Raw genomic sequence first — 68,524 nt, forward strand, 5'->3', positions numbered from 1 at the left:
TTATAATTATAATCTATCTCCTTGACCTCTAAATATTAGTATTTAAAATACTAAAATACGAATCTGAGAATTATTACCGAATAGGTTTAAAATTTATGACTCGAAGAAGAATAAAAATTATTGGCATGTGAAAGCTAAATTTTATCATGCACAAGTTAATCTTTGTATTAAGACCCCAAGCACATGCTTGGATCTTGTTCCACCTCCAGCCAGGAGAACTGTTGAGCATGCTGAATAATTTGACTGTTCTAAAAATTTAAGGTTTCTACTACCTTATGAAAGGGGATTGATGCTTCCAAAAATTCTCATTTTCATCTTGACTTAGGCAGCTGTTGTGTTCCTTTCAATATTTAAGGTACATGTTAAAGTAATAGGTTAAAATGATAAGTCAAATAAGGAAATAAAACTATTTTTTAAAAAAAAAAAATTTTAAAGTGTTTCATATCTCATATTTGAATTGGAAGTCAGCTAGTTATCAATCGTAAATAATACTCTAAAATATAAAGATTGCTAGATTACTTATTATTACATAATGTAGTAGAATTGTGAATAAATATCTGAGAATCTGAGTGGATGATAAATCCAATTGTCCTATATATGGGAGTGGAGTGAGTTGTTGTAGTGCTGTTTGAATCTAATCCACACCCATCAATCGGAACAAGTCCTGCACTTCCAGGGAACTTGGACCACACCAGTAATGGTGCCAAAAGGTCACTTGCTTGATGTGGCTACGGAACAAGGGTCGGCTATGTGACCCTAGCCAACATTGCCCTCAACTTTTCATCAAGTGTAATTTATAAATTAATTACTTCCTGAGCTATGTCAACAGTGCCTAATTCACTAGACAAACTATTTTACCTAATCCTCATCGTCATAAATTATTACGTGTTTTTAATTATTTTTACTTATTAATTTTAAATTTAATATTCTTTTTACATTTTCTCACACATACATATAGTAGTTGTATTTAAATTTCTTACATTAAATATTATGAAACTAAAAGATCATATGTTTATTAGGGATAATAATAAAACTAATAATATTTTATTCAATATGCATATTAATTACTATTAAATTGAAAAGTCACTTTTTTTTAAAAAAAAATAAGAATGATTTATTAATTAATAGTAATAATAAGATATGGGTAAAATAGACAAATAGAAAAAATATAATAAAAAGTCATTTGTCAATCACAAGAAAATTTATTTATTTTAGAATTTAGATTTATTATATAGAAATTTTTATTTATGTCAAGTTGTAAAAATTAATTTATATATTTTATCAATTAAAATTTAAAAAGTATATTTCGTAATGGACACTTCATAGTAATAAAAACTACTATTATTATAAGGCCTATTTATTCTCTAACATTATTCCCTGTTCTCACAAATTTTATAATAAGCCATTAAAATATTAACATTATTTGATTAGATTTTATATGTTACGCAGGTGTAGGTGTGGCACAAAACCAAACCACAAGTGAGGAAGTGACCCTTTAAGATCTTTTGTTGGGTACGCTGAAATAAGACATGCCTTACATAATTTAACGTTCATAAACCGGTCAAGATCGGACCAACATATCCAAATCCGGATGAACAAGAAGCTTACCTAATCATCCAGATTTAGGCTCATTACCCAAATCCAAATTGGACGGTTTCTAATCAAAAGCATGATTTGATATATACATCAAACCCCATTACTTTTCAAAACTCAAATTGAAGCCGTGAAGAATCAAATCAATCGAAAGGGTGGTGGACCAGAGCGAGAGTTGTCATTTTATAGACTATTTTACGAGAGAGACACGCACCAAAACCGAGTGTTGGCCGTTGGTGAGAGAAATTGGCTTTGCTGGAAAAATTTTCATGTGTTTCCAAAAGAAATCAAGGAGGCCTAGCTATATTTATGCATCTGTAACTATCAATACTCATGATTCAATTTATCATCCCTCTTTCTGAATCCAAATACTTTAATGTGTTGTTTTAATAAGGACTTCTGGTTAGAAAATTAAGGCTTAAAGCCTCGTGCATGTTTCCAGATTTCGAGTACACAAGTGGATGTATAAAGCTTGGGAATAGATATTTGAAAAGTACAAGGCATAAGAAATGGATGCTTACACGTAAAATTAGAGGGCATATACCCAAACACACCTTATAATTAGGCTATTAGCATTAATTTATAACTATTATCAAAATAGATTTTGAAAATTTATACTATTAAAAAATAATTTCAATACTATAAAGAAATAATTTCTTGCTTGAAAATTCACCATCTAACTAGCTAGTTAATTGTCTTGTAGAATTAATTGTCGTAGATAAAAAAAAAAAAAAAATTGAAATTTAGGCACGTGAAATCGTGGAGGGAAATTGGAGACCGCGTTAAACATGAGGTGCATGCATGTGAAAGGTTCAACTTGGCAAAAATAAGGACTTCTGCCTATATGATCACAATGGTAATTAAATATAAGCTATTACTTCGTCAAAACGGCAAGCCAAATTGGTACAACCAATAGCTTCGTCTTATAAAGATATTTTACTATTATTATTTTTACATTTCTCTTTAAAATGATAAATTTTTAATTACCCCTCTTCAGTTTTTTTTTATTTTTTATTTTTTATTTTTTTTAAGCATGCTTCTTCTCTATCTTCCCAGGCAAAGTTGGCAATACAATAGAAGGCCAACATGTCGCGTTGCCTTTTTGTTTTGGGAAAGATGATTCATTACTAAAGAAGCCCCATTGCCAATTTAGATGGAGACCAGACCGCCATCTCCATTTCTGGATGTCGACCTCTCACTGCCTGCCACGTTGTCATTTGGATTCTATTTCCTGTCACTCTATCCTCTTCTCCTCGTAACTCATTACAATTATTTTCATACCCATCCCAGTTCTCAATGCCTGTAATCCCTCAACATCGTCATCTTCTATTGCCCACTGTCTCGCCACCGTTACATCTCCGCCGTCCATTTAATCCAAGTCAATTATTTTGGACGACAATAATGATCATGTTAACGAAAATTTTACTTGCTTAATCTATATTTACACGTTTTATTAATGTCAATAACACAAAAGGAAACTGTATGACACGTGATTATCGACTTGGCAATATCATGTGAGAATAAACAAAAATATAATTTAATATATAGAAAAATAAAATGGTCTTTATTTAAAATGGGGATTTGGATGAATTAGATTTTAATTAATGAAATTTAAATCCATTCGTAATGAACCCTTAATTTGTGATTAGGGAGACAGTGAGTGGGTGAATGAGGATGGTCAGGTCAATAAGGCAAAGATATAATCAGCAACTTTGTTAGAATTCTATACGAAATAAAACCAGTAAGAAGAGGCCACGTGTAATATAAGCTGCTCTTGTCTCTGTCCAATGACAGCATTCTCAGCTTAAAGTTTGACAGGCCAATAAGGGCACCAACTTCAACCCCACAATGGTTTTGCCTGCTTTTGCATTCGTGGCCATGAAACTCATGGAGATTCTCAACGCATACAAGTAACGGGACAGTGCCAAGGGAAGACAAGCAATCATCACCTTTCATTATTCAAGCAATTCCCCAGTCTTCCACACAAAACACATCTCTCTCTCTCTCTCTGTCTCTCTGTCTCGGCCTTTATGTATATAAATTGTATAATACATAAACTTCTGTCTCATCCTTTTCTTCCAAGTCGATTAACACAGCAGCTATCCAATAGCAAGTAGATGGATCGCTATGAGAATTTGAAATGTATTGGGTCTGGAAACTTTGGTGTTGCTAAGCTTGTTAAGGATAAATGGACTGGTGAACTCTATGCTGTCAAGTATATTGAGAGAGGCTTAAAGGTGATATTATTTAGCTCATTTTTCTTAAGTTTTCTCCTCTCAATTCACTCTATCTTTCATCTTTTTTATTTGCTTTTGGGTGGGAAGTGATGTGGGTGAAATTTCTAATATCGTATGTAATTTTCCCATCAAGATCTTATCTGGGTTCTGTTAGATTTGTTCATATAATACTTCAGGTTGCAATATTCATTTTCTGGTCTTTTTTGGTTTTCCAGATTGATGAGCATGTGCAGAGAGAGATCATGAATCACAGGTCATTGAAGCATCCCAACATAATAAGATTCAAGGAGGTAATATTTTGAATAGCCATCTCTCTTAGCTCAATGACAAGAGGGTTTACTGGGTTTACTTTTCTTCTGATCACAAAGAATTTTGAATGGACAAGGCTTGTTGTGGTTGCTATGAACATAACATATTTTTCAATCTGATTTACTCTGCTTCCACTTTTCATTCCTGTGCTTAGTGGAAGAGGCCAAAAAAGATTTCCAAGTTCAATTTTCCCCCAAAAATAGACTTTTTCAAACATTGCTGATTGCAATTTCTTTTTTCAAGTGAAAGGATGCCTGGCTGGCCCTGCTTTATACTCTTCCCATTGACAAGACAATTTAGTCATTGATGAGAAACCAATTTAGATGTCAAATTTTCAACAATATATGAAAGAGATAAAAGAAAGAAGAAACCAGATTCAGTTGTGAATTTGTTGTGTAGGTCTTCCTGACTCCAACTCATTTAGCCATAGTCATGGAATATGCAGCTGGAGGAGAACTTTTTGAAAGAATATGCAATGCTGGTAGATTCAGTGAAGATGAGGTATATAACATAATTTTTTTTTCTTCACATGTTGTGGGTGGTGCTTAAATTTATCTTTTTCATTTTCTGCTTCTGTAAACTTCTACCAGGCAAGATTTTACTTTCAACAACTTATATCAGGAGTCAGCTACTGCCATTCCATGGTAATTACTCTCCATCCATCACATGATTTGACTCTAGATCTTGCCTTAATCTCTGATTAAAACTAATATGAAACTTTTTGTATGCTGCAGCAAATTTGCCATAGAGATCTTAAGCTGGAAAACACCTTACTAGATGGAAGCTCAGCTCCACGGCTTAAGATATGTGACTTTGGGTATTCCAAGGCAATGAGCTTGTAAATTTTTCAATATGAAATTTACATTACATGTATAAAATCTAAATCCTGAAAATTTTACCTGTTTCTATGCAGTCTTCTGTATTGCACTCTCAGCCCAAGTCTACAGTGGGGACTCCAGCCTATATTGCACCAGAGGTCTTGTCAAGAAAAGAATATGATGGCAAGGTATTCGTTAATTTCTCTGAATCCCCATAATCTCATATCATCTCTTCACAGATAGTTACCTAAAAAATCAAGCTTTGGTCTTTTGTTTGATTCCTGAAACATATAGGTAGCAGATGTTTGGTCTTGTGGGGTTACTTTGTATGTGATGCTGGTTGGTGCTTATCCATTTGAAGATCCTGAAGATCCAAGAAATTTCAGGAAAACCATTCAGGTCTTTTCTTGTATTAAATATTGTAAATAATTTAGTACCCCACTTTTATATGTCTTAATGAAAATGGTTAATGAATCATTGGCAGAGGATTCTTAGTGTCCACTACTCCATTCCAGACTATGTTAGAGTTTCCAAAGAATGCAAACATCTTCTTTCTAGGATTTTTGTAGCCAACCCTGAAAAGGTAATGCCAGAAATTGCTGCAAGTCTGTTGCAAGTACTCTGTAACATACAACAGCACATCAAGTTGAAAATTTTGTTTTTGTTTTTACTGCAGAGAATAACAATATCAGAAATTAGAAAGCACCCATGGTTCCTGAAGAATTTGCCTGTGGAGTTCATGGAAGGGGAGGAAGATAGCTTGCAAGATAATAGTAAATGTGAAGAATCCCAAAGCACTGAAGAAATAGTGTCTTTTATTCAAGAGGCCAGGAAGTCTGGAGCGGGTCCCAAAATTGATGGACTTCTGATTGGAGGAAGCATGGATATAGATGATTCTGACATAGATGATATAGAGACAAGCGGTGATTTTGTTTGTGCTCTATAAATGAAACTGAAATTAAATGGCAATTTAAATGATAAATGTTTTCATGTATAGGAGGGTGATGTTGAGATTTTCCTTAGCCATGGAAGCTTGTGTTTTTTTTTTCTTTTTTTTTGGATTTGTGTATAAGGGAAAATAGAGGGATGTAATGTTCTGCTGCTGCTTTTTAGTTTTGTAATAATCCTTTTTTTTTTTAACCTTTAGTGTTTGTGTTTTTTTTCTTTTTTTTTGGATTTGTGTATAAGGGAAAATAGAGGGATGTAATGTTCTGCTGCTGCTTTTTAGTTTTGTAATAATCCTTTTTTGTTTTTTAACCTTTAGTGTTTGTGTGTATATATATATGTATGATTTAATATTAATTTTTATCTCCTATTCCTTTAAGGTGACATGGACATGAAGTGGATTGTGGATTAATTAGGACTTTTCCAATATGAAAATGGCATATAAATTTAGTGGAATGAGGAAAGTTGATATTGTAATTAACCACTTGATCATTAATTAATTTAGTGGAATGAGGACATTCAGTGTTTTCCATTAGTTCAACAGTTAGTCGGTTCGATTTAAAATTGAATCGAATCGAATAAATTAAAAATTGAAATTCTAGTATTTATAAAAATCAAACCAAATTAATTTTAATCAGAAATCAAATAGAATCGAATCGGTTTGATTCGATTTTATCGATTTAAATTTTTAATAAATTTTTTATTTTTACACAGTATTTTAAAATTTAATTAGATTATTTTAACCTTAATAAAATTTAACCTCTTTATATTATTTGAATTAATATACTATTATCACTAATCGGTTTGATTTGAATTTTTTGATTTTTTTTTTATTAAAACCAAATCGAATCAAAATAATCAAAATTTTTAAAATTAAAAATTAAACCGAATCAAAATGAATAAAAATTGAATTGAAATTTTAAATTAATTCAAGTCCATCAATTTTTTTCAATTTGAACCGATTACTGTTTAGCCTCTTTCCCATACTAATTATTTTATTATTACTTATATCGTGTTTATTAATTTCAAAGCTTCACTAAATATTTTATTTTATATTATTTTTAGTACATTTATAAATTATTTATTAGTAAACAGGTTAATTGTGTATCAGATTTATAAATATTTGAACCAAACATACCATTATTTTAAATTTTAAATAAATTAATTAAAATATTAATTATGGTGTAAAAATTACAAAAAAAAAAATTAATTCTTCCAAATTTTAGTTGGAAATTAAATAGGGTTGATTGAAGTAGGCCTCATTTTTCTTGGGTCAAATGGAACTGCAAACCGTTTTCTATTTGGGCTTTTTAACCCAACGTATGCCTACTAAAGGCCCATTGAGCCGCAGCCTTAGTAGCCCAAAGAAGCAATCTTAAAATACATCCGTTAGCAGATTCCTAATCGTAATACCGACTCTAAATACCTTACCTATTATCCATCAAACGCAAGTCCCGATCAGAATTACACGTGTTAATTGCTTAACATAACGCACACATTGAATCAGATTATTTCAATTACACCAATATTTCCCTTCTCCCTATATAATGCACTACAAAAACCCTAATTGGCTTGCGCACGGGAACAGGGGGCTTGTAGCTAATAGAGCAGGAGCATTTTCTCTTCCCTCGCAGCACCTGGGCCGTAGCATCGAGCTGCTCCATCGAAAATGAAGGTCTGTTTCCTGTCATTAGAATTTTCGTTGTCTCTTTGTTAAGCTCTAATTTCCAATTTTGCTCATCTGTTTTATGTTTCCCTCTCTGGACAGTTCAATATTGCGAATCCTACCACTGGATGCCAGAAGAAGCTCGAGATAGACGATGACCAGAAACTGTATGGGTCTCTCTCATTAGTCATTGTTATTGTTAGCTTTCAGTTTAGTTTGCATCTATTAGTTGTAATTGTAGATAGGGAAATTTTGTATTGGAGAATAGTTTGCAGGAAATTTTGTATATTATGTATGTGGAAAAGGAAAGGAATTTAGATTTGGTGGATATGGATATAAGGATATTGTATCTGTTTTGGATTTAGGAAAACAGCTAGCTTTCTTTAATTCAGCCTGAGTGCTCACATTGGTTAGTTTAGTTGCTTGTGCCATCTGAATGTAGTAGGATCGTATGAATGGGGTTGGTGTTTGATTGAATTTTGCAATGCTATCTGATTGTTGTAGTCTGAACGGGGGTTCTAGAATAATAGAACTCATTCTAGTATATGATGCGGCCTTTATTAACTATAGAAGATAGCAGTCGTAGGTCCCTTTATATTGTGTTGTACAACTACAAGAAATAAAAGTGAAAGAAAAAAATCAATTTTGAAGCTTATGAGCTTGTAAATTATTAAAATGTTCATGTTTGTAATATGTCCATCGTGTTTAACTTGAAAGAACATGAGAGATGACTTCCTCCTTGTGTTGCTTAGGGTAAATTATTACCAAGGTTGATTTATCCTAGCTTAGTAACTAATAGGCGTTTAAGAGCAATAACTGTTATGGTCTTGTGGAGGCTTGTAAACATTTCAGTTCTTTTTCTATACTTGAGAATAGGAAAAGTGAGCATAATTTTTCTCTTAATGGTGCAGATGAATTCATTCTTAATCTGCATCTATTATTTATTTTGTATTCTTTCCTAATTAACCTTACCAAAAGCAAATAATAACAAATGACTCTAATTGCCATAGCATACTTTTTCGTGACTCCATGGCTTACGAAAATATAGGGTATTCATAAATTTTAGCTGCTTAGTTCAGTGTAACTCATGTCAAACATTTCTTGCTACAGCCGTGCATTTTTTGACAAAAGGATCTCACAAGAAGTCAGTGGAGATGCCCTGGGTGAGGTGTGTTATTGTCAGCTGTCTGTTCACTCGGAATCTCAGCAAGTCCTTTAGGGTGATGCTCTTTAGTATTTTCCGTATGTTGACCTGCCTTCTCTATTTTCAGGAGTTCAAGGGTTATGTCTTTAAGATTATGGGAGGTTGTGATAAGCAAGGTTTTCCAATGAAACAGGGAGTTCTAACTCCTGGCCGTGTTAGACTTTTGCTACACAGAGGTTTGTGGCTTTAGACCTGCTTTCTTGCTATTTTTCTGTTCAAGAGTTTGTTTGCTTGCTCTCTCTCTTTCTTTTTTTTTTTTTCAGGAGTCATGGCTAGATACCATTTTTTTGTGCGACTTTTCTTCAAGATACTTGTTTTTTTGCTGGATCAACCAATATGAATGTGATGCTTGTGTGGACAGGTACCCCTTGCTTCCGTGGATATGGCAGGCGAAATGGAGAACGTAGAAGAAAGTCTGTTCGTGGATGTATTGTTAGCCAAGATCTATCAGTTCTGAACTTGGTAATTGTCAAGAAAGGTGAGAATGATCTGCCTGGACTGACAGACACTGAGAAGCCTAGAATGAGAGGTCCTAAGAGGGCATCAAAAATCAGGAAGCTGTTTAACCTTTCGAAAGAGGATGATGTCAGGAAGTACGTCAACACTTACCGCAGAACATTTACAACCAAATCTGGTTAGTTGATGTATCATAATTCTTTTCTCATTATATTAATTACATTTGATATGTTCTTCAGAGAACTGATAATTTGGCTTCCTTCATGAAAAAAATATAAGAAACATATTCGATAAGGTGCCTTTTTCTGTCTTGGTAGGTAAGAAGGTTAGCAAAGCTCCCAAAATTCAGAGGCTGGTGACTCCCTTGACTTTGCAAAGAAAGCGTGCTAGAATAGCAGACAAGAAGAAGAGAATTGCCAAGGCCAAGGCTGAGGCTGCTGAATATCAGAAGCTCCTTGCCACCAGGTTGAAGGAGCAGCGTGAACGCCGCAGTGAGAGCTTGGCAAAGAAAAGATCTAGACTGTCTGCTGCGTCAAAGCCATCTGTTGTGGCATAGATGTTTGACATTTTTCTAGAGTGGATGTCATGTCTTATTTTGGTTGAGTTAATTTTGATTGTTTCTTTGGATTTTGAGAGCTACTTTAAATGTTTCCTGCGTTTATAACAAATTCAAACATCTGAAGTTTTTGTTGTCAATTTAATATTTTGTGATATTTTTAACCATTTCATTATGCTCCCTTTTTAATGTTTCAAATCCTGGATTTATGGTAGATGATATTTTACCAAATTGCTGCACAGTCGATGTTACTCTTATTCTTTTGTAATTATATCCCGCGTGATTGAGCTAACCAATTTTTTTCAAGTTGTAAGGTCAGCTAATGGATATTGAGTGTCCCATTCCTTGTGAAGTGGAATGTTGAGTCATTGTATTATATTCATAGGTGTACTATATCTATCTGCTGTAGATTTTTGACAGGAGAATAAAGATGCTCCCTAGTGGCCTATATCCAGGGAAAGTAGGATAACTGTATAATCGAGGGGAAAAAGTTCATGAAAAATGGGAAATGATGGTCAGCTTATACAAGCTCTTGTCGGTGGTTTGGGTTGCCCCTTTCCTTGAATACAGCTGATGACAAACTTGTACGAGTCCGGTGTCCCTCTACAAATGTCAAGCCTATGCTCTCATCCAATATCTTTGCCGACATATAAGGAGCAAGTGCTCTTCAACTTGTCTAGTCCTGTAGTTCTTGGAAACTGCCCTTATTGTCTCCCTGTTGAGATGATACATTTTGTGGCCAAGGTACACCTTTTTCACTGCTGGTGTTTGGTGATGATAGTTCTTGGTTTCTTATGCTATTAACCATGAAATGAATGCTTATCTTGATTTATCATTTTATCAAATTTATTAATACAGGAGTAATTCAACATTTTAAAAATTCCAGTGTCACAAAAATTGTAATTAAATTAACATTCTTAATAAGAAAGAAATATAAATTATTATTTAGCTTTTATAGTATGATAAAACTAATTTGTCTTTAAAATACATCAAATATATTTGTTTACATAAAAGATTTATTTCAAAATAGATTTAGTTTCATTATTTCAATCCATCCCATTCATATATAAACTTTGTGCCCATTATATTTCTTCCACCTCACGTGTTTGTCATCGACATATTTCAAGGTTTGATGAGTGATGAAAACTTTTCACCTTGGAGACGTATCAAAATCTATCATTCAATAATTGAGACCTGAGGGGCATTTGTAAGAGGTTGTTAACTATGTTAATGGCCGGTGGGTAATGGATTCTAAAAATAAACCATGCTGATGGTAGGTGGGATCTCATATAGAAATATTTTAAACGCATTCTTAAAGGATTAGCATAAACCCGTCCTTATTTAGTAGAACATGAATGGACGGACCTACCTTCTCATCTTTAATTCTCAAGATGCCTCTTTGTTGGTTGGTGGGTGGGGAGGATAACGATCATGTTTTCAGATCCTCACCTTAACAACCACCGTCTTTTAAAATTTTTTTTTTCCAATTTTAGAAATTCATTATGTTGATTAATTCGAATACACTTTGAACAAACCAATTAAAATGATAAAAATGCTCCCTCTGTAATTTTAAAAATATTTCATATTAAATTAATTTAAAAAAAATTACACTATCTACATTTTATTTATTGAAATATTTTTTTCATTTAGCTTATATTATATATAACTAGCGTATGATTTTAAAACGTTTCTAATATTATTAACATATTATTTTTAATAATTTATATTTTTGTTCCTTGTGCTAAAGAATAAAAGTGGATGGAATCTCATAATATATTAAATATAAGGTATCGATCAAGATACGCGTGTTCACAGTCTGATTAGATTTAGAGAACCGATCTAAGTAAAGGCCCAACAAGCCGAACGCGATTTGATATGGTTGGGAAATAAGTACAAATTTTGACCGATCTCTTCAATGCCCGAAATGATCAGACTGACCACTTCAAGACTCGTACCACAAACAAGACAATTGAATATAGGAAAAGTTTACCATTATGACGGGAATGAACTTGCTTTTTTATAGATCGGATGAGTCGGATACAGCCTGATAAAACCAGAACAAGGTGCCAACTTCCAACGCGGTGATCGACTCCTCTAACTCTCTCCGAGGTATTAAATGCACGTGCGAAAAGGCTGCTCAGCCGTCTAATACACCTACCGAAGGGCATAAGCAAACCGGCTCTATATTGATTAGTCAATTGCCAGTCGCCTGAAATATCTGCCGCATCACGCCACCATCCAATCTGATGGGACGTAAAGTAGAGAATCAGGGTATAAATATCCAGAACCAACTTTCCACTAGAGGCTCTCTCTCTCTTCTAGGAATTAAGGCCTAAAAAGTTGATCTCTCCCTCATACTCTCAGAAAAACCCTCAAAATAGAGGCCCTTTAGAGATTCCTTGAAAATGCTTTACTATTTATTTTCTTTTATTTTCTTTTTCTGTTAATAAATCTCAGATAATCATTGATCTAACTTGAGTATCAGAGGGTCTCTATTAGGGTATTCCTAGTGGACTACTGACCATCTTTTTCTATCTTATAGGTCCCCTTCCTCAAGATCAAATATGGAAAACCTAACGGAATCAATAATGGATCAATGGTCAACCTATTGAATCAAACAACTGCCTAGCTATCTGCATCTGGACAACCTACTGGATCTCCCATCATCAAGTGGCACCGTTTGTGGGGATGAAGAAGACTATTCTATCACCGGAGTTTCCAAACTAAACCCATTGAAATCCACATGGTAAACCAAGAAAAGCTAATAGCCAAACAACAAGAAAGACGGAAAGGAAGAGAGATGGTAAAAAGACTCAAGAACCACTAGCTGCATATAAAAGCCACACGGTGAAAGTAAGATAGAGGAAGATGAAGAAAGAATAAAACGAGGGCGGTCCATCAACCATAGAAGAGAAGTAACGTGTACGAGTTACCTAAATTGTATAGTTACTTTCTTTAGCTCAAAATATTTCTGCTATTATGAACTAGTCAAAAAATTTAAAAACCTTAGAAGAAATCCTTGTGTATATGAACTTGAAATATGATAGTATACTGAAATAGCTTAAAAAGCTCTCATCTATGATTAAAATTAGCATGAATCCACTGAGAAAAGGATTATCTATTTAAAGCATGTTGCTTATGATTTGAAAGTTGTGAAGTGATTTATACATGAGAAATATTATTTATTAGATTCTTTTGAATCATATGAGATGATATGGTTGCACAAAATTAATATTTGCATTCAATTGAAATATGAAGTTAAGTATCTTGCTATTCAAATTAAGAACGAGCATTCTCATTATATATACTTTGCACAAGACTTTATTTTTCAGAAAAATTCAGAAGCAAGAGAAAAGTTAAAGAGTCAGAGCCAAAGGCCCGGGAATCACCCAAGGCAAAAACGCTTAGGAGAATTAGGGCTAAAAGCCCAGAAGAAGCAAAACTTAGGGCTAAGTGCCCAGAAAAAATACAAGAACAAAGCGCTTGGATTCAGGATTAGGGCTAAGAGATCGGAAGAAATGCAAGTGCAAAAACGCTCGGGAGCGAACCCAAGCCTAAGAGCCTAGAAGACATTTAAGACTAAAAATGCTTGAGGGCATACCCAAGGCTAAAAGAGCCCGGAAGAGACACAAAAGCAAACGTGCTCGGAAAGAGAGTCAGAGCTAAAGAGCTCATAAGTCAACCAGTAAACAAAAGAGCTAGCCAAAGGTAAAAAGCCCGGAAGAAAATGGAAGGCAAAAAGCACTGGGACGGATGACTAGGGTTGAGAGCCCGGAGGACAACATAAAGCTAGGTATATTGCATGGCCAGTATTCATTGACAAATATTACCCAATTAACGACGAGTGTTCTCGTTACATATATATATATATATGCATTTCAAATTTTTATTTTGCAGATAAATTTCAAAAGTAAGAGAAAAGCTAATAAACCCAAAATCACTAGTAAGGCCACGGCCTGAATCTCAAAAATTGCCAGTAAGACCACAAGTTTGAATTTCAAAAATCGCTAATAAGGTCATGAGTCTGAACTTTTGAAATCGCTGGGAAGGCCACGAGTCTGAATCTTGAAAATTGCGAATAAGACCACGAGCCTGAATCTTTGAAATCGCGAGTAAGACCACGAGCTTGAATCTCGAAAATCGCCAATAAGGCCATGAGTCTGAATCTCGAAAATTGCTAGTAAGGCCATGAGTCTGATTCTTTAAAATCGCCAGTAAGGCTATGAGCCTGAATCTCAAAATTTGCTAGTAAGGCAACGAGCCTGAATCTCAAAAAAAAGGCCTCCAGCCTAAATATCGAAAATCGCCAGTAAGACTATGAGCCTGAATCTCTAAAATCGCTAGTAAGACCACGAGCTTAAATCCATGGAATCACTAGTAAAGCCACGAGTCTGAATCTTAAAAATACCAAGAAAAGTTAAGAGCTCGAACTATGAAGCTAAGTATCTTGTATGATACAATGTTCATTAGTAAATGCTATTCAATTGACAACAAGCATTCGCACTACATATATGCCTTGTGCAGATTTTTATCTTTTGCAGATAAATTTTACAAATAAAAGAAAAGGCCAAGAGTTTGAGTCATAAAATCGTCAGTAAGGTCACTAGTCTAAATTCTCAGAAAAAGACCAAGGGCGAAAGAGCCCAGAAGCTGACTAAAAAGCCAAAAAGCTCAGAACAGAAAATTAAGGCTAAGTGCCCAGAAGATGCACGATAGCAAAATACTCAGAAGCAAACTAAAGGCAAAGGAGCCCGGAAGATGTACAAGAACAAAATGTTCAGACAGAAGTAGACTAAGGGCTAAAATCCTGGCAGAGTATAAAAAGCTAAAAGCACTCCAACGAAAAACTCAAGGGTAAATGCCTGGAAGACGCTTAAGGGCAAAAAGCCTGAAAAACAACATGAGCCTAAAGAGCTCAGATAAAAATCAAGGCTGAGAGCCTAGAAAATATAAAAAGCAAAAGTGCTCAGATAAAAATCAAGGCTAAAAAACTCGAAAGCTGACTACGAGCCAAAGAGCTCGAAGAGAGAATCAAGGCAAAAGTGCTCAGAAAAAGAATCAAGGCTAAGAGCCCGAAAAATGATACAAGCAGAAGTGCTCGGAAAAAAAAATCAAGGTTAGGAGCCTAGAAAACGCTAAAGAGCAAAAGTGCTCGAAAAAAAAAAGAGAAAAGAGAAAAGAGAAAAAATGCACAGACTAAGGTTCAAAGCAAAAAGCCCAGAAGAGACACATGAGCAAAAATGCTAGGAAACAAACCTAGGGCTAAGAGTCCAGAAGGAACCCAAGAAAAAATGCTTGAAAGAATGAGGACAAAAAGTCCGAAAGAAAACATGCAAGCACAAATGCTCGGATGACACGTAAAAATAAAAATGCTCGGAAGTGGGCTCAGGGCTAAGAGCCTAGAAGAAAGCACAAGAATGAAAATACTCAGATCAAAACACAAAGCTAAAAGTTGGGAGGAAAACACGCAAGCTAGAATGCTCGGATGATGCGTATGAGCAAAAATGCTCGGAAGCACACAAAGGGCAGAAAAGCCCGGAGGTAAACCCAAGGCTAAGTACCTAGTTAGTGATCCAGAGCAAAAATGCTCGGAAGCACACAAAGGGCGGAAGAGCCCAGAAGCCTACTCAAGGCCAAATACCCATAAAGTTCTCCAGAATAAAAATACTCAAAAGCAAACTAAGAACAAAAATCTTGAAAGCCAACTTAGAACTAAATGTCCAAAAAGCATTCCAGAGCAAAAACGCTCAAAAGCAGCCTATAGGCGAAGAAGGTAAAGTGTATCATGACCTTTGAAAACTTTTACAAACAACGATTTATAGTAGTCCTGAATATGATCTTCATTGAGTAATTCATGTACTACTTTTATTTACAAAAATCTTAAAGTACAGTTATGACGACAGGCCATCAGGGCTAAGACAAGTTATCAATGGCCCGCCCACATAATGATACTTTAAGATTTTGTATAAACAGAAGACAAGACTGAGTATGCCCCACAAGAAAAATCTAAACCGAAAAGCAAGCATATTAAGCATCAAGTTGTAATCAAAGGAAACATTTCATTGAAAATAAAAATGTATATTACAAGAAATCAAAAATACAAAAGTAAATACAAGATTGTTGCATATCTACAAACAGAAACTTTCGAAACAGGGGAAGGTCTTTAATTCTCCTAAGAAGATGCAAGGTCTCCAGCCAAATTAGGCTCAACTTTAGAAGCAGTCTTTGGAATATCAACAGTTGTGATAGTTGAAACTACTATGATATCACTTGTCGAAAGAAGATCCGTTAGGGTATTTACAGTCTCAAGCACAAGTGGACCATCACCAACCTGATTGGCACCTTGGTCAAACTCAGCCGCTAAGGGAGCCAACATCCCTTGGGGAGTAGGGGGATGAACTTTGGGGAGAGCACAATCGTCGGGGCCATATTGCACTTCATCACCATCAGAGTCATACTTTATTGCACGAAGAGTGCTGAGCAAGATAGCAGGAGACTCTCGAGCACTTCGAAGGCCATCATTAAATCCCGTCGCATAAAAGCGAGTTGGCTATTTAAAAACTTTGCCTTTGAATTCTTCAGACTTAAGATATTTGCTAACTTGACTTCGGATTCTCCCGAGCATCTATGATCTTCTTCTCATAGTCCTTATATTGTATAGAAAGATTATGGACCTCATTCTCGAGATGCCTCTTCATGGCCTCAGAAGCACTCAAGTCCCCTCGAACCTTACTTAACTCCAACTTGACCTCCCCCAACTATCCAGATAGCCTTTGCATCTCCTCTTGAAGCTGGGCAGACTGGACTGGGAGGCCTTTTTCTCTCTGGTCCACAGAAGCCTTCTCTTGAGCAAGTTTGGCTTCTGCAACACATCTCTCTTCAACAATCTGTACTTTAAGGAGGATAATTTTCTCACCCTGAACCTAGTTATCTCGTATAAGCCTTTCCAGTCGGTTCATCTCCCCCTCATACTAGCTCTTTAGTACAACAATTACTCAGGTAGTCTCCTCCTCTTTAGCCTTCTCGATATCACGAATGACAGCCTCCCGAGACTTGACATTTTTACCCTCCAGCTCCAATAGAGCACCAAGAAGTGAAAAAGCAAGAAGACAAGTTAGAAATGACAAAAAATCTAAAAGCAAGAAAAAAGAGTAAGAACATTTATGAGAAGAATTTGTCTTTTAGAGGCATCAAAAAGGTCCTCTTCAGCTCGGCCAGTGGACCCAACTATTCGGCAAATTGTGGCCACCAATAGAGGATTAGCAAGATTCGAGGACACCCCGAAGACATGGTTACTGAGCAGCTCAATAATTGAAATAGGTGAGGAGTCAGGGCTCAGTTGAAAATGAACTCCCGACTCGTTGGAAATCAAGGCAGTTAGAAGATCACCAACGGCCCCCTAAGACGAGCTCTCCTTACCTTTGCCCTTGCTTACTTTATCCGAGGAGGGCTTCCTCGGGGGCAAGGAAGACGAAGTTTCTTTCCAAAAGGAGACCGGCTAGGATTCCTTCACCAGCCTCTTCTTCTTTCCTGTCGACCTTGCAGCAGCACTGGTCGTCTCCTGAGACAAGCGAGAATTCTTCCACTTCAAACCTCCACTGGCCTCCTCAGTAGGGGAAGACCTATCAAGACTGACCACCGCCCTCACTATAGCAACTTTCGAGCTACTTCCGAGAGCAGGAGCACCCTCAACCACTGCAGGCACAAAATCAACCTGGTTAGAGTTGACTAAGGTGCTCCATGTTGACCCAAGTAAAAGATGAGGGAGGCGCGGCCTGAGCTAAAATGGCCTTCACCCCCAACATCTCTGTCACCACATCCATAGTTTTTAGAGTTTTGAAAGCTTTAACAGCACTTTGGATAGCATCCCGATTGAGGAAAAAGTTCTAGGGAGCCGAGATCTTCTCCATAGGAATTATAGAAATTGCAAAAAAGCACCAAACACGCATAAAAACATAGAATAACAAAGCCAATAAAAGAGCAACAACCAAAAGAATAGTTAGTACCGGCAGAATAACAACCCTCATTCGAGTGGATATCCAAACATTTGAAGATGCCATATTTGAAGGGCAGAGAGGAGATCTAAGCAAAGTAAAACTGCTCCCACTCAGAAAGAAAAGGGAAGGAGTTACAGAAGGTATCAACGATTCTCCATCCTAACTCTAATCCCCAGTCGAAGCTCCCCCTAGCTCTGACTATAGTGAAATTCTCCACCCAGTGTTTGATGGAGCCTTTATGGCCAGACTGTCTCGAAGGCACTCATGAATATGACAGAATTTGGGGTCAACATCTAAGGTGTGACCTAAAAAAACCTAAAAACAGAATGAAAAACCCAAAGAAGGGAAAAGAAAAGCCATAATCAATCTGCTTCAAGTAGAAGATAAGCCTCCTTTTGGACTGCACGTCCACTAGATCGGAGGAGGGGGGAAAGAGAATAAAGCAATCCGTTCATTGGAATGCGGAGCTCGAACGTAATGGGTCTTTATGGAAAAAAAGGATAGGGGAAAAGCTTCCCGAAGAAGGTGGGGGTAATCCTAGAAACTATCTTCTCGACCTAAGGATATGGTAGAGGAGCCATTGGAAGAAGGATGCGTACTTGAAATTCGAAAAGCTTGAAAGAAGAAGGAAGAAATGGGGATGACTCAAAGGATAGCGGGCAATTGCAATAAGAACAACGAAAGTGAAAAAGTAAAGGCAAAGCCCTATACTTATACTTGAAATCAGGCATTAATAAGCATTTAAAGTGCTACATTTTGGTGACCCAAGTGACGAAAGCTATCCAGATGTGTTTGGGAGGACATGTACATATGATATATATACTTATGGCAACTCCTTATAACTCAAAGGGAATTAATAGATGCACACTTAACAATAAAGCACCGAACACGGTTTGTTTCTCTAACCGTCATAAATAACTCTTAAAGAAGCGAAAGGGCATCTAATAACATATTAAATATAAAGCTCCCTGTGATTAGGACACGTGTCCACGATCTGACCAGGTCTAAAGAACTAAAGAGAACCGACCTCAGTAAAGGCCTGGCAAGCCAAGCATAATCTGATATGGTCCGGAGATAAGTACAAACTTTGACTGATCTCTTCAATGTCTGAAATGATCAGACCGACCACTTCAAGACTCATATCACAAATGTGGCAATTAAATACAGAAAAAATCAACCTTAATAACCGGAAGGAACCTGCCTTTGTGTAGGCCGAATGAGCTGGGCACGACCTGATCAACCAAAATAAGGTGTCGACCTCTAAAGCAATGGTCAACCCCTCTAGCCTTCTCCAAGCTATTAAATGCATGTGCAGAAAGGCTACCCAGCCACACACCTGCTAAAGGGTATGGGCAAACCGGCTCTACATTGATTAGTCAATTGCCAGTCACCTGAAATACCTGCCGCATCACGCCACCATCCAATCTGATGGAACGTAAAGCAGGGAATCGTGAGATAAATATCTCAGAACCAAATTTTCACTATAGGCTCTCTCTCTTCCACGAACTAATACCAAGAAAGCTAATCTCTCTCTCATATACTCATAGTAGACCCCACAAAATAGAGGCCCTTGGAAGATTCCTTGAAAATGTTTTACTATTTATTTTCTTTTATTTTCTCTTTATGTTAATAAATTTCATATAATTCTTGATCTAACTTAAGTATCATAGGGTCTCCACCGAGCATCTCCAATAGACCCCTAACTATCTTTTTTTATTTTACAGGTTCCCTTCTTCAAGAAGGGACATAACGAAATCAATCATGAGTCAATCGTCAGCCCATTAAATGGAGCTGCTACCTAGATGTCCACATCTAAATACTCCCGTTATATCTCCCATCATCAGAATCATAATAGAGTTCTCAAGTTGCCTCTCCTTTCAAAATCAATTGGAATTCTTCGTAGTCTTTAATTTTCGCTCTATTTGTTTGTGAAAAATAATTTATATCTAAAAATATTTATTTTTAAAAAATATTTTTTATAAAAAATATTATTTAATAAAATAATTTATTTTTTATATTAATTTTAATTTTAAAAGTAAAATATAATAAAATTATATAAGTGTTAATAAGAGTTTCAAAATAAAAAAAAATAATTTCATCTTTTGGAAAAAAATTATTTAAAAAAAAGATTTTTTTTTTTTTGAAAAAAAATATTTTTCTTAATTAAATTTCTTGAATATCTCAAATAAAAATATTTTTTTAGTATAAATATTTCTTGAAATAAATGAAACTTTAATTCCCATTAATTAAATTTCTAGTAATCTAACTTCCTCCTAGAAAGAGAATACTTGCTACAGTTTTTCCACTACAGTAATGTTCATCCCTGTCAGACAGGTCCGTATGTGCAAAAGTGTTAGTTTTCTCACCATTTAATTTTCTTTAGTGCCCATGTGAAAAAGGGCTGCGGAAGGACTTGGCTGATTTATTTATCATTATGTCTGGTCCCTGAGCTCAAATGCGATCTGACCTGATCTATTCTTGCGGACCCTGACTCGGCTCAGGGAAGGGTGAGAGGGTCAACAGTTATCATATCCTTTTCTATTTTTTTTTTTTTTAAATACAATTGATGCTTGGTGTTAAGCTCTCCTGTTAAGTTCCACTTTGTCAACAAATTCATGAATTTATCAAACTCATATAAGGTAACAGTTAGGTATAAAACAACTATCACCCCCACTTAATTCATAATATCAACATTTACCTTTATTGCCGTAGCATAAACACTAGTAGTGTTTGACTTATTTTAAACCGTTGTAAAACTTATTACGAGCATTTTACTATTTAATGGATCGATCTGGTATGAATATAGTTTAATCTCAGTAATGAATTTGGATATATTTATAGTTATAAAAAAAAAACATTATAGTCTAAACTGTAACAATGATTATAGGTGACTAGTATTCGGTTCAAATCAGAAAAATTGACCGAATCGAATTAATTCAGAAATTCGATTCGGTTGTTTATTCATTTCGGTTCGATTTTTAGTTTTAAAATTTTTTATTATTTCGGTTCTGTTCAATTTTAATCAGAAAAAAATTAAAAATCAAATCGAACCGATTAGTAATGATAATATATTATTTTTTATAATATAAAGTGATTAAATCATAATTAAAGTTAAAATATTTTAATTAAATTTTAGAATATTAAAAATAAAATATAAAAAAATTAAAAAAATCTATTAAAAAATTCAATCGATCAAATTGAATAGAATTAAACTGAATCAAATCAGTTTGATTCAATTCAATTTTTAAAAATACTATAATTTTTATTTTTATTTTATTTAATTCGATCCGATTTTAAACTGACGTAATACTCAACTTAAAAATGATGTATCACTTTAAGAGTATGGACCACTCCCTCTCCTCTTCTCTATGAGTTTGGAATGTCAAACAAGATTTTAACCCTAGCAGCAGAGAAGTGTAGGGGTAGGATATGTGAAATATCCACCTTCCAAGTCGATCTCAATGAGTCTGCCAGGCCCCCCCTCCCTACCATTAAATGTCATCTCTCAGCCTCTGAAACTTCGGCATATGACACATACAAACACTTTAAAATTTATTATTACCACCATGTTAGAACAGAAAGACATCATCTCGCCTTGTCCATTTGTTACAAAACCCATTTTCTATATTATGTTGTGATCTTCTGCTGCCTCATTTCTATTTGGTAATCCTACTGTCCACTTCTTTGCACAACCCCACTACTTCCTTGTTGACATCAACCATTGTCTGCATGGATTATGTTCAAAGAAACTAGCTATGAAACTTCACATGTTGTAGTAATCATGCTTTCTGATGTAGAACCACACAAATAAAAGAAATTTTATTACTCTCAATATTATTTTATTTCTCAATTATCTAGTAACATAATTTTAATGTTAGAACCATTTCATAAAATTTCTATGTGAAGAACTAACCACTGCCTAATTGGGAGTTGACCGAATGAGGAATTCAAATCTATATATTTAAGTTTAGTGGATAAAATTTATATTTATATAAAAGTTATTGCCGACCAGAGTTTAAAGATGATTTCAAGGAATAAAAAAAAAACAAAGTATTAGCAAAAGGTATAAAAACAATAAAGAAAAGGGAGATTTACAATTTAGTCTTTAGTTATTATCATTATTAACAATAAGTCGGTCTTTATATTTTTAGAACCTATTAAAACGTCCTTATTTTTTATTTTCGTCAATGATCCTTCCGTCCTCTTTTCTGTTAAAACTAGATAAAAGATGAAAGAAAAAATTTTTAAAATCCAATTTTACCCTCAAATAAAATCATTTATTTAATTCTTGGATATTGCTATTGTTAACAAGATAGTCTCTATATATTAAAACGTTCTTGTGGTTTCTTTTCGTCGACGAAATAAGCTTTCCTCCTTCTCTTCAAAAAGAAGAAAAAAAGGAGGAGAAGAAGGAGGAGGAAGAATCAATGAAGAAGAAGGAGGAGGGAAAGAACGGGGTAATTTGATCTTTTACTATATTTTTAACGGCAGAAATAGACGGAATGATTATTTTATTGACGAAGAGAAAAGATAAGGATGTTTTAATATGTTTCTGAAAATATAGAGACTGACTTGTTAATAATAAAAATATCGAAAGACTAAATTATAATCTGTGTAAAAAACATGATGTCCAAAGTTGGACATCATTTCCTCTGATCTTCAAAGATTACAACCAAAGTCATTTACTAATAGAGGATTAAATTGATTGCACCAATCCCACTAAGAAATATCACCCACTACAGCATTATCATTCCAGAAGACATCTTCCACTATTATATGATTAATTTTTCTAATCCATCTTAAATGAGGCCAACTCTACATTCAAGACTCCAGCAGCACATCAACAGGCCGTTGGCCGTTGGCCACTCTGCAGTTGGTTCTGATCTCTCCAGGCCTCCCAGACTGCAAGTCCCCCATCTTTATCATTCCCTCAACAAAAGCCTTGAAAAAAGCTTTTTGGTCCTTGGAAAACAGTCTCACATATTGTCTTGTTTCAGGAAATGTGAAAAGTGTTTGATCAGAATTAAGAAACCCTCTTCCTGCAACCAAATCCTGGAAATACACATTATCAAACACAGTTGTTGTTGCATCAAGGTCTCCTGTCACATTTCCATCTCCACCAAGTGGACACAGTGTGTTTAGTTTTTGTCTGTAGCTTGGCTCAATGGTTGGATCTGGCTTGCCTGTTCCAGATTGATTATAAAGCCTAAACACTATAGAAAAACACCTAGCTTTGCCAATGGAATGTGACCCTGAAAGGGCTACAAGATCTTTGATAGAGAGATTGAATCTTGCAAAGAGGTCTATGAGAAGGCTTGCATTGGCTCTTGGACTTGGCATGATATTGTTTGAGTCTTCTTGGCTTGCTGTCAAGCTATCTCGTCTCCCTAACTTCACCTCCCAATCAGGTCCTCCACTCTGGTAACCAAGAGAACAAAAATAATCAAAACCAACTACTGTTAAAATGCGGGCTTCATCAAGCTATTTTGGTGTAAAAGCTAAAGCAAGCAAAGATCAAAATTAGAAAGAAAAAATTACCAGGGCAACAGCATCTCTAGAAGCCATGATAATTATATCTGCACAAGAAACAGTTTCTGGACAGACCTCCTCTAGCTCTTGCTTGATTTCATCGACAACTTCATAAGACCTTAGAGAATTTACATTGGAAAGAGCTTGCTTCTCTCCTGGCATGGTTGCTGTATCATCCAGCAACATAGAAGCATCACAGCCCTTTTACAAGAAAATGCAAAACCATTCAAAACCCAAATCAAGAAAAATTAATTAAAGATCTAAGTAGATATAAAAACTGAAAGGGAAAAAAGCTTTTTGGCTATGCAGTATAGTTTTTTACATTAACAAAGCAATCATGGAACTGAAAGCGCATGACAGAGGCAACGCTTCTTGGTTCTCTAATCATAGTCTTCTTCATCACATTCCTCACAATTACTTCAGCTTCCGGACATGTTTCAGAGTAGAATCGTGGCCGGAGTGGCGCTGCAGAGGCCACGGCAACGAGTAGAAGAAAGGCTGTAAAGAGAGGAGACATGTTTTGGACACCAGAGGTGATGCTGTTATGTGATGTGGTCTATTTTGGTTCTTTGTATGGGCTTTTAAACTTCTTGAATTGACGGATGAATGGATTTTTGTGTATGTAATGGATGCCAAGTCATGGGATGATGGGCACAGGAAAGGGATTTAAATGCTTTTTCTTTTTTATTTAATTTATTTTTTCTGGGTGCTAACAGATTACAGGATTGTTTTTTGACAAAAGGAGGCAAGATCTTGGACAATTGGATCATGGCTTTGAAAGAAATATCAACAGGAATAGTGTTACAGCACAACCATATCTTTTTCTTTTTTTGGTATATATCGGCCAGTATCGGAAGCTTACTGCTTCAAACTAATCTGAATTTGCGCCGGACAAGATTATAAAGGGGGGAATGAAGGAATCAGCATTTGGGGATTAAAACCAGCTGTGAAGCAATTTATAAAACCATGGAGTAAATGGGCAACAGGCAGAATGTTGCAGTTGCTGTACAGGCCATCAAGCATGAGGATAAAAGCAAATATGAGTTGAGTGTTTGAGTTTGGTGTCCTGGTTTGCCAGTTTCCATTCTATTTGCTGAGCAATTAAGTGCATATAATGAAGGGACATAAACCTTTTGTATGCTATGGGATTTGTGTGTCCAATGTCTCTGACATTATCAAGTACAAAGACTTGAACCAAATTCATGCATTTCCTGTGCTTTAACGCTTGATACCTTTAATTATGAATTAATTATACAAATAATTTTTAAAATTAGAATATTATTTTTGTTCGTTGTTTTCAATATTTTTTTTTACAAAACAAAAGTTGTAAATTTTTGTAAAAAATAAAATAAAAAAATATTACTTTTTATAAGTAAAATCGCTCTAAACATTATCTTCATTTTCAAATTCTTTGTCCTTCCATATAAGAAGTGAAGAAAATTTGAATATTATGACCATTATGTGAGAAATAATTACTCCATAGCATGTGGTCTTGAATTCGAATTTTAGTATCAAATATATTTAAAATTACAAAAAAAAAAAAAGCACTTTGCTTTCAACAGTCATTAATCTAGAATAAATTGGGATCATTATTTAATCGGTTAGATTTAAAATCAAACTGAATCGAATAAATTAAAATTTTAATATTTATAAAAATCGAATCAAATTAATTTTAGATAGAAATTGAATTGAACCAATCTAATTTATTTTAAATTCGATTTAATTGATTGAATTTTTTAATAAATTTTTTCATTTTTTACACTTGATTTTTAATATTTTAAAATTTAATTAAAATATTCTATTTTAATTATGGTCTAATCTCTTTATATCATTCAAAATAATATACTATTATTACTAATTGGTTCAGTTTGATTTTTTTTATCAAAATCAAATTGAATTGAAATAATTAAAAATTAAAAATTAAAAATTAAATTAAAATAAATAAAAAATAATAATCCTGTCCGATGATTTGATTGGAAAAAAAAAAAGACGAAGAAGGAAGAAAGAAATGCCGAGGCATGGGCATTTTAGACACGGCCTTGGAAAAGTGGGTTCAGAAAATATTAATTGGGCTAGCAGTCGGCCTACGAGATTGTATAATTTTTGCCTCATCCTCGCGGCCAAGCTGAAGAAACATGATTCATGCCCCACATCTATGAATAGCGCTATCATTAACTTCAGTAAAAGATATTATTTTCAATTTTAATTTTGAGTGACTAAATAAAATTGCAATTACGTGTTGAAATCGTGAGAAGCTGTTTAAATTAAAATATTTGAATGAAAATTGCGAAAATTATAAGCAAAGATTATATTTTTCTATTAAAGCTATATAACAATTTGGGTATAGATAGACCAACATTTATATATTAGAATATGGAAAAGTATCCCTAATTTAATGATTGTGCATATTTTAATACGAAAATTAAGGATTTCGATATTTTATTTTAAGAAAATATTTAAAACTTTTTTATGGTCCTGTTTTGCTATAACCATGGGACGTAAAGATCGTACATACAGCAGCATGATCATCTCAATTTTTAGCCCATACAGCGTAGTCTTTTCCAGAGGCAACAACCTGAAAATTTGAGGGAATGAGACTTCCAAGATCGTTCTTTGGCCCAATCTTCACAATGATATTATCGTTAATTGCCGCAACATAGAGATCAGAATCGGCGGCCAAAATATCAACAGAGCTTGTTGAATCTATCTTGTAGTTGTTCCTGATTGTCGCCAATTTACTAATCTCTTCCTTCAGTCCCCAGTCAAAGAAGTGATCATAAAACTGCAAAAACAACAAAAGGGTAAGCTTATTCTGCAAATTTAGAAAATTGTAACAAGTAAAGAACGAAGGAGCAAAATTTACTATGGAGGGAATTCCAGGATGCGTGAGAATGTAAGCATATCCCAATATGACTTTATCTGATGGAAATGGCCAAAGATTTTGAGTAGATCCAGTGTCATGATTATCGATAAACGTCACTGCATTTTGTGGGAAGAGTCCAATCAATCCTGAAGGTTTTCCATTTGAATCTTTCAACCTCCACAATTCTCCTTGCACAGCAGCTTGAAGAATCCCTTTTGTAGTAAAATCAAATGCTGTCACAGCCCCACCAGCAGCTTGAATCCAATCTTCAAGAGCAACTCTGTGTCCGTCCTGGTTTGGGTCAGGCTTTCCATCCTGACCATAAGCAAGAGAATCCCATTTTTCTCCGACTGCAAACTCTGGTAATGTTTCTTCCATGTAAAGCTTGGTAATGCTTGGAGCATATCCTTTAACAAAGTCGAATCGAAACCCGACAAATCCAATTTCTGTTTTTAACCAATTCATCCAATCTGATAACTCTATCTGAACTCTTGGATTGAGATGATCAATATCAGGAGCACCTTTGAAGTCTTCTCCAGTATCAGGATTTCCCTGGCCATCTGAATAAGCTGTGTCGTCTCTGCAAATGAATGAAGGACCCCAGTCGAGGGTACCATCAGGAGTTCCACCTTCAAAGATGCAATATATTCCTCTATCATCTTTCTTCTCAGCAGTTCTGTGGTTTATTACAATGTCAGCTAGGCTTTTGATTCCCTTCTGATGGAAAGAATCTATTAGAGAGACGAGCTCATCCTGAGTTCCATATTTCGACGCGTTAAGATCATAGAGTCTGCCTGGCAAGTATCCTGGCAAACATTTAAATTAAACTCCGTAAGAAAGAACTGTTTGATCCCATGAAATAGAACACTCCGGAAAATTGTGATTGAACAGAAAACCATGTGTTTTTCCCAGAAAGTCACAGGAAAATACTTACCTTGAGGTGCGGCTGACTGAGAAGGAGGAGGAAGCCAGACATGAGTAACTCCAGCATTGGCCAGATCAGGAATCATATTCTTAAGAGAGTTGTACCATCCTTCTGCCTTGTTACATGATTCCCAATTGAACCCCTATGAATATAAGATCATCCATTAAAATCATGCAATAAGTTTACGAGGAGAAACAAACACATGCATGCATGTAGATATAGGCCACACCTGAAATAATAATTGAGAAGATATGAAGGAAGGGAAGACAAAAAGGAGAAAAGAGAGGACGCAAAGTGGACTGAGAAAGTTCATATTTTCTTTCTGATGTTCTGCCTTGGATGTGGTTGCTATAATATTGTAGTGCTTCTTTTATAGGCAGATTTAGTTGATTTTCACGGAAAGAGATCAAGTTATTTTGCTTTATTGACGGGGAAAAATCAAAGGCATGAATAATGGGAGAAAATTTCGACTAAATCAAAGAGGAAAAAGAGTAAAAAGATCTCTGAGGTCAATCTCATAGTCAGCCTGTTGGCTCTATGTCCGTATGAACAACGTTTGACGTTTCCTTAAAGAAACCGAGTAGATATCAAAACTTATCACCTTTCATATTTGTTATGTATTTGCTTCTCTTCTTCACATTCTAAAATCAGAAAAACTAGCTTCAAAATGCAAAAAGAAATAAGTCTAATTTTGTTCAAAAGTCAATAATTCCAATTCAATAAACTTATAAATTATAATCTAATATAATATTATTTTTAATAATAAAATATTATTTTTATAATTTTAAATATAAAAATTTTAGTATTTTAATTAATATAAAAATTAAAAAATACACACTTACAAACTTAATAAAATGATAAATATATCTCAATAAATTTAAAAAGTTCTCACATTATACATCCCCGATTCTCAATCTCCATTTTAAAAAAAAATTAAAAAATATATATAAATAATCAAAAACTTTTAAATTAAAAAATGAAATATTATTTAAAAAATAATATTTTATTATATCAAGATTTATTTGCTTAAATATAAAGTTTAAAGATTTATTTAATTAAAAATAAATAAATTAAATTTATTTAACCATTAAATAAAAATACATAAATTTAATTGAATTTTTTTTTAAATACAAAATACATGTAATGTGTTAATATTGGTAATATGATGTCACATGGCAACGCTTCATTCATGAGGTTGACGTGGCATGAGATATCAGCAATATATCTCGTGTCAATATTCCACGGGTAAAATCAGGGATATGAATGATGGGGGAATTGCCTCTAAAATCAAAGAGGAAAATTTCTGGTAAAAGAAAATCAGAGGAAAAAAGGAAAAATATCTCTGAGGTTAATCCCATAGCCATTTGGCTCCATGTCCATATTGATCTCTTGGTCTATGTTTGGATATTTGGAAAGAGATAATGGAAAATAAGATGGGAAAATATTGTTTTTTTTTTTTATTTGGATAGGTGAAAATTAGAAAGATAAAAAAAGAAAAATTACAGTGAATATAAAAGGATAAAAATATAATTTCATCAAAAAATATATAATTTTTTATTTTCTCTCCATTTTGTTGAGAAAATAACCAGAGAAAAATAAAATTCTTTTTTTATTCTTCTTTCTTATTCAAGCAAAAGAAAATATCACATCAAAATTATTTTATTTCCTTTTTTTTTTCTCCCTACTTTTCCCATCCAAACAAACTATTAGTATCTCATAACTACGTTTTGACACAAAATTTTCATAAATTAAATGTAAAGAAATTTAATAATTCTATTATACTTATTAATTAAAAAAAATTATAATATTTTGTTCTCTATTAATTAAAATATTATATAATAGTATTAAAAATCGTTTGATTATCTAAAAATTAATGTAAAAATAAGAATAAAAGTATAAGGTTAGGGGGTATTTGTATTAGATTATAAAGGGGTCAAATTAACTTATAAATTCTTAAAATAAGCTGACATGTTCTTGTGGTTTTATAAATTCAGCTTATAAATAAAATAAATCTCATTTCAAAAAAAATAAAATAAATAAACTGGAATTTACCAATTTTTCATTTTAATACTTATATATATTAAATTTATAAATTAATTTAAAAAATAAGTTACTATATTATTCTTGTTTAATTTTAAAATTTCATTACATTTCTTATTTAGTATTCTTTGTGTTCCATAAAAATCTCCTTTTTCTTTTTTGATTATCACAAAATTATTATTTATCTTAGTTAATAAATAAATTAATTATTATAACTTTTTAAATTTTATCTCATTTTAAAAAAACTTTTTGGTTGTTTTTCTAAATTATTATTTAAAATATTTTTAATATTTAATAAAATTTAATATTTTTAAAATAAATATAATATATAAAAAAATAGAGTGAATAAAAATTATGAAATAAAAAGAATATTATTTTTAATAATACATGTGCTTATAAATTACATGTTATTAAATATATCAACCATTTATTAATAAATTTTATAAATATTTTAATTAAATATATAATTGATTTTTATAAATTAAGACAAGTAAATTTTTTTGTTATTATTATTTCCCATTCCCTATAATGTTAACATATTCATAGGAATTAATTTCTATGTAATTTATTTTTAATATATAATTTTATATGAATTAATTTAATTAATTTATTTTTTAATAATTTTTATATTTAAAATAAAAATTCAATTATTTTTTATTTAAATAATTTTTATTTTTAAAAAAAATAAAATCTTATATTACTTAAAAAGAATTTATTTAAACTCTTTTTTTAAAAATAAATCATGCCAAATAAAAAAGTTATATTACTTAATTTTATTTTTTTACTAACATATATAATTTTGTAAATTATAAAAATTTTAATTCACAATAAAATGGTAAATTATAATTTAATCTATATAGTTTAATAACACTCCAATCCCTTAATTTTTATAATTAATTCCAATATTATTAAATATTAATCTGTAAATATTTTAATTAAACACTTATAGTTTTATAAATTGAATTCTAAATATTATATTTATTTATAAATATATTTTTATATACACTCACAGATTTAGTCTGGTGGCAAGTGCATACTTTTTCAACCTTCAATTTCCATTTCAAAAAAAAATTTATAAATCGATTTTTAAATATTATAATTTTTATGGCCAATCCTATGTTTTTTTTCAAATTAAACCTAAAATTTATAATTATTTATAACCCTTTTATATTACATATTAATTCCTAAACATTATATTATTTATAAATAAACCCCTATATCTTGATTATAATTCTGTTATGTATGCAAACCAAACAATTTAATAACCTTAATCATGAAAGGAGTATTTAGCATATTATCAATTTAATAACCTTTAAATTAAATTTGTATGTACACGTATATTTTAATATTTTAAATAAATTTTCAACATTATAGAGAATTTTAAAAATATTTATATGCGAAAGTTATATGATATCTAATTTAAAAATTGGTACAAATTTAATGTAAATTATTATTATTATTATTGTATTGAGTATTATATGAAAAAAACCTAAAACCTAAGCAGTGGCCGCCACTAAGTACTAGCACGTTGCACGTTGCACGAACCCGACTCCAGCGCAGTCGCAGCTTTGGGTTGGCCGCACCAGAGGACTAGAACAGAGCAGCGGCGAGGAACTACACAACCATAGTCCAAAGCGCTTCCAAGTGGTGAAGCGCAATGGGCGGCGGCAGAGGAAGAGGAAACAGATCCAGAACTCAAAGAAAGCACTTCCGCGATGGCCGGGAGAACGTTTGGAAACGCTCCAAATCCCAAGCTTCCTCTGATTCCAACAACACTAGCACCGATAATCCTACTTGGCAGCCCTTCGCCACTCAAAACCAGGCCTTCGATGAATACTACAAGGTACTTTGTCATATTTGTTTATGCGCATTCGTTGTCTTTTTAGCTAACAAAATTTTCTTTTGTTGTAATAGGAGGAAGGGATAGTGCCACCTGAAGAGTGGGACACCTTTGTAGAATTTCTTCGAACACCGTTGCCTGCTGCTTTCAGAATCAATTCTAGGTATGCTGTGATTCCCTCTGTTTATGAATTGTTAAATGTTAATGGAAGGAAGTATGTGGAGATTATTAACTAAAGCTGGTAACTTGAAGGGGCTCATTGAATTATGTTGTATTTGTAGTAAGTTTTGGGAACCTGGGAGCATGCACTTTTGAGTTTCTTACTTGCCCTGTACAATGGCCAGTTCAGTTATTGCAGTTTCATCCCATGTCCTCTAATATCTGTTAAAATGGGTTGTTCATGTTATGCTTGACAATAGCATAGCCCCTTAAAGTTTAAACTTATTAAATAGTCTTATAGGAATTTTAAATCTTGCTACTTAGTGCACTCCAAGGCTTAGCCTGGTGGAAAGTGCATCCTGTAGCCTTTGAAAGGTCTAAGGTTCGACTCCCCCAACCCCCTATTTCAAAAAAAAAATCTTGCTACTTAGTATCAGACAAGAAAGGTGGATATTGCTTGTTGTATGGAATGGGTTTCCTACTAGATAATAATTGAAAGGCTTAAATTTTAAGGAGTTGAAAAGAGGCTGCAGTACTTGGGGCAAGAAGACATGAATTTGTCGATCTAGCCTGTGAAAATATTTATCATTTTATCTTAATATAGACGGGTAGAATTCAGAGTAGAATGAGCATAATTGATGATGCAGAATTTATTAGAAGTGAGAATTAGAATAACTGTTTGTATGGATTGTTATTGCTCTAATGGATAGATGAGCTTGATTGTTTTTTTTTTTTGGAATAGAATTCAGATTTCAGAACCTGGACACTTTAGATGTAAGTAATGAACGACCATATTATCAGGGTACTTAAGGATTTATCTGCAAGGTTTAGTGTTCTGCCCCCATTATCACTTCAGCTTTAAAAAATTAATGAAGCGTACAAAAAAATTTAATCAGCTTTTAAATTGAACAGTATGAAAAAACTATCAATATTATGATTTATGGAAATATTATAATTTGTCATAAGCTACTATGTCACATCTCATGAATTTCCCTTCCATTCTGCAATGCAGTAGCCAGTTTTGTGCAGATATTAGATCTCAGTTAGAGAATGACTTTATGAAATCTCTAAAAGCTGAAGTAAGTTTACATAATATATTGTGCTATATTTAATTAGTTGCCAATTGTTGGTTGTTACATCTTTTTTCTTTTTTTTTTGGTCACTTTTCCAGGTTACTGAAGGTGGTGGTGAAGTGGAGGCAATCAGACCGCTGCCTTGGTATCCTGATAATCTTGCTTGGCATTCAAATTTTTCTCGAATGCAGCTAAGGAAGAACCAAACCCTTGAGAGGTAAATCATGAATGATCAATTGCGAATTACTGTGTTATTGCATTTACTTTCTTTTGATTTATTTGCCAATTGATAATTTTTATCAAATGTATCAGGTTTCATGAGTTCTTAAAGCTGGAAAATGAAATTGGAAACATCACAAGACAGGAGGCTGTCAGCATGGTGGGCAACTCCTATGGTGTTTGTTAATTATATTTTGTTGTGTTTTATTCAGAGCATGTATTATTATTTTTTCATGTTCCTTGCCAGTTCTGTTTTCATTTCACCAAAATGTTTGTGTCTGATGCAGGTTCCTCCTCTCTTCTTGGATGTATCTCCTAATCATTTTGTACTTGATAGTAAGCAGTTTATAGTGTATAATTTCCTTAGTTTATCCTCCTCAGTCCCTTTCCTAATATTACCATTGCCTTTTTTGTTTTCCTGCAGTGTGTGCTGCACCAGGTTCGAAAACATTTCAGTTGCTGGAGATTATATATCAATCAACTAAACCAGGATCACTGCCTGATGGAATGGTTTGTTTTCTTTCATATTTCTCATCCCCTTTATATTTATATGTTGCCTTCTAGGTTACTTTTCTTTTCATGTACTTTGTTTGATCTTTGTTGTTTTCACCATAATAGCTTCCACCATTCATCCACTGGTGGTTACATGCCATCTTCCATATTCATTTAATATATATTATTTTGCTTCATCTTATCTTCTTTACTCTGAATGCATGTGTTAAGTTCCACATCGGCTGGGATTTGGGCAATAAGTGCTTCTCATGTGACTCCTCCCTTAAGGCATTTTTCAGGATGCAATTAGGCCCAATCCATTTTTGTCAATATGGTATTAGAGTCTACCCAGGTGTTTAGTTCTACAAACTTCACACTTTAAATGTCCAGTCATGTGTGTTTGGTGGAGGGGTGTTAAATCCCACGTTAGTCGAGTATTGGGCAAAAAGTGTTGCTTATATCACTTGGACAATCCTCTCCCCATAAGGCCCAATTTATCAATAGTGTTAATACTGGAACCTTTGTGTTTGACCAACTTATCTGTGTTGGTATAATATGGACATTTATTATTTATCTGCTTGACATTCATCCATTTTTCCCTTTATTTTCTTGTTTAGGTTATAGCTAATGACCTTGATGTCCAAAGATGTAACCTTCTGATTCACCAAACGAAAAGAATGTGCACTGCTAACTTAATAGTCACAAATAATGAGGCCCAACATTTCCCTGGATGCCGCGCACACAAAAATTTCTCTAAAGCTTCTGAGATTGAATTGGAGCCCCCCATTAGTCAACTTCTTTTTGATCGTGTCTTATGTGATGTTCCCTGTAGTGGAGATGGCACACTTCGCAAGGCTCCTGATCTGTGGAGGAAATGGTTAGCATATGTAGATGTCTTAAAAAAAACTTCCCTTGACTATCCATTTCTATTTTACATTGCCTTCTGAGTGGAATACAATTATTTTTCTTCTTATGCAGGAATTCAGGGATGGGAAATGGACTTCATCCGCTACAAATTCAGATAGCAATGCGAGGTAGCTTGATTAAAAAATCTGCAACATAATTCCTGCACAATTTTAAGTGTCTATTCTTTTTGGCTTTTCTGTTTGAGAATTGGTTAGTAGTGTGCCAGCTGCAAATTTAACAGCATTAACTTAATTTTGTGCTCCTCTAGGATTAATGATAAGCACAAGCTCATAATGTAAGTTGTGTAATATGAGTTTATTAATTAAGACATATCTAGGTGTAGGATATGTTATTATATCTACCTACGTTGTTTTAGTCTAACTAAGGACTAGAATATATGGGATTCAATGATTAAGTTTTGGACTCTAAGAAAACAGGATCTAGTGTTTGTTGTTTGAATTGAATGTTAAGTCATTTTTTCCAAATTTGGTTGGCTGGAGTATTTGAATTTTGAAGTTGGTGTAATTGGATTTGTTTCTAGTGGAAAGCATAATACCAGAACCAGACTTTAAACCTCAATTTATCAATTTCTGTAGGCTTATCCTTGCTTAAAGTTGGCGGAAGAATGGTTTACTCAACCTGCTCAATGAATCCAGTTGAAAATGAGGCTGTTGTTGCTGAGGTACATATTAATCTTCAAGAAGTATTATCATATCTAGACTTCACTTGTGAGGGTTTTCATTCCTTATCATTTCTAATCCTGTTTCTTTTTGGCACCCTTGCTGAATTTTGCTAGATTTTACGGAGGTGCGGAGGGTCTGTTGAGCTAGTTGATGTCTCCAGTGAGCTTCCTCAACTTGTTCGTCGGCCAGGGCTAAGAAATTGGAAGGTTTGTTATCTATACTGAGCCTTTTTATGGTGAATGATACATCCTAAATGTATAAATATCAGAATTTTTTTCTTAGCATAGTTTTTCAAGGATAGTGTTATTTTAATGTGATATAGTGTGACAGGGTATTTTGAATTTCACTCTTTTTTTGGGATGTTGCCATTTGAAGGCTTTGACGGTGGAAGTACACAGGGAACCTTGCTATCACGCCTTTGGCATGCAGTTTTTATATTTTAATATTTTATTCATAGAAAATTTCTACTTCAACATTTATTAATTTGCTGTCATATTTAATTTGCTGTCATATTAAACATGCCCCAAATCTAACAAGCAGTCTCTCTCTCACCTTGATTTGTCTTTCCAAAGTTTCTCAGTTGGAGAATTGTGTTTTCATTCATTTTCTTTCCAATTGTCAAATAAGCCCTCGTTTTTTTTTTAATTAATAATGGAATGGCAGCATTTGAAAAGTTGAATAAGATATTTAGATTCAGTAACCATTCATTGGAGGGAAATCTGTGCGACTAAGGAGCATATGGTGAAAATAGAATTAAGTGTTTTAAAAGTAATTAGGACCTAGGAGAAAAAATTAAAATTTATACTGACATTGGTGAGAGTGACAGGGATGTTTTACCTTTTGAAACTTTTTGCCTTTTTGGTGGATTGATCTATTGGTATATTCATTTCAACCTAAAACTATTGTATATTTGCTGAGTGTCTAGATTGTTCATTAAGATAGTTTAGGCTTCCTCTCCTAGAAAGCTCTCCACAAGCATAGTTTTTCTAAATGCAAACTAAAGCAACCTGACAATATTATATTGCAGGTAAAACTTCAACATATGGCAGCTTGGAAGTGCTAAAGTTTTTACTGCATACTTGTGCTGAATGCATTCTGGCATTATCCGTTTAAGCTATGATGTGACCTACTCTTAGTGTAAAAAGTATGCCTTATTTGCTGAAGTTAGCACATTGTAACTAGAGGTGGTCATCAACATTGTTAGAATTTTGTTGCTACCACATCTGTTTGATAGGTAGTTGGCTTTAAAAGGTTTGTAAGGTTTATTATGGCATTTCTATTTGATTGGTTTGGTCATGTTACATAATTGGGAAGGCAGTGTTGTTTAATATCTGGACTTCACCAATGCTGGTTGGCATTGTCGATGATTGAGACTAGAATGGTGTCATTATCTTTGAGCACCCATCTTCTTTTCTTGATTAATGAACACATCCTTGAGAAATGCTTTGGCAGTTGCTCATATGCTATTTCCTGGATGTGGTAATATTTTCCTTAAAGCCAAGTCAATCTAGCATATTACTACTTTGAGCTATTAACAGTGACATAAGAGATTTCAAACTCAATTGGGAGATAATAGTTTACCATTTCGGTCCTTTAGTAGCATTTTTCTTTCAGATTCATACTTGTAATAACATCTTGTTTATTTATTGTGTGTACAGGTACGTGATAGGGGTATTTGGTTATCTTCCCACAAAGATGCCTTGAAATTCCACAGATTTGGGATTCTTCCAAGCATGTTTCCTTCTGGAAGAAGGTATGTTGCCCCAACAGATGGGGATCATAAGAATGAGAATGGTGCTAATGTGAATTCTGAAGATGAGCCAATGGAAGATCCTATGATTTCAACGGATGACTGGAATGAGGAAGTTTCTGATATCCCCCTAGAACGTTGCATGAGGATAGTGCCTCATGATCAGAACAGTGGGGCCTTTTTCATTGCTGTCCTCCACAAACTCTCTCCGTTGCCAGGTGATTTATAATTGAGGCACCATATTATTGTTAGGAATATAAACTGGTAACTCATAAATTGTGGTATGCTTGAGGCATTATGGTTATTTTTCTGGCTTCATTGCCTTTCCATCCTGCCACACCCTGGCACTTTATTTTTCTCACCTTTTGTTATTGTGGTTACCTCCTGCTGAAACGGCTTATATTGCAGCTGAGATTTGCAAAATGCTTAATTGGTAGCTTGATATATAGTGTGATTTGTCTGGAGTGAAGAACTTCTGTTTTAACTATTTCTTCCCCTCTTTTTTCCTGTTATATATATTTTTTCCCCTTCTTTTTTGCTTCCCATGTCAGACATTTATCATATAGTATCTAATTTGTCTTTTTTCCTGCAGTCATTCAGGAAAAACCCAGTCGGCGAGGAAATTCATTAACTAAAAGGGATGAAATACAAGAGAAGTTATCAGAACAGGTTACTGAATGTAATAATGGAGTGGAGCTAAACTCAGAAGATGCTGCATCAGAGAAATTTTCTGAAGCAGCTTCAGAGGCTGATTTAATTGAGAAAGAAATGGATGAGACTGCTTCTGTGCCTGATCCTTGTAATACTGACGATGAAAATGATTCGGAGAAAGCTAAATTGTTGGTTGAGGGGGAGACCCCATCTGGGAAGGCTGTAGGGAAGAGAAAGTTGCAAATTCAAGGCAAATGGAAAGGGGTTGACCCTGTGATTTTCTTCAAAGATGAAGCCATTATCAACAGCATAAAGGCATTCTATGGTATTGATGAGTCATTTCCATTCGGTGGTCACCTAATCTCAAGAAACATCGATAACAATCACGTGAAGAGAATTTACTACATTTCAAAGTCGGTCAAGGATGTTCTAGAGCTGAATCTCCTTGTTGGCCAGCAACTCAAGATTGCATCAGTTGGCCTTAAGATGTTTGTAAGTAAATATATGTGCTATTTTTTATATTTCCAAACTTTTGCCATATTCTGTTCAATTATCATTCTTTTATCCTTTTGCCACATTCTCTCTTGTCTCTTTGGCTTGTTGGTGCTACCCGGCATAGATTGATAAATTCAAAAAGACGATAGCCTACAGTCTACAACCCAAGGATCTGGCAAAACTGCCATGCTGAATTATTGTAGTCAATGCTTTACCTGCCAAAGCTTATTTTTTCCAAACATTCAAGAGAAGGGGCTGGTTGGTCTGATTTACTCAAGAATTGTTCATTGATGATAACTAATTGCTTTTATCTTTCTTCCTTCTATAGGAGCGACAAACATCAAGAGAAGGAACTACTGCACCATGTTCATTTCGGATATCATCTGAAGGATTGCCAGTGATTCTTCCTCACATCACCAAACAGATCTTATATGCCTCTCCAGTAGACTTCAAGCATCTTTTGCAGTATAAAGCTATCAAATTCATGGACTTTGTTGATGCCGAGTTTGGAGAGAAAGCATCAAAGCTTATGATGGGTTGCTCTGTTATAGTTTTAAGAGGTATGTGGCATTCTTTGTCCGACTCAGTAAGTGAATGAACTTGTAATTTTCAGCTTGTTATTTTTATATGCAGATGCCAAAACTTCGTCAGAGCCAATCCAGTTGGACGCATCAACAATAGCCATTGGTTGCTGGAAGGGTAGGGGCAGTTTGAGTGTGATGGTGACAGCAATCGACTGCCAAGAACTGCTTGAAAGGCTTTCAGCGCGCATGGAGACCGAAAAGGGCTCTTCAGCGCAAGAAAACAACGTCGAGGGCGTCGAGTTGCAGGATATGAATGGGATTGAAGAAGCTGAGAGATCTTATACGACTAAAGAAGCTACAAATGACTGAAGTGACTAAATTTTTACTAGATTACGTGCATTAGTCATTGGTGCTGTTATTGTTGACACAGCACACTATTGCCTTTTGGGCTCCATTTTTGGGTCAAAATCTTACAATATTTTTGGTATTTTTTTTTTAAAAAAAAAAATGTAACCCGACATTTCTGATGTAATGAGGCAACTCTTAAGTTGAATACTTTGTTGAAAATTTTTGGTGCTGAAAATAACGCCAATCCAAAAATTCAATATGTTGCTTAGGGATCGTGATTATTATATGTACGGACATATTTATTTTTTCACCACTGTCAATTGGTCATTTAATTTCCTTTCGACAATTGTGTTGATAGAGTTCGGTATAACTAAATCTGTTCTTCTACTTTGTATCATGTTAGGTAAGTTAGATTTTTTTTACAATTAATCTAGACTTTGGTCAGTCCGGCTTGTTCAACTTTGGACTGGATTGCATGAACTGTCGTTTTTACAATGACTTGATTATAGTCTGAGTGCCAATGACCCAGGAGAATTTAATGGGACAAGAATCCCTTCAGAGACAAGAGTCGAAACTTTTCTTGATTATAAAATATTCACAATGTTTTAATAAAATGATTTTAAATTTTAAATTAAAATTTTATATTATTAATAATAATATATTTTTTTATTTCATAATTTTTATTTATTTTATTTTTTTATAAATATTAAAAAATATAATTTTTTATGAGAAAGTTTTAAAAATAATGAAATTATAAAAGTTGAATTATATATTATTATATTATAAAAAAATAAAATAAAGAATAATTTTAAAATAAAAATAATGAAAAAAATTATACAATAAAGGAAGTACTTAACTATGTTAATTAAAATATATTTTATAACATAATAAATAGAAAAGGGAATAATATTTGTTTTTATGATATAAAAATTTAACTAGAAAATTAGTTAAAATTAACCTAAGAAAATATCAGTCTTAATTCTAGGTAGAATCATACAAATTGGTCAAGCGGAGAAAGTTTAATCTTTTTTCCTTTACTGGAATCCTTTGTTACCCAACTTTCTATGGTTAATTTTGACAAAAAAAAAATGTAGTTAATTAAAAGCTTATAGGTCAAAAAGCTCAACTAATTCGATTCATTTTTATATTTATTATAAATATTTAATTTAACAAATATTCACTTTATGTTTAACATATTAATTAACCATTGTAATTTTATTTTTCTAATATATATATATTTATTTTATTTTATTTTTAATACAATCTCTCATTAATTTTTTTAAAATGAGAATTCAAATTATTTTTTAATATTTAATTTAAACCATGCATCAGCAATAATCATTTTATTGTTTCAATAAAATTCAATATCCTCATCTTAAATATAAGATGGATATAATTAAAAATTTAATAGAGAAAAATGGTTTTTTTTTTAAATTAAATTAACCATCCCTTCTTAACTAAATACATGTTTACAGTTTTATAGTAATTGGATTAATTCGTTGAATACTTCAACTAAAATCATGAGCAAATTTATCATATTATTAATAATTTATTAAAAAATTAAAAAATAATTAAATATATTATTGATTGTATCTTAAACTTTATTGATTATACTCTAAATTTTCATAAAAAATTAAATTACTCTCTTCTAATTTTTTTAATTTATTAAAATTTATAGTATAATCAATAAAATTTAGAGTATAATTAATAATAAATATATGATTAATTTTAATTTTTTTAATATATTACTAATAATATATATAATTTATATTTAATTGTTATGATTTTTATAAATTGAAGTGATAAATAGTTTACAATTTTAATTTAAATATTTAATAAATTAATTTGTAAATATATTTTCACTTTTTTTAATTTGTGTGAAAAAATAAAATTGATAAAAATTATGAAAGGTGGGTATAATTTAATTCATAAATCAAAATATACAAATTAAATTTCTTACTTTCATCCAGAAATTAAGAATTTTAATTTTATTTTCTATTTTTTGATGGACACTTTCGTTAAATTTAGTATACGCTTTTATCTTAATTAGCGGAGTACTCGTACTATGCAAAATAATATTTAATATTTTCAAACTTAATATTATTTTTATTTTAAAATATTCTGATTTTTTTATTTCCATTCAAATTATTTTATTCTATTTAAAAATATGCTAATGATTTAGCTAAAAAATCGAAAAAATTATCAATATCAATATCGAAAAAAATTATGATATGAATTCAAAAAATTATTACTTTCATGAGATTTTTTAAAAATTATTTTTTATTTTTTTATTTAAAGCTTATAAATTCTATTGCATTTAAAAGGCCAATAAACCAAGTACACAACCAATAAATTCAAGGTCAAAAGAGTGATCATATCCAACCACCAACCCAGCCTCCACATAGACCACCAATCCTAGATTGATGCCGCCGACAACCACCACCCACCAACACCTCCATGTCAGCCATGGTTAAAGGGGAAGAAGCACAGAAAATTTCACCCATAGATATGCCCAGAACAATAAAAAATGAAAAGAAAAATATCAAAATAGAGACTTTTTTTGTATTTTTTATCTGTGAATATGATGGTGTACAAACTTAAAAATACTGATTTATATATTAATATATTATTTTTAAATATCAATTATAATTGATCATTTGTTGAAAGTTTCTTATAAATATAAAAGTAATATCTTATTTTATAATATAAATATATTAAATTATATATTAATAATTTTAAAATATTTATTATGTGTAAATATTAGTAATAATAATTTAAATTACATATTTTTATTTTTAATTAAATAAAAATAATTATAAACAATTAAAATTAATAAAATAATCATAAATATTAATAATCGTGTCTCCAGTGTCACTTTACTTTTCAATTCTTAAAATATGACATATGTCATCTAAAAGATTCTTAAAACATGACACATGTCATCTAAAAGAGATGACACATCTCAATTCTAAAAAAAAAACACATGTTAATCTCTTAGGAAAAATGTCTGCTATATATATATATATATATAGATTATGCCATTTGTATGGTTTGCTGTTGTCGGAGCCTCATGTGTCTGATGGTTCTCATACATGCGCATATGTATAGTGAATTCAACTAGCCCGAACGTTGCCGTTTCGGCTTATTACCACTAACCCCCAATCTCGTTCGTGAAGAATTGATAGAAAATTCAGCTGCATTTGAAGCAAGCTAAACTACAGAAATGAAAAATTTACAACAAAACACAACACACCTTTCAAAAATTGCCCATTAGAAGCACAAAACAGACAATCACATACTTTGAAGTCTGTCTGATCAAATTACAATGAGCTACAACACGTTTTGCTTTTTGCAGGAATTTCTTGTCCAGGGCCTGGAATGATGATTTTCTTGCCCGCCAACGATGCAGGGTTGCCATTACTTTGATTTTCACCAGCAGTTAGAGTCTTCTTGTTTACAATGTTAAAAATCTCTGTCAACACAGTCGAGAAGGCATTCTCAACATTGGTAGCTTCCAATGCAGAGGTCTCTAAGAAGAACAATCCTTCTCTTTGGGCAAATTCCTTAGCATCTTCAGTGGGGACCGCCCTCTGGTTCTCAAGATCACATTTATTCCCAATCAGAATTATAACTATGTTCTTGTCAGCATGGCTACGCAGCTCTTCCAGCCAACGTGGTATGTGATCAAATGTTTGACGTTTGGTTATGTCATAAACCAGCATTGCTCCAACAGCACCCCTATAGTATGCACTTGTTACTGCTCTATATCTGCTCATTAAACCACAAGAATACAAAATAAGAAGGAAAAATCTTGATTCTCATAATAAAGAAAGAACAGAAATAATTGATTTTGATATAATATTCATTAAGTACTGGACCTGGGAACCTGAAAGCTCGAATAAAAGAGACTCTGAGTCCTATTTCGGACAGAATTGTAAATAAGAGTCAAATATGAAATATTTGTCTTACTAAGACTCTATAACATGCTCCAAATCCTATTAGGATGAAACTCCGACAAACTACATATATCGGCAACCTCCATGTACGCAGATCTCTGGTTATTTACCATTTTTGACTAAATAGACCCTTAAACCCTTTACTGACTTAAGGGTTAGAGGATTAAAACATCACTTCTTTTATCATTTATAATTGGAATCAACCAAAGGCTGATCAGAAAAAATTTAACCATTAATCCTGACGATGTACAGCTCTCTGGATAGGGACATGTAGAACAAATTTCATAATAATAAAAACCAATGGAATGGCTCAAAAGATGTTAAATACCCACTAAAAAAAATATATATGACCTGTTTAATTATGTGGTAAATAATTGCTCAAATTGCCTGCCAAAAGTTGAACAACAGATTGCTCAAAATATTTTGGAACTCCCAAATTATCATAGGTTTAATAATTGTGTTAAAGTAAGTACTCAATTATACCAAACTAATACACAGAACACTTAAAAAGTGGGCAGGATCTATAAGGAAAACCTCATACATACAATGGATTTGTTATGATGGGATGCACATACGTATAATGCATAATGCTTAAACCCCAACAAGTCCAAAGGTAACTTTAAGCAAGGCAAGTATTTTTCTTGACTTCAATACAAAAGGAAGCTTTTTTCAATCTCAGTATTACAGAAAAGAGCAGACAATTTAAAGCGACAGGCAAGGTGGTTGGGTCAGGGACCAGGGCAGATGTCAAATGTATCAAGAAGAATGAATCACTTGTTGGTTTTTGCACAAAAGTCCAGGTCCTAACAGGTGTCGATATAATCCTGACATGGATCTTCCATCATACATATGCAATTCACTAAAATACGGAAAAAAAAAAGCTATGGAATAATTGATCCTGAAATTCCATAACGTCAGTTTGAAAATCACAAGTCGAAAAGAATAGAATGAAGTCATCATTTAAAATCTGGAACACCGGAATTTGCATTCGGCACATATATCAATCAAATTCTCCAAATCAAACACAGCAGATTTTCCAAATATAAGAAAATCCCATAAATTAATTGTGGTACAGTTTTCTTTATGCATATACAAGAGTAGAGGAGTACCGTTCTTGGCCAGCAGTATCCCAGATCTGGGCTTTGACGCTCTTGTTCTGGATTACCAAGGTTCTAGTCTGGAACTCGACTCCGATAGTAGCCTTAGAGTCTAAGCTGAACTCATTCCTCGCAAATCGAGCTAGTATTTGCGACTTCCCCACCGCCGAATCCCCAATCAGCACCACTTTGAAGACGTAGTCTATCTTCTGGCTAGGATCTCCATACCCACCTCCATTCGCCATTACTACTCTCAAGTCTCAATCTTTCTCTCTAAAGAACCACAGAGCTCAATTTCTCTCTCTACTCAAACGAGAAGAAGGACAAGATCGATCAATCAGCGAAAGGCAAGGCGGAGATCAGAGCCCAGTAGATCTCGCTGGTCTTTAATAGTCTTCTGTGACTCTGAGAAATCGCTTGTGTGCAATAGAAGCCAAAGCCAGAATTTAATCAAGAAGTTCAATCATGTAATGATGTAAAGGAGGAGCAAGAGTAGCAATCTTCTGCGACCATTTTTGTTGTAAACAATAATCAAGCTATCCGACTCTTGCCACGTCAGTGCATTCCTTGTTTCGGAGAAGTACTGGGTGATGTGGCGTTCAGAGATTAGAGCACAAGAGCGATGCACGATGATTGATTAATTAATTAATTAACTAATTAACAATAAAAATGGGAAATGGAAAATGATGGCGGTGTTAACGGCGAGAGAATGTGCAGATGTCCTAGGTGAGCTGTCTGGTCGTTGCAGCCAGCCATGTCAACATTTGACATGTACAGGCCGAATATTAAATGAAACGACACGTCGTCGAAGCAATCAATCAATTTGATAATAATTTTTTTATATCCACAGTTGATCAATAAATAAATAATATATTAATCAAAATAATAATAAATTTTATATTTTTTGAAAACAAAGGAAAACTTAATTAATAATAATTATTTATGAATGTATGGGATTTTGGATATAAATAAACTCAAACTATAGATTATGATAAATTAAGTAAACTTGAAGCTTCAGAAAATTGTAATTGAAAATTGAAAGTTTGAAGATATCATTGCTCATATGATCACTTTTTAAATGATAATGGATACACAGATGAGTATAGCTGCCAAAATTTCATCACCCACTCCCACTATCTAGCTAGGGATCATCCACACTTGATGGGCACTAAGGAATCCCCCATCATTATTCCTTTAAATGGAATAAAAGATGCATTCTTAGTAGAGAAAATAATTTAAATTAAAATTAAATAATAAAAAATATTAAAAAATATTTTTTATTAAAAGTATTTTTGATAAAAAATATTTTACAAATATAAATTATTTTCTATAAATAAATGGAGGCTTATAGATTTATAGTAGCTTAGTTTGTGAAATTTACTTACATTTAAAATTTTTAGTAGTTATGAACATGATTGATAAAAGTTATCTTATAAATATGTTGTTATTGAAATAATTAAAAAGTATTTAAATTATTTTTAAATAATAAATTATGTCTGTACATTTTTTTACTATGATATTATCAAAAAATATATTTTAATCATAATTAAAATATAATTTAATTTTGAATTAAGTAAATATTTTATTAAAAATTAATAGAATGAATTTTTAGATTCATTAAAAATTATTTAAATTACTAAATATTTTATAAAAATTTAAAATTATATGAGAATAACAATAGTAATTTTCTTAACAAATTAGTGTATAAACACATATTTATATTTTGAATTCAGGAGGAGTCAGATTTAGCTTAAAAAAAATTTTATAACCTATACGTGAAGTAATTTGAAAGGCTTAAAAAACGTAGAAATAATGCTCTATTAGAGAAAGGAATTTGTGTTATTTAGCTGAAGGACGCAAGCAGTATTTGGAAAAAAGTCATTTTGTCATTATTATTGCACTTGCTGTCGAGAAAATTATCCTTCTAAAAGTATTATTTAAAAATATTAAATAATAATTTAAAATAATTTTTGATATAATTTTGTCATTAAAATAAGAAAACAACTGTTTTTTAAACTGTTAATATCTTTCCTAGAAATCACTTTTTAAGAATTCAATGCAAATGCGCCCTTTAGAATGGGAATCTGTACGAACTACTATGTAAATTCAGGAATACTTGAGTGTTTGAAACTTGGAATGGGAGTACGCTGAAAATTCAAGCATATTCGTGCTTTAGTTTCTCTATGGATTTTTTGCTGTTTTGGTAAAAGACAGCAGACCTGAGACGAAAGCTTGCCCACATAGCACAAAAGCAAGGAAAACCTGGTATACCATCTTTCTTTGTCAAGATATTCTTTTATGTCAATTTTGATGATTTTTATTCTCTGAATTTTGATGATTTATCTCTCCACTAAATAATATTTTTTATTAAATGAGTGGTTTCTTTTTCAAGTGATATTTAGAATTTCATTTTTATTAATAAAGTAAATATTTTTTAAAAATACTTTTAACTTTTAATAAATCGATTCAATATCAATAATGGATGGTAGAAAATTATTGTGATTATTAAAAAATAATATTTTATTAGAATTTTTTTTATTGAAAAATCTACTGTCAATGTTGACGGTTGAGAATGACAAATATAAAATTGTCCCCCTTGCAAATTGCTTCATTAAATTGCTCGTTAAATTGCGGTTCCGCACGGCACTTATTAAATTGCTTCATCTTTGCAGCCGGTCGATCTCTCTCTCTCGCTGGCTGGCTCAAAATCCCCCATCCTCACATAGTTCTTTTCATAAGATAGCATGGATTCTACGGTTAACGTTCCCAGATGGAAACCAAATCAAAGCCCTGCAGGTAACCCTCCTCAAAACAAGCCTACAGCAACACAAATCAACGAGTTGGAGGTTCAAAGCATTGCTTCCGAGGAAGATGACAACTCGCTTAGCGTGGAATCTGTCCGATTCCCATTTAACATTAGCTTTGCTAGTGATACTCATGATAGTCATCATCTTCCTTTTGCTTCTTCACCATCTCTGAAAAAGATTGAGATGGAAGCAACTACAACTGTTGTTGGGCAAATAAATGATGAGAAACAGCTGCAATTTTCATCCAAGGACAGGAACAACGATGGCATTTTCTGCACATGGAAGGACTTACGGGTTACAGTCGGTGATGGAAAAAATAGCCGCCGGGGAATCCTGCAAGGGCTGACAGGGTATGCTCAGCCGGGGGAGGTGTTGTGTGTGATGGGACCTTCCGGCTGCGGCAAGTCCACTCTTCTGGATGCGCTGGCAGGTGCTATGAATATAATCATAATCATAATCAATTTCGTACCATAATTTTTATTTTCTTATTATGGATTATATATATCTTTTCATGTGGAAATGACACTTGGAACGGTTTATTAATTGCAGGGAGATTAAGTTCCAACACACAGCAAACTGGGGAGATCCTAATTAATGGTCGGAAGGAGACACTTGCCTTCGGAACTTCGGTAAGAAACGCAATCTAATAGAAATTTAATTTATTATTATTTAATTCAAACATGATAGGTCTAAGACATTTACTCTCTTATCTTTTTTCAGTAGAATTTATTACTCCTTTTATATCTTATCGTATTATGCATTGGAAATATTCCTACTTCAACATTTAATTTATTCTCATATATATATTTTTAGTGAAATTTGGAGAAAATATTTATCAACAAATATTTCTATAACCCAACATTATTTTGATAAATTGTTTCAAATGCATATTAAATTTAAAAATTATTTTTATTTTTATATTATTTAAATAAAAAAATTACTTTTTTTTATCTCACTCATCCGTGAAATAGAGTATAATTATTAGATTTATTTATTTATTTTTTTATAAAATTTAATTTCATCAAAATTTTAGATTTTTGCATAAAAATTATAAAAGAAATAATTAAAATATTCTTTGTAAAATACAACACTTTAATCCTAAAATTTAATTTTTATAAATTTATAGATCCATCTCTCAAGTAAATCGAATCAACAAAATTACATTTACAAATTAAATTACAATTAGGAAAACTCAAACTCAAACTCAAACTCCATCTCAACAAACCAATAAATTTAAAATTTAAACAACAAATATAATAAAAAATAAAAAATTATATTTTAGTATAATTAACAATTCAATATCTCTATTTTTAAAAGGGTAATTTACGATTTAGTCCTTAGGTATTACCATTATTAATAAGTCAGTCCCTGTATTTTCAGAAACCTATTAAAACGTCATTATATTTTATTTCCGTCAACGAAATAGTTCTTCCGTCCTATTTTCCGTTAAAATTAGATAAAGGAGGAGAGAGAAAATTTTTAAAATCCAATTTTACCCTCAAATAAAACCATTTATTTAGTCCTTGTATATTGTAATTATTAACAAATTAGTCCTTACATTTTTAAAAATCTATTAAAATATTTTTATTTTTTTTCATATCTATTAAAACGTCCTTATTATTTTTTTCCATCAATGAAATAGTCCCTATCTTTGCTCACATCTATTAAAACATCCTTATCGTTTATTTAAATCAACGAAATAGTCCCTCTTCATCGTTTCTTTCTGTCAACGAAATCGTCTCTCCCTATATTTTTAGAAATATATTAAAACGTCCTTATTGTTTCTTTTTGTCAACGAAATAGTTTCTATCTTTTCTCAGATCTATTAAAACGTCATTATTGTTTCTTTTTATCAACAAAATAGTCCCTATCTTTTCTTTCCTCTTCCTCCTCCTCCTCTTCCTCCTCCTCCTCCTCCTCCTCCTCCTCTGAAAAAAAAGAAGAAGAAGAAGAAGAAGAAGAAGAGAAAGAAGAAAAAGAAGAAGAAGGAGAAGAAGAAGAAGAAGGAGAGAAAGAAGAAAAAGAAGAAGAAGAAGGAGAAGAATGAGAAGAAGAAGAAGAAGATAAAGAAGAAAAAGAAGAAAAAGAAGCAAAAGAAGAAAAAGGAGAAGAAGCAGAAGAAGAAGGAGAAAAAACAGAAGCTGAAGAAGAAAAATGAGAAGAAGCAGAAGAAGAAGAAGCAGAAGAAAAGGAAGAAGAATTGATGAAGAAGAAAAGGAAGGAGGAGGAGGAAAAAAATAATTGGGGGTAATTTAGTCTTTTACTATATTTTCTGCAGCACTTTTTAAATTAAAAATAATTAAAACAAAAAAAAAATAATAAAACTATAAAAATAAAATATTAAAATAAAAATATTTAAAAAATAAATAACATTTTTTTAAAAAAGTGATATCCACTTTCACATTTCACACTTTAATAATTATAATTGCTTCAATATTTCAATATTTGATATTTGGATTTTTATCTACCCGTTTCGGCTTGCCATGATTTCCTTTGTTTCAATTTTTGTATTCTTAAATATAGTATTTTTTTTACAATTAAAAGAATAAATTCTTAAAATTGATAAAAGAATAAGATAGAATAATAAAACCTTAATCGTGTTGAATCTCTTAAAATTAAATAGATCTTTCTGAAATTTAATTTTATAAATTAGATATCTCTAATCTATAATCTAGTGTAAAGGATAAAAAAGAAAGAAATAAAATAAAAAATATGAGTGACTTTTTTTATAAAAATACATATTATTTATAATAGAAAAAATAATCGTTATATATATTTAAATTTATATAAAATTATAACTATCAGATTTAATATTATTTTTTAAATATCAAACTTGCACCACCAACAAAATTTTATAAGTAAAATTTTGAATGACTGTAAAATTTTAATGTTTTCACATCTAAATTCATTTTAGAACACCGTATTATTATGTAGCATTTGGTAGTGAGGCGAAACCGAGCCAAGAAGAGCTCATTGAAATTGCTCTAGGGCTAGAGTTATCTGGGTTGCATTCTTTTGGGCGTTAAGAAAGCGTCGCGGCTTAGCTGATACTTGAGGTTCTGGAACTACCAGATGGGTTCGATGACCGAACCAAAGGACGTGGTGTGGTGTGCACTAGCTGGGCTCCTCAGCTCAAGATCTTAGCTCATGACTCAGTCGGTGGTTTCTTAACTCATTCTGGGTGTAGCTCAGTTGTGGAGGCACTTCAACATGAGAAAGCTCTAATTCTCTTGACATTCTTAGCGGACCAAGGGATAAATGCTAGGGTTTTGGAGGAGAACAACATGGGTTACCCAATACCAAGGAGCGAGTTTGATGGATATTTCTCTAGAGACTCAACATGGGTTACCCAAATCCATGATATACCTCTATTTAATATGTAATAATTTAGTAAGGAGTTGAAATGGTTACTTATTATTATAATAAAATTCTGTTCTTATGAACCATTACTTGAGTACAGTTATCAACTGCTAAAACAGTTAAAATACTAACAGCAAGAAATGCAACTAACGATTGAAGATTTCTGCATGTGGCTGTGGGCAGCTGTATGATATCTCAACTTTAAGCAAGGCCACATCAAATACTCCATATCCTTCAACCTGCACTCCAATAATATCATATTAATCTCTCTTTGTCATATACTTAAATTATATTAACTAATAGAACTCAACAAATTACTAACCATAGGTGCTTCTTCTTCACGAGGAACAATAACTCTTCTTATCCCACCTGGTCGCATGCCTCGAATGCCTTTCTCAAATCCTGCATTTTGTTATTTTCTTTTTATTTCACGAATTCAACCCTAATTACCTAAAAAAAAATAATAATTAATAATAAGAATTCAATATGGATAAAAATTCAAAATTCAACCTCGACCAAATCGATGCCAGCACAGGTGAACTTCTTCGGGAATCTGTCTAACGCATTGGTTTGAACTCGCTTATGATGTTCATCATACAGGCCTGTAGAAGATTGACAAATTTGCAGAATACTAATTGAGAATTTGTCAAATTCTCTCATGCAAGAATTTAATTTTGAATGATTATAAATTTTTGATAAACTCTAAAATTGATATTTTTGTTAGATGGGTTCGTTGTAATATTATTCTAACTGCTCATATTTTGGCTAAAAAATCTATTAGATATAATCATTTTTCTGTTTGAGATGATATTTCTCTTTATTTGATAAAATTTTATTAATATAATAAGTAATTTTATTTAAAAAAATGTAGTTTAATATATTTTTTGGTAAAATTTTATATTTTAATTTGCAATATTAGTTTTTTATTTTTATATCATTAATAAAGAAAGATTTTTCCTTTTTTTAATATTATTAAATATTATTAATAAATTGTTTTATATCATTAATAAAATAAAAGTTTTTCTTTCTCTAATATCATTAAATATCAGCGAAAAGCTACATTTTAATTTTTGTATTTTTAAATTTAAATTTTAAAATTTTATTTGATTAATAAATAATTTTTTCTTTGATTAATAAATAATTTTTTATTTAAAATTTAAAATTTTATTTGATTAATAACTATTGATTGTATTAATAAAATTTCATCAAATAAAGAGGGATATTATTCCAAATAGAGAGACGATTATGTCTAATAGATTCTCTAACCAAAATATAAGTAACTAGAGTAGTATTATGACTTTTGCCAAATAAGGAGAATTACCTATTATGTGCTGTCAAATTAGTATTTTTAAAATTGCTAGTTGATGCCAATTCGCCATAAATTCCAGTGGAGCAGAATTGCAGGAATCACGCAGCCACAGACTTGTCGGTCTCTAGTTCTGACGAACAGGTTCTATGAGGAAATCACCCGAACCAAACTTGATATTTTCTTTCTTCAACATCAGCCGCAAGTCATAGAAAACCTCTGCATGACCCAGTTTCCCACATAGATAGCAAAAAATACACAGTACCATCATCTTGAAAAAATTTCTTCCGCTGTTTCAAAGGGTGTCGAATGTTCAAACAAATTTTAACTCTCATAGGGCCCAACGACATAGTTGAAGCATTTTTCATACCATACTTTTGTATCTCATTTTAAACAAGTAGGAATCGATTGTATAACCAAGAACCCCAATTCCCTATATTTTCAAAATCAACATTATTAAAAAACCGAAACAAATATCTTTTTACCTCTAATTCCATAATGGATACCCCTCTAAAGGATACCATAAATCTGGCAAAAAGGTCTGCATATTCTGAAAATTGATTGGATTATATGTGAGAAACATTCTCACTATATAAAAATCATAAGTGACTATCGGAATATTTATAGAGCTCTTAATAGGGACAACAATATCTTTTTCTTCATCGATAGTCAATTGATGCAGATCGTCTTTTATGGGAAGGAGAAAAAAAAAGTTAGGTTTAAGAAAGAGGAAAAGGTAAGAGTATCGAGTCACAGAAGGACCACAGAGAGAAACTTGCATCGAAAATATATCAAATCAAATCTAAATATCAATTATATTGAACCTCATCATAGTTTATAATTTATTTCAAACTAAAATCCATGATATACCTCTATTTAATGTGTAGTATAAATATAAAATTTGTTAATTTTAAAAATAATTTAATAAGGAGTTGAAATGGTTACTTCTTATTATAGTAAAATTCTGTTCTTGTGAACCATTACTCGAGTACAGCTATCAACTGCTAAAACAGTTAAAATACTAACAGCAATATTTGCAACTAAAGATTGAAGATTTCTGCATGTGGCTGTGGGCAGCTGCTTGATATCTCAACTTTAAGCAAGGCCACATCAAATACTCCATATCCGTCAACCTGCACTCCAATAATATCATATTAATCTTTCTTTGTCATATACTTAAATTATATTAACTAATACAACTCAACAAATTCCTAACCATAGGTGGTTCTTCTTCACGAGGAACAATAACTCTTCTTATCCCACCTGGTCGCATGCCTCGAATGCCTTCCTCAAATCCTGCATTTTATCATTTTCTTTTTATTTCATGAATTCAATGCTAATTACCTAAAAATAATAAATAAGAATTCAATATGGATGAAAATTCAAAATTCAACCTCGACCAAATCGATGCCAGCAGACGTGAACTTCTTCGGGAGATCTGTCTAACGCATTGGTTTGAACTCGTTTATGATGTTCATCATACAGATCATAGTGGAAAGTCACCTGTAGAAGATTGACAAATTTGCAGAATACTAATCAAAAGCTTCCGCTTTAAGACAACACGTAAATCTAAAGACAAATTGGAATCAATCGCTGTAAAAAAAAAAATTGAAAGAAGAAAGTGGTGAAATGACCTTGAGGTTATTAGCGATTAAAGGCTGGCCTCTGCCAAGGACAATATCCTTGTATCTTATCAGCTTTAATTCGTGATGACTTTTGTAGTCAAGAACCTCCACCAGCTTCCCTTTAATTATACACGATGGTTAAACTAATAACAAGCTGTTGATTGAATGAAAATATTTCAAAATCAAAAGAAAATTCCAACCTTCATCATCGAATGGGAATTTAACAATTGCAGACGATAAAATTGGTGGTGAGATAGAGAAGTCTGCATGCAAGCTTTTTTCTAGCGAAGGCACAAATGCTTGGCATGAAGCAAGAGATATAGCATCTGCAGACCACCTGATATCATAATCAATAATTATTATATACTGTTCGATGTCCGACGGTTGCGTGTAATAATTTTTTAAAATTTAGAATTTTTTTTTACCTGTAATGATCTTCCTGGCTGATGTTGGAGTCCATGCAAATCGATTCGGCTTCATAACATCTAATCTCTTCATATTTTAAAATTTAATTAAAATATTTTAACACCTAATCTCTTTATATTATTAAAAATAATATATTATTATTATTAACCTTAATTAGAATATTAAAAATAATATATTATTAAAAATAATATATTATTATTTTATTATTAAAAATAATATATTAAAAATAATATATTATATTATTAAAAATATTTTATAAAAATAATTAAAATATTTTAACCTTAATTAGAATATAATCTCTTTATATTATTAAATATATTAAAAATAATATTTTAACCTTAATATGATCTAATATATTATTAAAAATTAAAATTAAATAATAAAAAATAAATTATTTTTTTTAAAAAACATTTTTTATAATTTTTTTTTAAATTTAAATTATTTTTTACAAATAAAGAAAATTTATTATTAGTATAGTCCTTTATTTAATTTAATTAGCGGACTACATTTTTTTTTAGCTTATTTAATTTAAAAAATTTATTATTTAACTTTTATATCGTCAAAAATTTTATTAATTAATTTTTTATCTTAAAAAATATATTAAAATCTTTCATATTGAAAATATTTTAATTTTTTTTATAATATTTAATAAATAAAAAATAATCGAATAAAAGTAAGCAACTAATTAATAGAACTTTAGTTATTATATTAGTTTTATTTTTTGAAATATAGTTATTTTATTAATTTTAATTATTAAATATTATAAAAATAAAATAATAAATAGAAATTAATTAATAAATTTTTTTATAATATAAAATTTAAATAATAATTTTTCTTAAAAAAGTCAAAATTAAAAAAAGTGTTACTCTGATCACAAAAATAATCTATCGTCTTTTTCATTTATCTTAGGTTACTTTTTTTTAAATAATAATTTATTAATAATTTCAAAATATTTATTTAGAGTAGGTATATTTTGAAAAAGTAAATTTTTTTAATTTTAAAAATAATTTAATTATCAAATAATATAAAAGGAGAATATATTAAAAAATTAATATAAATTTTATCTTATTTTCTTTATCAATAAAAACATAGTAAATATAAATATTTGTTGGTAGGAGAATAGAGAAGAAGAGGGAATACCTTGGGGTTGCGGCTCCCGTTTTGGCCTTTTATCGGCTGAAGGGTGAAGCGTACAGAAATCAGACTTATTAGATACCATTTTCTAATAATGTTTTGTGCCACGTAAACATAATCCTAAATTAAATAATTTATGAATGATATCATTCCATATATAATGCTAATAAGCGTTCAATACCCGCTCAATTAATTTAAACTTATGTTGAATAAATTAAAAATTAAAAATTAAAAATTTATTTAAATTAAATTAAATCACACAAATTTAATTCAGTTATTTAGATATTTTTATGAATTTTTTTAAAAAAAATCATTCTATTAAATATTACTTTTAGTATTATAAAATTTAATTTATTTTAATATATTTCAGTTTATTGTCAAGGATAATGAAGTACTTTTCCAATATAACAATCAAAGACAAACTCATACGTTAATAATTAACTCATATTAAATTTTTAATATAATTTTTATACAAATTATTTAAATAGTCGACATTTAATATAATTTTAAATCTGATAATTACATATAAATATAATGAGTATTAAACAGTTACTTTTAATTATAATTATAGTTAAATTATATAAGATAATAATTTATAGCTGATGTCTTAAATATATTTATATAGCAGTGTTAATATTTAAAATTAAAATTTTGATTAAGTTTTAAACTCAACATTTTAAAATAAAATCCAAGTTAAATTTAAACTCCATATTATGGTTTGATTAATCTAAAAAAATAAATATGGTCATAATAAAATATCAGATAAAAATAGAGCCAATAGAATTCAATTTAAATTAAAAAATTAATTAAATTAAATTAATTTAAAATTTTAATTTAAGTTTTATTATTTTAATTTAGTTTGATTTTTAATTTTAAAAATTTTAGTTATTTTAATAAAAAAATTAAAAAAATTAAATTAAAACTATTAGTGATAATAATATATTATTTTTAATAATATAGAAATATTAATTTGTATTTAAAATATTTTAATTAAATTTTAAAATATTAAAAATTATATTAAAAAGTTTAAATTAAATTAAATCAATTAAATTTAGTTCAGTTTTTAACTAAAATTAATTTAATTTAATTTTAATAAGTAATAATTAAATCAAACCAACTGAATTTTTAAAAATTTAATATCAAGTAAATAAATAAAAGAGAAGAAATTAGACAGAAAGCAGTGTACCTGATGTTTTCGGAGCGTGTTCAAATCTGCCTGAAGGGGAAAAGGATTAGACAACATTTCCTTAAGATATTAATTAGGGATTTAATTAGCTGAGCCTAAGCATTAATTTTATTTACATCTAAATCAAATTTATTTTCTCTAGTTATTAATGTTTCTAAATAAATTAATATATAAATAGTATTTCTTCCGTTTTATAATTTTAATATCTGTTGTGTATAAAATTTATTAGTTAATAATTTAATTTTAAAAATATATTAAAATATTATCTGATTTTAAAAAATTCAGTAACTAATTTCTCTTTCAATACTGTTTATTAATTTAATAAAAAATTAATTAATGAAGCTTATTATACTTAAATAGTAAAAATTAATAAAAAAATTAATTAATAAATTTCTTAAATTTTAAATATATTTTTTAAAATTAAAAAATAAAATAATAAAATTTTCTATATTAGAATGATTAAATAATACATTTTTTTTAAAAATTAAGAAACAGAAGTGGGATTATGCACTACTTCCAAAATTTGAGAGAGATTGAGAGAGAGGATACGTTTTATGCCGGCGAGGGAAGTAGAGAACATCATCAGCATAGTTACGAACAGGATTAAATTTCCGGCAGTCGTGCGCTTGAAGGAGATCGTCGCTGAGATCGGACTCGGCATGGCTACTTTTCAGAATCGATGTATGTTTCCGCTTTCTGGTTTGAGTTTCTTTGCTCCCTGATTAACTTCACCTTCTCTGTCTAGTCTTCCCACAATCACAACTCTACACTTTAAATAAGAGTCAATATTATTATTTTATTACTGTGATTTCATGAAATCAATTATTTTTTTTTATTTTAAAAATAAGTTAGGTGGTATCAATTTATTTTGTACATTGCCCTTCTATTTTTCTTTTTAAATAAAATGAGTGATTGTATTAATAAAATTTCATCAAATAAAGAGATATCACCGTAAATAGGGAGAGACAATTATACCTAATAGATTCTCTCATCAAAATATGAGCAGATTGAATAATATTATAACGAATTTATTTAACAGAAATATCAATTTTATAATTTAATAAAAATTTATAATTATTTAAAATCAAATCTAGATAATTGAATAAAACTGCTCTTTAAGTGTCTGTCTGAACCCTTGCATAAGATAATTTGGCAAAAATGTTTCCATTCTTTCTCATATTTCGAGTATAAATTATTAAAATCTCTCGAATAAAGTTACGGAAGAGAGCTTATCGAGATAAAACTCGAATAAAATTTCAAGACTAATGTCGCCATTGCGATTTCGGAAATTCATAATAACCAGTAAACCTCCATTGAATATTACCTTCCGAAACAATCGAATCAATAAAATTTAAAAAAAAATCAATTCTAAAAACAGACACATAAATTTTCTACATGAATGAAAGGCCTCATTCTAATTTTTGACTATTGACCGAGAAACAATTATTAAAATATAAAATATTAATAATTTATTTTCTTTACATTTAATTATTTAATTCAATCTTGCGCAAAAACTCAATATTTGTGTTTTGAAATTGTATAGACTAATCAATGGAGAAGAAAACTTACACATTTGTGTTTTGAAATTGTATAGACTAATCAATGGAGAAGAAAACTTACACATTTGAGGTATTTTTAATAATTTAAATAAATGGATACATTAGATAGTTTTTCAAATAAAAAATAACTAATATGTTTTTCAAATAAAGGAGATTAACTAATTATTTTTATTAAATTACCTGAATTAAATAATAATTTTTCTCTTTTATTTAATAAGTTGTTAGTATTTTTTTTTTATTTCATGGCATCTCTCCTTTTCTTAGTATGTCTTTTATATTTAATAAAAAATATTTTTTTTTATTTTTTATCTTTATTTTTTACCAAATATTTTAAGATAGCTGCTCAACTTATAAACTTTCCTCCAATTACTTTTACAAATCAAGAGCAACTAATAAATAAGTTTTAAATATCTGGAAAAAATTTATTACCGAGACAAATACTATATTGCTTGGCGTTTATCCAATTCATGACTTTGATATAAAATACTTTAGAAAAATTATTATCGAAACTAACACTCAGATTTTGTGCCTCGCAATTATTCACCTCGTGATTTTGGCATAAAATGTTTAGATAATTTTATTAACGAGACTAACAACTGATCGAATGGCTGACGGTTACTTGTCTCGTGGCCTTGGCATAAAATGACTTAGGAAAAACTATTATCGAGACTAACACTCGGACTTATTCCTAGTGATTACAGCCTTGTGGCTTATTTCTAAGAAATGCTTAATCGGCGAATTCTGCTTATTTTGGCAAACCATCATTTCTTATAACTTAATAACACACAACACATGAAAAAATATCTCGTTAATACTAGTGATAAAATTTGCATAAGTTACGATATTCTAGAACTGGAGAATGACCTAGTCATCTAACTTGACAAACTTATAAGTCTCAGGACGAATAACTTTAGATACCCTAAATGGTCATGTTAGTGTATTTGCTTTAGACCATTATCTTGGACCTTTTTGTATGTCGTTTTGATTATTAATAAAAGAGGTTTTTATTATCATTATTATTTGTTTGCATGTTACATAATAATGATTATCATCCCTGGTTACTTATTATTATGTTGATAATAATAAAATATAGCTAGTATGATTATTGATTGACAATCATGAGATGATTATGTATATGTTGATATAATTCAATAATCATAGATACTTGTTAGAGAACAAAGTATTGGATGAATCCGCATTGAGATCACTTCATGGGTTATTGTCATAAGTGAATCTTAAAGTAGTTATGTTTTAATCCTTTGACTTGAGATTGTCATAATTTCCAACATGAGGACTATTATATTTTGACATAACCAAACATTGTCTTTAATCGGACAATTATAAAGATTATGATTGAGCATAATAGAAATTATGTAGAGGATATTGAACAATCAAGATAGGATTTGTCCCTCTCTATGAGAGAGATATCTTCTGGGTCCCTTGATAAGTGAAACTGAGAAATGCATGGCCGTGCTCAAATGAATTGATAGTGTGATCAATATCATTTGAATTTATCAGTTTACTTAGAGATCGAGAAATCATAAGTTTGAACATTATAAGTTTGACTTTGACCATGACTTATGTTCAAACTAGATATCGTATGACAAAGAGATTAATACATGTTCTATTTATTAGGTTTTATCGGACTATTGATCCTCATATTAGTTTGATAGTCATAATGTCTTGCTAAAGGCCACTTATAACTTATGGGCCTTATGGGACTGGACCTATTGCCAATTAATGTGAGCCTATTAGGTCACACACAAAAGAACGTTATTGATGTGCTATGACATATTAATGGGCTAAAAGTGTAACGACCCGGAAACCGGACCGCTACCGGCGCTAGAATCCAGATCGGCTTAAGGCCGCCGGGACCCGTAGCAAGCCTGACATATAACCTGTGAACCTGTCAAATCCCATACATGATCAAACATACTCATAAACCTGGAAACTTTTTCTTTCCATAACCAAGCTTAACCTGTGCATGTACATAAACATATACATCATACAACACAATCACAAGCCACATTGTTCATAATGCTCAAAAATCATCAAAACTCAATAAAACCTACACATGCATTTCTACCCCATAAATCTACTTAAAACTTGTTTAAAACATAATGTAAGCTAGAGATCGACTCTTACCTCTTGGAGATTGAGAGTAGAGGCGATCTAACTTGGAGTTGGGAGAGATTTGGGTTCTTGAACCTCAAAGCTCCAAAACTTGCTCAAATGCTCGAAAATCTTCAAAACAAGATGAAAACTAGTGAAAAACTTGAAAGATTTGAAGGAAAGGACTCAAGATCGGTGAGGGATGGCGGAAAGCTCACCTTGGTCGACGACGGGGAAAAAGCTCGCCCGTTTTCGGCTAAGGGACCCTTTTATAGTGGCTGGCCAGGTCACGTTCGGGGGCCGAATGTGCCTCCGCATGCATGCCATGTTCGGCGGCCGAACTTGAGGTTCGGCGGCCGAACCTGGACTTCCCTCACTTATGCCTTCGGGGGCCTAAGGCACACCCGAAATGCATGCATGTTCGGCAGCCGAACTTGAGGTTCGGCGGCCGAACCTGGGTTTTCCTCCAAAATCATTTTCATGCAAAAACTCATTTCCTTTCAACTTAAAAACATCAAATACATTAAAACATTTTATGAAAACATGGTTCTACCCTTCTAGACGTCTCCGACATCCGAAATTCCACCGGACGGTAGGAATTCCGATACCGGAGTCTAGCCGGGTATTACATTCTCCCCCTTTAAGAACATTCGTCCCCGAATGTTCCTCAACTAGCACATGCAAGGCATACAACATATCATACACATAAAACACATTAGAAACTAACCTTAGAAAAGATAAGGGTACTGCTGGAGCATGGACTCCCGTGTCTCCCAGGTGCACTCTTCCATATTGTGGTGGTTCCATAGGACTTTCACCATCGGGATTTCCTTGTTTCTCAACCTTCTGATCTGGGTGTCTAGGATCCGTACCGGCTGCTCAACATAGGTGAGATCCTCTTGGATCTCCACATCAGGCTCACTAAGAACCTTGCTCGGATCCGACACGAACTTCCTCAACATGGAAACATGGAAAACCGGATGGATTCTCTCCATTGAAGCAGGCAAATCCAGCTTGTATGACACATTCCCAATCTTTTGCAAGATTTCAAAGGGTCCGATGTACCGTGGAGCCAGCTTACCTTTCTTCCCGAAGCGAACCACTCCTTTCATGGGGGACACCTTAAGCAATACCAGATCTCCCTCCTGAAACTCTACATGTCTCCTACGGATGTCTGCATAACTCTTCTGTCTGCTTGCAGCAGCCTTGATCCTTTCTCTAATTATGGGTACCACCCTGCTGGTGATCTCTACAAGCTCAGGCCCTGCCAAGGCCTTTTCTCCAACTTCTTCCCAGCAGACAGGTGATCTGCACTTCCTCCCATACAAAGCTTCATAAGGAGCCATCCCGATGCTAGCATGATGGCTGTTATTGTAGGCAAACTCCACCAAAGGTAGATGCTGCCTCTAAGAACCGCCAAAGTCCAGCACACACATTCTGAGCATATCTTCTATAGTCTGGATGGTCCTCTCTGACTGTCCGTCCGTTTGGGGATGGAAGGCAGTACTGAAATCCAACCTGGTACCCATGACATTCTGCAGACTCCGCCAAAACCAGGAGGTGAACTGGGGTCCTCTATCGGACACTATTGAAACAGGAACCCCATGCAGCCTGACGATCTCATCGACATACACCTGCGCCAACTTGTCCACAGAATAGCCACTCCTGACAGGGATGAAGTGAGCAGACTTGGTGAGTCTGTCCACAATCACTCATATGGAGTCCAATCTGTTGGACGTCGCCGGTAACCCCACTACGAAGTCCATAGCTATATTCTCCCATTTCCACTCTGGAATAGGTAGCGGGTTAAGCATCCCAGCCGGCTTCTGATGTTCCAGCTTCACCCTTTGACACACTTCGCAGGCTGACACAAACTGTGCCACTTCTTTCTTCATAGCTGGCCACCAATAAACCTTCTTCAGATCTTGATACATCTTGGTGGCTCCGGGGTGAACGCTGTATCTCGCATTATGAGCCTCTCTCATAATGTCTCCTTTTAGCCCTATGTCATCTGGTACACAAAGTCGACTCCCATAGCGGAGGATCCCCTTACTGTCAAATCTGAACTCACTGCCTTTGCCTAACTGAACCGTCCTGGCAATCTTCACTAACTCTGGGTCCTCATGCTGTTTCTGAGCCACCTGCTCTAGAAACACGGGTGTCACTCTCATCTGAGCAACTAAAGCACCTGTACCAGACAACTCCAACTGTAGACCTTCCTCAATGAGCTTGTAAAACTCCTTCACCACTGGTCTCCTTTCTGCCGTGATGTGGGATAGACTGCCTAGTGATTTCCGGCTTAGGGCGTCTGCCACGACATTCGCCTTACCCGGATGATACTGAACCTTACAATCATAGTCACTCAGCAGCTCTACCCATCTCCTCTGTCTCAAGTTCAAATCTCTTTGACTCAGGATGTACTGCAGGCTCTTATGATCTGTAAAGATCTCACATTTTACCCCATAGAGGTAGTGCCTCCACATTTTGAGTGCAAAGATTACTGCTGCCATCTCTAGGTCATGCGTGGGGTAATTCAACTCGTGCTTCTTCAGCTGTCTAGAAGCATAAGCAATCACCCTCTCATTCTGCATTAGTACACAACCCAGTCCCACACGGGACGCATCACAAAAGACTGTAAAGTCCTCATCACTAGATGGCAGAGCTAACACTGGTGCCGAAGTCAACCTCTTCTTAAGCTCTTCAAAACTCTCTTCGCACTGGTTAGTCCACACAAACTTCTGATTCTTCCTGGTTAGTCTGGTCAGAGGGGCTGCAATTTTTGAGAAGTCCTGAATGAACCTCCTGTAGTAACCTGCCAAACCCAAGAAACTTCTGATCTCTGTCACTGAAGTGGGTCTAGGCCAGTTAGCCACAGCTTCTATCTTCTTGGGGTCTACCTCTATTCCATTTTCTGACACCACGTGCCCCAAGAATGAAATGCTCCTCAGCCAGAACTCACACTTGGAGAACTTGGCATACAAGTCATGCTCCCTCAAGGTCTGTAGAACCAACCTCAGATGATGGGCATGCTCCTCTGCATTCCTGGAATACACTAAGATATCATCTATGAAGACAATAACGAAGTGATCCAGGTACTGGCTAAACACTCTATTCATGAGATCCATGAATGCTGCAGGGGCGTTGGTTAACCCGAACGGCATCACAAGGAACTCAAAATGCCCATATCTGGTCCTGAAAGCTGTCTTCGGCACATCCTCTTCCCTTATCCTCAGCTGATGATACCCGGACCTCAGATCTATTTTGGAGAAACAACCCGCTCCTGCTAGCTGGTCGAATAGATCATCGATCCTTGGCAATGGGTACTTGTTCTTGGTAGTGACTTTGTTCAACTGCCTGTAGTCGATACAAAGCCTAAGGGATCCATCCTTCTTTCTCACAAACAAGACTGGTGCACCCCAAGGCGAGGTGCTCAGTCGGATGAAACCCTTGTCTACCAACTCCTGCAACTGTTCTTTCAATTCCTTCAACTCCGTTGGAGCCATCCTGTAGGGAGGGATAGAGATCGGTCGGGTTCCAGGCATCAATTCAATCTCGAACTCTATCTCCCTAGCAGGTGGTAAACCTGGCAGCTCGTCTAGGAATACGTCTAAAAACTCTCTAACCACTGGCACCGAGGCGGGCTCCCTAACCTGACTGCTAAGCTCTCTCACATGAGCCAAATACCCCTGACATCCCTTCCTAAGCAACCTACGAGCCTGAAGAGCTGATATCAGACCTCTAGGTGTACCCCTCCTGTCTCCCCTGAAGACAACTTCTGACCCATCCTGACCTCTGAACCTGACTAACTTGTCCCTGCAGTCCAAGGTAGCACCATGGGTAGATAACCAGTCCATCCCTAGAATGACGTCAAAGTCTGTCAAATCTAGAACCACAAGGTCGGCGGACAAGCATCTTCCCTCAATAAAGACTGGGCTGCACTGGCAGACTGACTCTGCCACTGATGGATCACACTTGGGTCCACTGACCCAGAGAGGACACTCTAACTCAGAGATCATCAACCCCAACCTCTGAACGGCTCTCGGTGCAATAAAAGAATGAGATGCACCAGGGTCCATCAAAGCATACACATCTAAACAACCAATGACTAAGTTACCTGCCACCACGGTGTTAGATGCATCTGCCTCCTGCTGTGTCATTGTGAAGATCCGTGCTGGAGCTGATGGACCTTCACCTCTGAAACCCGCTGAAGAAGAGGCTGCCCCTCTCCCTCTGCCTCTGCCACTGGCCTGAGTCATGGCTGGAGCTGCTGGCTGTGCTACACTACCTGAGGCCGTCTGCTGGGACTGTGCCATCGGGACTGCTCTTGGACATTCTCGAGCCATATGCCCCTCCTGACCACATCTGAAGCAAGCTGTCGTCCCAAGCCGACATACTCCCCTGTGTGGCCTACCACACCTTGCACAAACTGCATTATCCGCACCAGAGCTTGAGCCACTCCCTAATCCCAGACTGGACTTGACTTTATTCCAGAACTTGTTCTTCTTCGACTTCTTAGGACCTCTGTCCCACTTTTTACTACCTGAAGCTGCTGCATTCAGAGAAGAAGAGCCTAGGGTCTTAGAACCAGAAGGCTGTGCCACTGACTGCTTGACTTTCCCCTCGATGATAGCACTAGCCTCCATCCTCCTAGCCATATCAACTATGGCATGGAAGCTCTCCCTATCTGCGGACTGAATCAAGGAGGAATACCTGGAGTTAAGTTTCATAATATACCTCCTTGACTTCTTCTGATCTGTGTCAAGAGTTTGCCCTGCAAACGGCAACAGCTCCAAGAATTTGTCTGTGTACTCCTCTACACTCATTTCCTCTGTCTGCCTTAACTGTTCAAACTCTATCATCTTCAACTCTCTTGAACTGTCAAGGAAAGCCCATCCTGCAAACTCATTTGCAAACTCCTCCCAGGATAGACTATCCAACCTCGGGTTCACATAATTCTTAAACCACTCACGGGCCTTTTTGCATTTAAGTGTGAACCCTGCCATTTGAATGGCTCTGCTGTCTTCAGCTCCTATCTCATCTGTAATGGTCTTGACCCTCTCAAGGTACACAAACGGGTCATCACCGGTATCAAATTGGGGAGCACCCAGCTTCATGTAGTCGGTCATCTTGACCTTGCTCCCACCAGATGAGCTAGGCTTAGGTATTTGGTTTTCTGGAACTGCGGGTTCTACTGACGGTGGAGGAGGTGCAACATTTTCTGAGGTAGGGTTTGCTGGATTTGGATAGTAAGGTGGGGGTGGATACATTGGGTATTGTGGATATGGTGGGTAGTAGGGTGGGTATGGCATGTGTGTGGGATAAGGGGTAAAGCTAGGGTAGTCCGATGTACCTCCCATCGAATACCCGGGATTTTGTGAGAAGTGTGGGTAGTGAGGTGGCTGAACAAATCCCGAGGCCTGAGTGCCTCCTTGGGACTCTCCCATTTCTTCTTCTGACATGCTAACTCCCAGACTGCCATCCCTCCTCTGCTCTACATCCATATCATCCCCCATGTCCTCTGACATTCCTCCCTGAACTGTTCCCCTCACTGATCTGCTTCTACCCAGATCCAAAGACCTTCTAGGGTCTCTTACTGCTCTTTCTCTGTTAGACCTACTAGACATTGCCCTAGGCAATGCTGGAGGACGGGCGCTCGTGCCCTCATCCTCAGGTGGTACTCCAGTCAATCGTGCAGATCGACGAGTTCCTCTCATCCTGTTTTCTGAAAAACAGCACATAACAAGCAAACATTAGCAACATGTGGTTCATGTGGGCACACATGAACCCTCATCACATACATCACATATCATAGCATATCGTTAATGCACATGCATATTATCATGGCATTTCACATCATCATATAAGACAGGACTCCACATCCTATCCTAGTGGACATGATCTTTCCTATTGTGCTTGACCTTCTATAACATCTATGAGCCCGACACTCTAGGTCCGACCATATGAACCTAGGGCTCTGATACCATTCTGTAACGACCTAGAAACCGGACCGCTACCGGCGCTAGGATCCAGATCGGCTTAAGGCCGCCGGGACCCGTAGCAAGCCTGACATATAACCTGTGAATCTGTCAAATCCCATACATGATCAAACATACTCATAAACCTGGAAACTTTTTCTTTCCATAACCAAGCTTAACCTGTGCATGTACATAAACATATACATCATACAACACAATCACAAGCCACATTGTTCATAATGTCAAAAATCATCAAAACTCAATAAAACCTACACATGCATTTCTACCCCATAAATCTACTTAAAACTTGTTTAAAACATAATGTAAGCTAGAGATCGACTCTTACCTCTTGGAGATCGAGAGTAGAGGCGATCTAACTTGGAGTTGGGAGAGATTTGGGTTCTTGAACCTCAAAGCTTCAAAACTTGCTCAAATGCTCGAAAATCTTCAAAACAAGATGCAAACTAGTGAAAAACTTGAAAGATTTGAAGGAAAGGACTCAAGATCGGTGAGGGATGGAGGAAAGCTCACCTTGGCCGACGACGGGGAAAAAGCTCGCCCGTTTTCGGCTAAGGGACCCTTTTATAGTGGCTGGCCAGGCCACGTTCGGGGGCCGAACTTGAGGTTCGGCGGCCGAACCTGGACTTCCCTCACTTATGCCTTCGGGGGCCTAAGGCACACCCGAAATGCATGCATGTTCGGCGGCCGAACTTGAGGTTCGGCGGCCGAACCTGGGTTTTCCTCCAAAATCATTTTCATGCAAAAACTCATTTCCTTTCAACTTAAAAACATCAAATACATTAAAATATTTTATGAAAACATGGTTCTACCCTTCTAGAGGTCTCCGACATCCGAAATTTCACCGGACGGTAGGAATTCCGATACCGGAGTCTAGCCGGGTATTACAAAAAGCCCAAAGCCCACTAATATAATTAATAATAATAAAGTGTTATTATTATTAATTATTTATTATTATAAGATAATAATATTTAAAAGATCTACAGTGTATCTGTAACTGTTACAGATAAATAACTCTATCACATAAGATATTTGAGTATCTGCGAAATTGTGATAGTGGGTTCTCAACACAACTCTTTTGGGAAAAGAGTTGTGGGAAAACAAAAGACTAAAACATATAAATACTCCTTCTACGAATTGTGGAGTGACGATTTTTAGAAAATTCAGTCTAACAGTTGCAGATTGTGGAGCACATAATCTATCCATCCTTGAGAGAGCTAGCACTTTAGAAGGATAGAAGACGTTCATGTGGATACCATTGAGGGTGTTCGTTTGAAAAGACAGCACCATCAGTCCGGTATTGTATCTTCTCGACGAGATTAACAGGTTAGTCTCATATCCTTCCTTTGAAATAAACGAAACATTCAGATTCTAGGAAAAGAAATCAGAGATTTTTATTTTTTCCGCTGCGCCTTTGGGTTGCAATAATCTATGGATTTCCCAACATGTCATTTCCATTTTCATCTAAATTTTTAGTCCCGGCATTACCGTCTATTACATCCATCCTTTTAAGAACTAAGTCTCGTATATTAAAGACTCGAAATTTAACCCGACTGTTAAACATCTAAGATATTTTATTTCTGTAGACAACCATTCTAATTGATACTTGTTCTCGTAAAAACTCGGCTTGATCAAAATTGAATTTCATTTTTTCGAAGTCCTCCAATGACTCGAAATGTTGAGCCCTGAAGATGCTTACTTAGACCTCTATGGGAATTACCGCTTTCGACCCCACACACCAGTGAGAATGGAGTCTCCCTTGTGGTTGCTTTTAGAATTGTTCTATATGCCTAGAGCATGTAAAGTAACTCATCGGGCTAGCTGCCTTTAACCTTGTAGAACATTTTCTTTAAATCCTAAAAGATTGTTCTGTTTGTAACATCGATTATGCCATTGATTTGAGCATGGTATAGTGAGCTAAATTGTAGGTCAATATCCCATTTCCTATAAAAAAATCTTTAAATTTGAAACTCGTAAGCTACATTCCATTGTCGATGATACCTACCTTTGGGATTCTAAAACAATTGAAAATATTTTTACTGACGAAATAGATAGCTTACTGTGTGGTGATAGACTAGACCGCTTCTGTCTCGACTCACTTGTTGAAATTATCAACCGCTATGATCACAAATCTTTTTACTCCGATTGCTTTCGGAAATGAATAAAAAATATTTAGTCTCATTGAAAAAAGGGTCGAGGACTACCGATTGCTGCTTGCATTTTACCGAGAGTTCAAGAAACACTTGCATGTACTTAATACCATTGATATTTTTGGATGAACTCTTTTGAAGCCTGCATTACTGTTGGTCAATAATATCATTGTTTGAATGTTTTTTTTATCGATCTTTCAAACTCTTTCATAATTTTCACAATCTTCTTTATATATATCTCTAAAAATACAAGTACTCTCATTCTCATTCTCTATCATGTACCATAAATATGATTGAATTGATGATTTTTTATATAATCAATTATTAATTAGTTTATATTTGAATAATTTTTTTATTACTTATTTAATCGATAATTCATCCATTAATAACTCGTTTTTCATAAAAAAAAAAACTAAATGAATAGAACAAAGAAAAATATAATAACTAAGAACCGAACACAAAAATATAAATAAAATATAAGCATTTCACTGTTTTTTTATTAAAGTTGAATTTTATCAGTTTACAGTTTTTATATATATTATTTTATCTATACTAATTTATATATATTATTCTATCTATACTAATTTATTTGGTGCACGAATACAATGCAATCAATAAGAGTCCCACATCTCTAGGGGCCCACATATCAGTTTGTTAGATACTCGCCAAAGTCTTCCTCTTCATTTTTCACCTCAAAGATTCCCTGCCAAGAGGCAAAATAAGTATCGTTCAATCACAATAAATTATTATAAAGATAGTGGTTTACTAAATTTTTTGGTGGAGTTTTATAATTTAATTAATAATAATTTTTTTAATTTTTATATCGTCAATACAATAAGATTTTTTTTAAATATTATTGATAAATTATATTTTATTTTTTGTATTTTTAAATTTATTTTTTAAGTTTTATTTAATTAATAAATTTATTTTTTAATTAACAATTAACAATGACTTTCTCAAAAAAAAAAAAAACTTAAAAAAATGACTACGAGAATGACGTCCTTCAATTCACACACTCTCAATCACCATAAAATTATTAATTTTTTTTCTGTCAGAAGTTAGATCATAAAATTAATTGTAGTAGGTGTGTATAAGTCCTATTATAAAGCAAATTGATAAATTCCCTAATATTAGCTTTCCTACCTCACGATGAAACATGGGCAAATTGATTACATTAAAAAAATTCTATGTTGTTTCCATGTCCATAAGAATAGACCTCATGTCTAGTCACTATTCCGTACTCACCTCGATTAAAGATAGAATGCACCACAACATAGGTGCATTCAAGTCTCTGTCTGCAGGAAAAACAATTATAAAATAAGCAATAAGTGCTTTGTTTGTTAGACGCTCACCGAAGTCTTTGTTTTCGTCTTCGTCTTCCTTCTCGTCGGTTCACTTTTATGTGAAAATACGATAAAATAGGTATCGTCCAATCAAAATAAATTATTATAATATATTTATCTGATGATCTCGTACCATGATTCAGTAATGAAAACAAGTTAAATTAAATTTTTCTATTTTTACTTTAAAATTAA

General features: G+C 33.1%; 8 protein-coding genes across 14 annotated transcripts; 4 read left to right on the forward strand and 4 right to left on the reverse strand.

Annotated features, from left to right (window-relative positions):
* The first annotated feature begins 3,501 nt into the window (after positions 1–3,501).
* LOC110627681 (serine/threonine-protein kinase SAPK2) lies at positions 3,502–6,281 on the forward strand. Its single transcript, XM_021774023.2, has 9 exons — positions 3,502–3,830; positions 4,046–4,120; positions 4,539–4,640; positions 4,730–4,783; positions 4,874–4,966; positions 5,053–5,145; positions 5,252–5,356; positions 5,442–5,540; positions 5,634–6,281. Exons 1-9 carry the CDS (start codon positions 3,711–3,713, stop codon positions 5,901–5,903), a joined length of 1,011 nt encoding a protein of 336 aa, XP_021629715.1. The 5' UTR covers positions 3,502–3,710; the 3' UTR covers positions 5,904–6,281.
* A 1,135-nt stretch (positions 6,282–7,416) lies between these two features.
* LOC110627325 (40S ribosomal protein S6) lies at positions 7,417–9,951 on the forward strand. 2 transcript variants are annotated; one of them, XM_021773590.2, is made up of 6 exons: positions 7,418–7,577; positions 7,671–7,735; positions 8,679–8,736; positions 8,840–8,948; positions 9,134–9,406; positions 9,546–9,951. In XM_021773590.2, the coding sequence occupies exons 1-6, from the start codon at positions 7,572–7,574 to the stop codon at positions 9,782–9,784; spliced, it is 750 nt and encodes a 249-aa protein (XP_021629282.1). In that variant the 5' UTR covers positions 7,418–7,571; the 3' UTR covers positions 9,785–9,951. The 2 variants fall into 2 exon arrangements, with proteins under 2 accessions (XP_043818155.1, XP_021629282.1); XM_043962220.1 differs by having other exon boundaries at positions 7,417–7,577; positions 8,679–8,948.
* Positions 9,952–22,357: 12,406 nt separating this feature from the next.
* Positions 22,358–23,945, reverse strand: LOC110627991 (peroxidase 17). The gene is made up of 3 exons (XM_021774419.2): positions 23,633–23,945; positions 23,320–23,511; positions 22,358–23,199 (listed from the first exon to the last, which is right to left on the reverse strand). Exons 1-3 carry the CDS (start codon positions 23,825–23,827, stop codon positions 22,603–22,605), a joined length of 984 nt encoding a protein of 327 aa, XP_021630111.1. The 5' UTR covers positions 23,828–23,945; the 3' UTR covers positions 22,358–22,602.
* A 1,843-nt stretch (positions 23,946–25,788) lies between these two features.
* Positions 25,789–27,426, reverse strand: LOC110628905 (alpha-amylase). The gene is made up of 4 exons (XM_021775733.2): positions 27,328–27,426; positions 27,108–27,240; positions 26,174–26,979; positions 25,789–26,092 (listed from the first exon to the last, which is right to left on the reverse strand). The coding sequence occupies exons 1-4, from the start codon at positions 27,409–27,411 to the stop codon at positions 25,841–25,843; spliced, it is 1,275 nt and encodes a 424-aa protein (XP_021631425.1). The 5' UTR covers positions 27,412–27,426; the 3' UTR covers positions 25,789–25,840.
* A 3,198-nt stretch (positions 27,427–30,624) lies between these two features.
* LOC110628195 (RNA cytosine-C(5)-methyltransferase NSUN2) lies at positions 30,625–38,591 on the forward strand. Of its 2 annotated transcripts, XM_021774729.2 has the most exons (15): positions 30,625–30,981; positions 31,053–31,141; positions 32,150–32,216; positions 32,309–32,427; positions 32,523–32,589; positions 32,717–32,765; positions 32,854–32,939; positions 33,539–33,798; positions 33,900–33,955; positions 34,424–34,509; positions 34,624–34,716; positions 36,169–36,478; positions 36,853–37,403; positions 37,735–37,966; positions 38,040–38,591. In XM_021774729.2, exons 1-15 carry the CDS (start codon positions 30,796–30,798, stop codon positions 38,297–38,299), a joined length of 2,511 nt encoding a protein of 836 aa, XP_021630421.1. In that variant the 5' UTR covers positions 30,625–30,795; the 3' UTR covers positions 38,300–38,591. The 2 variants fall into 2 exon arrangements, with proteins under 2 accessions (XP_021630421.1, XP_043804811.1); XM_043948876.1 differs by lacking the exon at positions 32,150–32,216 and having other exon boundaries at positions 30,951–30,981.
* Positions 38,592–41,456: 2,865 nt separating this feature from the next.
* On the reverse strand, positions 41,457–43,785 carry LOC110628549 (ras-related protein Rab11D). The gene is made up of 2 exons (XM_021775272.2): positions 43,344–43,785; positions 41,457–42,046 (listed from the first exon to the last, which is right to left on the reverse strand). The coding sequence occupies exons 1-2, from the start codon at positions 43,574–43,576 to the stop codon at positions 41,599–41,601; spliced, it is 681 nt and encodes a 226-aa protein (XP_021630964.1). The 5' UTR covers positions 43,577–43,785; the 3' UTR covers positions 41,457–41,598.
* A 2,170-nt stretch (positions 43,786–45,955) lies between these two features.
* LOC110628550 (ABC transporter G family member 18) lies at positions 45,956–49,504 on the forward strand. Of its 3 annotated transcripts, none has more exons than XM_021775273.2 (3): positions 45,956–46,568; positions 46,688–46,767; positions 49,211–49,504. In XM_021775273.2, exons 1-3 carry the CDS (start codon positions 46,076–46,078, stop codon positions 49,280–49,282), a joined length of 645 nt encoding a protein of 214 aa, XP_021630965.1. In that variant the 5' UTR covers positions 45,956–46,075; the 3' UTR covers positions 49,283–49,504. The 3 variants fall into 3 exon arrangements, with proteins under 3 accessions (XP_021630965.1, XP_021630967.1, XP_021630966.1); XM_021775275.2 differs by having other exon boundaries at positions 45,957–46,568; positions 49,053–49,500; XM_021775274.2 differs by having other exon boundaries at positions 45,957–46,568; positions 49,073–49,500.
* A 28-nt stretch (positions 49,505–49,532) lies between these two features.
* Positions 49,533–55,924, reverse strand: LOC110628548. Of its 3 annotated transcripts, none has more exons than XM_043949063.1 (9): positions 55,725–55,924; positions 55,176–55,205; positions 53,996–54,031; positions 52,855–52,921; positions 52,630–52,766; positions 52,439–52,548; positions 52,199–52,307; positions 49,821–49,900; positions 49,533–49,737 (listed from the first exon to the last, which is right to left on the reverse strand). In XM_043949063.1, the coding sequence occupies exons 1-9, from the start codon at positions 55,834–55,836 to the stop codon at positions 49,645–49,647; spliced, it is 774 nt and encodes a 257-aa protein (XP_043804998.1). In that variant the 5' UTR covers positions 55,837–55,924; the 3' UTR covers positions 49,533–49,644. The 3 variants fall into 3 exon arrangements, with proteins under 3 accessions (XP_043804998.1, XP_021630961.1, XP_021630963.1); XM_021775269.2 differs by lacking the exon at positions 49,821–49,900 and adding an exon at positions 52,021–52,100; XM_021775271.2 differs by lacking the exons at positions 49,533–49,737; positions 49,821–49,900 and adding exons at positions 51,732–51,937; positions 52,021–52,100.
* Positions 55,925–68,524: the final 12,600 nt, after the last annotated feature.

The sequence above is a fragment of the Manihot esculenta genome, chromosome 12 (genome assembly GCF_001659605.2).
Source record: "Manihot esculenta cultivar AM560-2 chromosome 12, M.esculenta_v8, whole genome shotgun sequence".
NCBI lineage: Eukaryota > Viridiplantae > Streptophyta > Magnoliopsida > Malpighiales > Euphorbiaceae > Manihot > Manihot esculenta.

Coding starts and splice junctions, on each gene's coding strand:
- LOC110627681 (XM_021774023.2), top strand. CDS start 3,711: ATGGATCGCTATGAGAATTTGAAATGTATTGGGTCTGGAAACTTTGGT. Junction 4,121..4,538: donor ACATAATAAGATTCAAGGAG/GTAATATTTTGA, acceptor TTTGTTGTGTAG/GTCTTCCTGACTCCAACTCA. Junction 4,967..5,052: donor GTGACTTTGGGTATTCCAAG/GCAATGAGCTTG, acceptor GTTTCTATGCAG/TCTTCTGTATTGCACTCTCA.
- LOC110627325 (XM_043962220.1), top strand. Junction 8,949..9,133: donor TAGACTTTTGCTACACAGAG/GTTTGTGGCTTT, acceptor TTGTGTGGACAG/GTACCCCTTGCTTCCGTGGA. Junction 9,407..9,545: donor AACATTTACAACCAAATCTG/GTTAGTTGATGT, acceptor CTGTCTTGGTAG/GTAAGAAGGTTAGCAAAGCT.
- LOC110627991 (XM_021774419.2), bottom strand. CDS start 23,827: ATGTCTCCTCTCTTTACAGCCTTTCTTCTACTCGTTGCCGTGGCCTCT. Junction 23,512..23,632: donor TCCATGATTGCTTTGTTAAT/GTAAAAAACTAT, acceptor TTCTTGTAAAAG/GGCTGTGATGCTTCTATGTT. Junction 23,200..23,319: donor CTAGAGATGCTGTTGCCCTG/GTAATTTTTTCT, acceptor CTTGGTTACCAG/AGTGGAGGACCTGATTGGGA.
- LOC110628905 (XM_021775733.2), bottom strand. CDS start 27,411: ATGAACTTTCTCAGTCCACTTTGCGTCCTCTCTTTTCTCCTTTTTGTC. Junction 27,241..27,327: donor CTTCTCAATTATTATTTCAG/GTGTGGCCTATA, acceptor TTATATTCATAG/GGGTTCAATTGGGAATCATG. Junction 26,980..27,107: donor TCAGTCAGCCGCACCTCAAG/GTAAGTATTTTC, acceptor AATGTTTGCCAG/GATACTTGCCAGGCAGACTC.
- LOC110628195 (XM_021774729.2), top strand. CDS start 30,796: ATGGGCGGCGGCAGAGGAAGAGGAAACAGATCCAGAACTCAAAGAAAG. Junction 31,142..32,149: donor GCTTTCAGAATCAATTCTAG/GTATGCTGTGAT, acceptor TCTGCAATGCAG/TAGCCAGTTTTGTGCAGATA. Junction 32,766..32,853: donor TAATCATTTTGTACTTGATA/GTAAGCAGTTTA, acceptor GTTTTCCTGCAG/TGTGTGCTGCACCAGGTTCG.
- LOC110628549 (XM_021775272.2), bottom strand. CDS start 43,576: ATGGCGAATGGAGGTGGGTATGGAGATCCTAGCCAGAAGATAGACTAC. Junction 42,047..43,343: donor GATACTGCTGGCCAAGAACG/GTACTCCTCTAC, acceptor TTTAATGAGCAG/ATATAGAGCAGTAACAAGTG.
- LOC110628550 (XM_021775273.2), top strand. CDS start 46,076: ATGGATTCTACGGTTAACGTTCCCAGATGGAAACCAAATCAAAGCCCT. Junction 46,569..46,687: donor TCTTCTGGATGCGCTGGCAG/GTGCTATGAATA, acceptor TATTAATTGCAG/GGAGATTAAGTTCCAACACA. Junction 46,768..49,210: donor CACTTGCCTTCGGAACTTCG/GTAAGAAACGCA, acceptor TGGAACTACCAG/ATGGGTTCGATGACCGAACC.
- LOC110628548 (XM_043949063.1), bottom strand. CDS start 55,836: ATGCCGAGTCCGATCTCAGCGACGATCTCCTTCAAGCGCACGACTGCC. Junction 52,308..52,438: donor TAATCGCTAATAACCTCAAG/GTCATTTCACCA, acceptor AATCTTCTACAG/GTGACTTTCCACTATGATCT. Junction 49,901..52,198: donor CTGGCATCGATTTGGTCGAG/GTTGAATTTTGA, acceptor AACAAAATGCAG/GATTTGAGAAAGGCATTCGA.